General features: G+C 37.2%; 2 long non-coding RNA genes across 2 annotated transcripts in view; one reads left to right on the top strand and one right to left on the bottom strand.

Annotated features, from left to right (window-relative positions):
* LOC149803878 (uncharacterized) overlaps positions 1-1,729 on the bottom strand; it is a 3,621-nt gene extending 1,892 nt beyond the window's left edge. Inside the window, exon 1 of the long non-coding RNA XR_016419991.1 lies at positions 1,469-1,729. This is a non-coding gene — a long non-coding RNA (uncharacterized LOC149803878). The remainder of the gene's footprint in view (positions 1-1,468) is intronic.
* A 26,905-nt stretch (positions 1,730-28,634) lies between these two features.
* LOC149803877 (uncharacterized) lies at positions 28,635-51,179 on the top strand. The gene is made up of 5 exons (XR_016419990.1): positions 28,635-29,930; positions 30,440-30,561; positions 41,025-41,139; positions 50,510-50,616; positions 51,069-51,179. It is a non-coding gene; the product is annotated as an uncharacterized LOC149803877 (long non-coding RNA).
* The last annotated feature ends 20,910 nt before the right edge of the window (positions 51,180-72,089 follow it).

Here is a 72,089-nt window from a genome sequence, read left to right as displayed (position 1 = left end):
ATATATATATATATATATATATATATATATATATATATATATATATATATATATATATATATATATATATATATATATATATATATATATATATATATATATATCAGGATAAGAATATACAAGCAAAATAATAAAAACTAACCAAATACAAACTATGTTGCTGTAACCAGTTTCCAACCCGCGACCTCTAGTGTCCTATATATATATATATATATATATATATATATATATATATATATATATATATATATATATATATATATATATCACTACGTTGTATCGTTGCAATACCACGAGATGCATAATTTTTCATTATTTTTTAAAGATATATTTATGCAACGAGCGGTATATCAAGGATACAGCGAACATACTATATTACTGTGTTTATATCGTAAAACATAACATTCTTGCTTTTTGAACTGAGTGTAACTTGACTACAAGCAATTTTTTTTAATCGATGTTTTTCTGTTAGCCCATTAGTCTGCTGCCTGCACAACCAATACAGAGATATAGAATTGTGTGTGTGTGTGAACGATTTTCGGTCATTTAAATATATAAAAATAGTCTGTGTTTAGAACCTTTATACAGGTTTAAGCCAAAGAAAAAGACAGACATTTGGAAAGATTACAGTGTATATCTGCCTCATAAACAGGAAATTTGCCGTAAAGTTTGGTCACACTATTGCTTAACTGTTCCACAGATTTCTGCGTATTTTCGCTTATGCATTAGAGAGAGAAAAGAAATAGTGTACCATGTTAATTTTTTTTAGAAAACTGGATTTGTAACATTTGTTTCTCGTTATGTTATTGCCTCTTTAATGATCAATCAAGTAGAAATTATCATTGATCGATCGACTAATGTTGAAACAATGTTTATGTATGCATATTAATGCGCCACGTGCGGAACAGCTTGATATACGAATAGTACACGGACACGTTAAAAGCCATGTCATTTTTAATGTGTTATATACATATATATATATATATATATATATATATATATATATATATATATATATATATATATATATATGACAGAGCTAGAGAATGGAAATTGAAGGTTAAGAATCAGGAGTTCATTGAACGATAAATCAGCCTTTTAAAGGAATACAAACGTTCCAAGAACTTCATTATTAATCCAAATTATGTTATCCAAAGAAGCTATTTTTTACTTAAATGGTATAAATCTCGTCTTAATATCTGCCTTTATCACATTCTTGCCAAAAATGTCAGGAGATCTGATCCATATATTATTATTATTATTATTATTATTATTAAAAATCTATGAAGTCGTTTCCTCAATTCAAGCACAGTATCTGACTCCGTGTTTCGGTAAAGAACTCTTTGATTTCCTTAAAGTATTTATTCTATTATAGTATTGACTACAAATCAAGTGAATATGTTGTACCATATAACTCATTTGACTTTTTAACGCCCGATTTAGAAAATCTGAAAGAACGTGCACTTACACCTCTCTTGCATAGGTCGCTGCATTCGATATGGCAACCAGATTCCAAGCTAATAGGGCACAGCTTTCGACAAGCAAATCCACAGTCGGGTTTGATAGCTTTTATAATCCCTGTAGCATTTACGTAAGCTTCGAAGACATCGAGCAGCAGAACCAACAGAATCAAACACACCTTAAAAGTTGACATTGTCGAACGTTTTCTAAAATATATGTATACAGAATGGAATGATCGCATGATATTCCTACATTTAACATGATCTTTTCAAAAATAACACGTTGATAATTTTATGATTGCGCATGAAAACTAGAAGGAAATAAAACAAATGAATATATGTCTTGAGTATCTAACTTTTTATCCGTTTTTTAAATATCGTAGATATGTATGAAATCATGAAACTGTTTCGCAAATACAAAGCCATGTGGACAAAAGTGAGAAAGCCATGTGTCTATGCATGTATTTGACTCAAAGATGGCTATCTTGGTACTGGCTGGTAAATACAAAGTAATTTAGATGAAAAGTTGTCAGCAAAAGTAATGGACCTCCGGTCGTAAGGCAGCCTCAGATACCATTAGTTGGGTGACAACGTTTAAGTACTGAGTCCAATACCGATAATTGTCAATTATTACTTTTTGTGGACAATGACTGAATGAAACTGATTAAGTGATGAGATTTGGTTACTGGATTTACGGGCGGCAGAGAACGGGGAAATTATAAATATACATATTTCTCATTTTTCTCATACGCAAGCATCCGATGCAACTTTACGCTTTTAATATTTTTGAAACAAACCTTAATCACGTAGGCAAAATCTAAGATAACCAGTACAATTTGCAGACATGAATAAAAATGACAAAATGAGATAAAATCATGTACCAGGAGTTCCAAAAACGTATAGATATACATAACGCCAGTTTCCAGATAATACAACAAAGGATTATTACAGTGCTTACAGTGCATATGGTAGAGAAGCAGAATATTTTTTAGGTTTACGTGCTTTTAAGGTGTGGGGTGTTTTTAGAGAGGGGGCAACTATTGAAAAATATGCGTGTATGATAGATGCAGTCAGCTATTATAATTTCAATGTCTCTTAACTAAAAAAAGCATGACCCCTTTCCGATGTGTGAGGTCGCACACACAAAAAGTAGATAGATAGATAGATAGATAGCTGGAAAGATAGAGCGATAGATATGCTTATGATGACTTTTTTCGACAAGTTCAAAGTGTATTTAAATTTTGCGGTGTGTGCTCTGCTATTTTTATAAACGAAGTATGAACTATTTTCCAACTAGTCCTATATAAGACAATTCTATAGCACACACGTGTGTACAAGAAGACAGACGCAGAGATAAATAAATCATGCAACCCACAGAAGTCCTTACATCAAAAAGCTTTCAAGAAAACGGATAATATTCACAACAGTTTTATCTTTTAAATAACGCATGCCATTATTGCAAATACGAAATTGTCAGATTCAGAACACACACAAACACACGAACAATATTACTCAGTATACTTGCCTTAGAATTGCTGCATGTGAGCCCCGAATAGGAAGGAGTGTGTGCAAGTGTATGTTGAACTTTTGAAAAGTACTTAGATATGTCTCTTACTAGGACAGTAACAAGTCTGAATTAAATATTATGTGATTTCTGTTTTCTTATATACGAGAGAATGTATAGCCTTCTGTTTTTAAATGGAAAAAAAAACAGTACGTAATCTCTCAAAAATAGAACGAGGTCTTTTTCAATGAGGTGTGAATCAAATTATGTTGCTTATAATGTGGGTAAACAATAAGGACTATTGTCAAATTATGTATAAAACTGTGTGACTCAATGAGCTCATATGAATCGAGTATGCCGAAGTTAACAATAAAAAAGGGGCTGGTTTAGACAACAATGGCAAATGTGATTCAAATCAAAACGAAAACCGATAGATCTGTCAGCCTCATCCGTAAATGTTAAAGTTCCTTTAACTTTTAAAAGAATTACACCATCGCTCGAGCGTTTCCAAAATTGTAATCTCTTTATTATGCTGAAATGGCAAACACAAGTGGCAATGGAATGACTTTGTAACTTCAGTTGACGAAAGCAGCCACGTTCTCTTTATTGGCGGTTTATTGAATCCATACAAATTGGGGTGAACATGCCATAAATGGCATTGGAAAGACTGGCATAGACTCCCTGCCAAAGCTGCAATGGGAAACACTGGGAATGGGGGGCGGGCGGATCGGCATCGGGTACATGTTAAGCACTGACCTAAAGAGACACACAATAAAATATAATTTATATATTTGCGTGTGTCTGTGTTGAGTGTTTGAAAGGTACTTGCATATTGGACACTAACTAACAAGTTTGAACATAAAACTGTTATTTCTGTTGTCTCACACACTAGATTATTTATAGCTTTTTTAATTGGAAAAAAAACGCGGAACGTAATCTTCCATAAATAGAATGCCAATGATGTGTGAAAAAATTAGATTGGATATAATGTAGGTAAACTGTAGAGACAGTTATTAACTTAGGTGTGGATGACCTTCAGTGCCTAATTGAGTGCATTTGAATCGATTAAGTGAAAGTTAACAATATGAAGGGTCTGGGGATACAATTATGGCAAACGTGATTCTACTCTACATGAAGAAAAAACATATTAAAGTTCCTTTATGCTTCTACTTTATAAAACAATTACACGAGTCTTGTAAAATTTTAATGTTTTTATTATGCTTATCTGGCAAACCTAACGAGGAATCGTAATCAATTATCTTTCCGACAGGCGGATTTTATCGTTAGCCAGAACAATCTATTGTTGATCAATCGAGCGATCAATAATACAATGACAATACTCGTATCAATGAAATCTAATATTGTCTTATTTCATTTTTCGGTGTATCAAAATATATACTATATTAGCACTACAAGACACTAAAATCGCCGTTTGTCTTTTGTTTCAGTTTAATTAAAATAGCATATCTTACCACTTTTGGTCTCCTTATGTTGAAATCTTTAGTGCCAGCCTACTAAATTTAATTATACTAAATTCATTTTCTTATCCGCTGATCAGTGTGGCTTTAATAAAACCACGTGATTAGTGTGGCCTAATGAAATCGCTCTAACAATAGTTACAAATGGAACGCTGCATTTTCTAATTAAGTACATGGAAGAAAGAACTTAATAAGTAAATACAAAATGCATAACTTATTGTCTTATTATTTTTATTCACTCATTATAAGACAATTAATTTATGCAAAAAAAAACGTAATAACAGTTTCATATTTAAACATTAAACGAAAATAAAATAATTGCTTTTTATTTGGTGAACAAAAGTGAAATATATAGTCACAATGAGGCAGATAGACTTGGTATGAATTTATAATAATTACCTCTATGAAAAGGGTCAGGCTCGTATTATTAAATAATTAAAAAAGTGGAATTACTTTTGGAACTTTAGTTGACGATGCTAGGTCACAATAACCGGAGTGGTGGTTTGTTGTATCTATAAAAATGGGACTGAACATGCCATTGGCCAGGGCAGGACTGTCATCGACTCCATGCGAAAGCTACAATGGGAAACAGAATGACATCGGGTTTATTATTTGCTCATTCCGTATTAGGAGAGGGGGAAATATAACCAATTTTAACTAAAACATTATCCTTGACTGGTTTATGAAAGGGTTTATGCTAATGAAAGTCTTTAAAGTCAAAGCATGAGGCAGTCGCCATAATTAGTGGATGAAGGTATGTTGGAAAGTTCATGTGGTAGAGTTGTTGTATGTTCTTGCCCATATCAAAAAAAAAAAAACGTCATAATTTGTCAAAAGTGTATGAAAATTTACGAAACCTTAAAAATACATTGTTACATGACGGACTGTTTGCATACCAGAAGGGGGTTCATTGTCACTAATGATGATTTCATTGCGGATAACAACATTTTTCGACGTAGTGTCAGATTGACCGACTGGCAAAGGTGATTGCAATTGAAGAGGAGCAGGAGTGTTTTCTAAGTTTACCTGTATTTACATCATTTGAGAGAGAGAGAGAGAGAGAGAGAGAGAGAGAGAGAGAGAGAGAGAGGTGGGGTGGGGGGGGCTATAGGCCTCGCAGAATATGCGCTTATGATAGTTGCCGTCAGGAACTACAATTTCTATGTCTATAAACCTAAGAATGATGGCCCATCATGAGGTGTGAGGTCGAACGCACACACAACACGTATAAGGATAGATAGATAGATAGATACATAGATAGATAGATAGATAGATAGATAGATAGATAGAAAAGTTTATGATGACTGTATTGACTAGTTCAGTATGCATTTGATAGGTAATTCAAGTTACAACGTTTACGTCTAAGTGTAAGCGAAAAGGAAACGTTTCATGGTATTTATTACAGTTCTAATAATACAGACTTTTTCGATGTGTGATCTGCCATTTCATAAACGAAATATTAATGATCTGGAATAGTCTTATGTAGACCATTAAATATTACACACATGCGCAAAGGGAGCCAAATGCAGAGATAGACATATCCAGTAATAAATACAAGTCCTTCCTTATAAAATGCACATAAGGTGACGAAAACTATTCACAACAGTTTTATCTTGTAAAATAACACATGCCATTATTGCAAATACGAACTTGCCAGATCCAGAACACATATACACGCATAAACTGACATCGCACTGTGTAATATTAATGTGTACACTAGTTCTAGGACTACCTCCTATCGAAATGTTCACCCCGAGACGTGTGTGTGTGTGTGTGTGTGTGTGTGTGTGTGTTGCGTTTTTGAAAAGTATTTACAATATTTTGTCCTTTACTGCAGCAGGAAAATGTTTGAACTAAAAATTAAGTCACACACACACACACACACACACACACACACATATATATATATATATATATATATATATATATATATATATATATATATATATATATATATATATATATATATATATATATATATATATATATATATATATATATATATATACTATTATTTAAGGTGGGTCGTGGGCAGTTTTGTCGTCCTCAGACGGTTTCGTGGGCAGATAAAAGTTCGTGGGCAGATTTCCATCTGCCCACGAAGCACGTCGTCCTTTTCTGCACTCTTGCCACAAATATCAATAAAATAAATGCATATTTATGCTGCTGAATGTTAAATATTCGATAAATATTCATCTGCAAAATAAATAATTGCCTTTTTACCTATTTATTTCCATTTTTTCATTAATGAATTGAATTGAATAGCACAACTTGAGTTACCTCCCATTATGTACTAGTATATATTGCACCTTAAAAATAGATTGACCCGGAAGTAGTATGTTTCAAATTTACTGCCCATGATGACAGGGGGTCGTTACAAAGAAAATCAAGGGATGGGGTTCTAACCTGTAACAATATAATATGTTAATAGTGTTACAGGTTAGAACCCAAATCTGTTGATTTTCTTTGTAACGAGCCACTATGCCCGTGATTATTATTGTGAGAGATCAAAACTGCCCGGGAACCAGGATGTGGAGTGAATAATCTGCCAATGTCGCCAACAAGCACCATACATATATACTATTTATTTTGATCTCTAAGAAGTTTTCAATAATGCTAATTAGTAACATTATAATGAGTGAGCTGTTATATGTCTTTCGAAATACCTCTATTCACTATTGCTTGTCTTGAGCCCAAACTAAGAGGATTGTGGCTGTCATTAGAAATACAAGTGATACCATTTATTTAAATTCAGGCTTAGTAAGTTCATAACTTCACTTAAGTTCATATTATATGCTGCTGCATTTTCTTCTCTCAGTCTACCATTAACAACGACAACAAAAGAAAAATGGTGTTTACTCAGAATTTGTTCCTATATTTATCAAAACATTTGTTTTGGAACAGATATTTTGTTGGAAAAGCTGAAAGAATAAAATTGGGGGAAAATCATGATGGTATAATAATACAATTGTTTACTTATAATAAAAGAATACTGGATTTAGTGTACAACATCCTTGCAATAATTAAATGGCATTGTGAATATGCAGAACCCCAATTCTTTAATGTACATGTACTGTTTAAGGTACAAAACTGTTTTGCATACTTCATAACTTATTTCTCTAATAGTACAAATAATAGGAGACAGAAGACATTTAGAAAGAATTAATTTGTCAAAATAAGTTAAATATCAAGATTAGTTTAATGGACGTTTGAAAATTTACTATTAAAGTAAAATTGCCTATTTTTGAGAGAAACATCCTAATAGTAATACACGTAATTTTATTTAAATTAGCAGTAATGTAGAGGATGCTGATTTATTTATGAAATATACCATAAACGTGTGTTTCATGTTCATTACTCCAAAGTAAAATACCCAAGAACCACCTCAGAAAATCAGTAATGACATATTCACGTAAAACACAAAACACAATTCTAAAAAGGTGATGGAGATGCAGTTATCAGCTGTGAGTCACATAGCTAACACATGTTGAGTAGCAGACTGGATGATTGGTATGGAACGAATTGTATTTGCCTTGTCAGAATAGTTGGTAAAGATTTTAAGAGGACTTCCTGGTTGGAAAAAAGTGAATTGGAGAAATGTATTATTTTTTTCATCGTATGTGTCCTTGTTTCACTTCATTAATAATAATGATATGACTTTTGACAAATCTTTTTGTCCGAGTGACTCAATGCTGATAAGTGTAAAAAAATGTCGAGGCTGCGACAGATGTGTCCTCTGTAGAAATGGGTGTTTATTAAACTAGGTCAAAATTAGGTAGTGTAAAAATAGGAAGTGGAACAATACACAATATGGAAAACGCTCGCTGTGGAAGACATTGGGCGGACATACAGACACATCAAGATGTATTTAATAAGATTCATACACATATTATATACTGTTGTATAGCTCTCCTTGTATGCTTCAGATTTATACTATAAACATTGAAGTGTGTGATACCGAGACAAACGGCAATGGAAGATGCACGTATCAAGGTTATGAAGATTGTTAAATTCACAAGCGATACAGAGTCAAATATACCAAAACTTTCATATTGCATTTTCTTACATTTCTACTATCACAGATCGATTTAGACTGATGCGAAACCTATCAATTTATATCAAATTTGTCAAAATCGGGGTTTATTTACTATTGTTATGAGTTATTCACCTGTATGGAAAACGATCGTATAGGAAGACATTAGGCGAAATGACAGACAAAGGAAGATATACTTAATAAGATACATACACATACTATTTACAGTTGTACGGCTTTAATTATATGCTTTAGATATATAGCAATAGCATCGAAATATGTAGTACGATCGCAAAACGGCAATGGTAGATTCACGTAGCAAGGATATGCAGATCGGTAAAGTCGCACCCGATATTCAGTAAAAAGAACAAAACCTTCTATTTTGCATTTTCACACATGTCTATTGGCACAGATCGATTTAGTATGATTAGAAACATATCAATTAAAATCAAATTTGTCATCTGATATCAAATGTGTCAAAACCGTTGTTTTTGCGATTGTTATGACTTATTCGCCCATATGAAAAACTTTCGTATAGGTCGGATCTAGGCGCACGGACAGACAAATAAAGACGTGCTTATTAAGATATATACACACATTTTATAATATTGTATAGTTTTAATTCTATACTTCAGATCTCTAATATTAGCATCGAAGTATGTGCTACAATCACAAAACGGGAAGGGTGTATTAAAGTAGCAAGCATATGAAGATCGGTAAAGTCGCACCCGATATTCCGTAAAAAGTGGAACTTTTTTATTTTGTATTTTCACACGTCTATTGGCACAAATCGATTTAGGCAGATGAGAACCTATATATTAATATGAAATTTGTCAAAAGCTGTGTTTGTTTACTATTGGTATAAATTATTCACCTATATGGAAACCGTTCGGATAGGAAGGCATCGGGTGCACAAACAGACATATGAAACCGTACTTAATAAGATACATACACATATTATTTAATGTTGTACATCTTAAATTATATGCTTCAAATCTATAGTATTAGCATCCAAGTATGTGCTACTATCGCAAAACGGGAAGGGTAGATGCACATATCAAGGATATGAAGATCGGTAAAGTCGCAAGCAATAATGAGTCATAAATACCAACTTTTTTATTATTAATTTTCTCGACTTTTTTTGGCACAGATCGATTTAAACTGATGAGGAACCTATACATTGATATTATATATGTCGAAATATATGGTTGTTTAAGATTGGTACAACTAATTTACCTATATGGAAAATCTTTGTGTTGGAAGGTATTTGGCGCACGGAAAGACAAATGAAGACGTACTTAATAATATATGTAAACATGTTATATGCTGTTGTTTAGCTTTAATTTTATGCTTGAAATCAGTAGTATTAGCATCGAAGTATGTTGTAACCCCCCTCCCCTTAGTACGCTACTGCAAGCAGACTTTGTTAAATGCTAAGAGACACTAATTGCTCGAAAATTATAATTTAAAAATATTTATGTATTTATGGACTCGTATATTATAACCTTATAATGCGCCTTCATTTTCCATCAGGTAGGTCTCCAGGTCGAGTTGTCATGAAAAACAGGAACCAGTATCGTACATTCTTTACTAAGCGACTTCTCCGATGGTGCAATGTGTCTATAGAGCGTCCGCCTCGGATGCGAGGGGTCGCGTATTCAAACCCCGGCCGAATCATACTAAAGACATAAAAATGGTACTAGCAGCTGCCTCTTTTGGTGCCGATCATTAAGAGGTTAGTGTTCGGATTAGTCGGCCTGGTGTCAGGATAGTGTGACTGGGTGGGACAAGTTTGTCTTATGTCCGCTAAAATGCAAAAGCCTACTGAACCAAGTCGAACAGGTTACGTATTATACAACTTATTTTCGAGGTTTCAGCGCCCCCCCCCCCCTTAAATGCGTACATATATTATCAGTATACCTCCATGCTCAAGCCTATGCATTTGGATTACCCCCACCCCCACCCCTCTATGCGTACATACTAAATGGACGGCCCCTAACCATTCATGAGATGGTATTGATTCAAATTTACGAGTGCGATTGTGATGTACGCATTTCCCTACACAAACACGGGATGGTATTATTCAACCGTACATGTCCACAAAACTATATATATTTATAGATATATGTATACAACCATGGTACATCAATTAGGTATCTAATTACATAATGACAGTGTAGTGGTTAGCAAATTTGAGAAATATACTTTTTTATTCAGACACCATGCCAAAAGGAAAGAACTAACTTACAGTTTACGCTGAACTAAATTAAATTTACTATTTTTGTTTCCAGCATGGTCGGAATATGTTTACATGTTTCATATTAGGAAACAATTTGCATTATGGCTAAGTATATCTAAGAAGGAAATAAGATGTTCTTACAAACTCTTATTTTGTTGGTGTATTGGTTACCTCTCAACATATGAACCATTCTTTGCCATCTCACGATTATAATCCGTATGTACTTAAGCGTTGTCTCATTTGTAGTGTTAATTTTTAAATGTATACTTTGCTTGTAAAATGATCCCACTTTATATAAATGTACAAACACCGCAATCGTGATGTGCTTACAGGAATACATTCTTCTGAGTTCTACTGAAGTCAGTTATTCAGTATAATTTGTAAAACGATATGGACTGATTGATAAAAGTGACTGTTTTCTTTACTTTGGTTTGTCGCAATATTTTTCTAACAAAGTACTAATATACACTGGTCACACATGACGCCCCAAAGAAGCAGTTGTAGTTAATTCTTTTTTACCTGTAGTAATGGGATTTTTACAATATATGGCTGTGGCAGATGTACGTCGATTATCAGACAATGGTCGGCTTTTGCACTATTCGCTTATTTCCCTACTTCGAGTGCGGACTGATTGACCGTTAAGCAAAATCTCAATTAATCTCTGCGATTTATGTGCAACGTACGATATTGTCCCCAGTGTTTATTTAATTCCATCATCGTTTAACAAAACTTCTTTTCTTATCCTCTCTAAATCAACTTTTGTTGACCAAAGACAATACATTTTATAAGCAAGGCAGAACGCAAAATCACATTACCCATCCACGAGTACAATGAAAATATGTAAACAAAAATAGTTAATAAAATTCCAAGGTATGTATAATATTGTAATATATTTTGGAGTATGCGCATTTGTTTACCGCTCTCCATTTTAAGGATTCCTTATATACTTGCTTGAATATGGGAAGTCGGTGCTGGGATTATAGTCTTTAGACCAAAATAATTAGCCAATTACTAGGGGCAAACGTTACGGAGTGAAGTGTAAGTGAGTTTCAAGATGACATGGTTTACTTTTGGTGAATTCAGGTAAGAGCCGCATGAGTATCCCTGTCACTCAGTAGTCCCTATTCAAATCTAATTGCGTGAATTGATCGTGTGACTCCAGGTGCAGTATTTATGACTGGAGATTGGTAAATTATACAATGGAATCAACAGAAAAGGACTGTTCCGCCGTCGGCGGGCGCCATTTATTGTTGCTGTGGTGGTAAATATGTTACAAAGTTACAGGCGAAATGAAGCTAAAAATCATGATTTAAAAGGCCTAAGGTGGCGTAGTAAAAACGGTTCCCTGTATTAGGTTGTTGAGTTGTATAGTTTCACGGCGTGAAATACTGGCGGTAAGTTACGGAAAGTTAACGAAGAGAAGCTTTGCAGTTGTGACATTGACATACAATTGGGAAGTTGGGATTTGTGGTCATGTATTAATTAGAGTAACATTACTGATAGATTGGACGCGTTGGACTTTCCAGTTTGCAGAAGTAGTTGTACAGGATTCCTTTGAATCGGGGAAACCTATGACTCGTAGCGGGATTCGCGCAAGGGCTTGACATCGCTCGGTCAAGAAACCCATTTGGTTGATACAATATTTCTTGCGTGAGCATAATGCAAATGTGTATATTGGCTTGCACTGTTTGCAGCTATGATGTACGATGTTAAGATCTCAGTCGGTCAGGATATTCTTTAACAACGGTATCTTTTATCCTAACACGTCTTTCAATACGGTACCATTTACCCCTTGCAATAAAGTATATCAGTTGGAGGTTGAGGATGAACTAATCGATATTGAATTTCTCTAAGTACTGTTTGGTCAATGTTCGGATCTCATTATCTTGTTATTGCAAAAAATATATATTGGTTATAATCAATTACACCTTTAGTTTTATGATTATTTAGACATTCTATATAAATCCAGCATGGTATCAGTTAATATTTCGACGATATTGTTATATGTGACCAGTACATTTGAACATGTATGATTATAAACAGTAAAATTAGGCATTTAAACTGTAGGAAAAAAAATTCTACTGAAAAATGTTTCATCAGCATAAAAAACTAAGGCTTGTCAAATCCGAGACTAGCAATATTTTATAGTACCTATATTTGCTCTTTTCAGGCCAAGTTCTCACGTAATGGCTTGTTTTAGTAAATTGCTTGTTTTTGTGTGGGTTTTTTTTTGGTGCTCCCACACAAAATGCGCATGCGCGGAATTTATTTTCCGTTGCCATGACGTATAAAAGTTACCGGCCATGCACCAACATTTTTCTTTATACATCAGATTTGCATAACATGATTAAAAGTAGTTATACTTGAACAAAAAGAACCAAAAGAAACCTATAAAGTGTACAGAAAAAATAATTTAATTTCTCGAAATAAAAGTATACATCACTGTTACTTAGATACGATTTTCCACCTATAGAGGACGCCAGCAGGAAATGACGTACATTTATCCCCACAAGACGAAGTACTGGGGGGGGGGGGGCCGGCACCAGACAGACCCCCCACCCCACTTTTCCAAAAAATTATAGTGTTTTATGTGTATTTATCCCCCCCCATGTGTTGTATGTTTTATATTATGCAAAAGAATTTAGGTCAAAAAAATTTAATTCTCCTTTTTAACGGGGTATTTCTTTTAAAACCTAGTTTTATCTATAGGGTTGTTTTTCCGAATAGGTTTCCATCTTTCCATCACCTGACTTGAAATCCCTTCCCTATACTCTTGGTTGACCTTGGCTAGAGGTCGCCTATATCCCGTGTGTGCTATATATATATATGCTATAGTTTGTGTATGCTATATTTTGCTTCCATGTTGGGATAGCCTTTATTTTTTCCCAAATCTCCCCAGTAATCTTAGGACCTTATAATCGGATCAAGAAAAGGTTTATTTTTATTTATTTAATATATTTTTGAATTTTGGCTAAGTAACGGTGTATTATAATTTAATTAAGAAAAAAAAACTTAATGTGTTCTGTGTGCAAATATATTGTGTCATTATTCACATATTGGATTTGTAAATTGAAATCCGCTGTACTCGAGTTGGAGTCCATACACTTTTTTATTTGCTTGTATTTCTCCCACCTAGAGTTAGGCCGTCTCAAATTATTTATTGGATTTCTGCCAAAATCTCTAAAAATGGTTGTTCTTCCCACACACACACACACACACACACACACACACATACACACACACAGTGGGGATTTACCGTGCAGTGCGAGAGCTGCACATTTTGAGCAAATAGAATTAGAAGAGAGACTTATTAGATCCTTTGTTTTCGTGTATGTATGTAAAGTTTCCTATATGAGGTGTTTTTCCCGACTCTTTCATAGCCCCATGACGTCATTATCTCGTTCTTTTCCCATATAGTTTCTCTGTCCCGATAATTAGGATTTGTGATAGTTTACGTAATATAATTAAAGTCTATTTAATTATTTAATTTTAATTGTAATGGATAATAAAAAGAAACTGAAGCTGTTTAGGAAAATTTATAAGAATCTAAAAGGGTGGCGGCTACAGCAGATTCCAATCCGGGGTGGGGGTATGAGGGCAAGGGTTCACTTTGTGATGGTCCCCTTTATGGGGAGATTATCCATTGCCCCATCTCCCTCCCCTTCTTTTCACCCTTTGCAGCCCCGTCCCTCCCATTCACAAATCTTCCTAGAAGTTCTTTTTTCTAATTAATTTGAAAGGATTACAAAAAAATTTGCCTATTCATTTTTTTTATGTTTATGACTTGGTCACACGCCATCATGGTTTTAGTTATGTTATCTGTTATTTTTCCTATTAAAGTTTTGTTAAAGTTGCCGTCTTGATATAAAACTTGGTTTCTTCTGTATTTTTATTTCTTGGATATCTCCATAATTAATTGTATCCTGTCTTGTTTCCTAAACTCGCACTGTGCCATCGCATGATATTTTGTGAAGTTCGCACATTTGCACATGAGATAATTTACATGTATGCATATGTCGTGTAGATATTTGAATATCAAGCTTTGTATTTTTGGAGAGCTGATGTTGGTCCAGTACCTCTAAGGTCTGTCCCAATTAACCGAGATATTTCCTCCTCTACTTTATTTTTAATTTTAGAGGTTAAATTTTCCCTTATCCAATTATATGTTTCCTTAGTTTCAATTCCCCAAAGTTCCTCATTTTCCCTATATTTACATAAAAGTTCCTTTATACTTCTAAAGGTCCTTGTTGTTTCTAGTCTTTTTACCAGTTTATTATTTTTGTAGATGTCACTTATGTTTTTCATGCTAAAACCAAACCAGTAAATGTATAAAGCTTCCTAAGGGGTTTTGGGTTGGATATTTACTTCTTTTACATTATAAATTAAATACTAGAGAGGAGGCCTAACTCGAATCGGGAGAAACACAAATAAATAAAGAAAGAAAGTGCGGACCCTGACTCGAATACAGCCTACCTCATTTTGAAAATAGACTTTAATGTGAGAAACACCACACCATAGTCAATCACATAAAACAAAAGGTTTTATTTTAATTTCAAATGGTAGTATACCGTTCATCTCGCCGGAATTCTAAATTGCAAATTAATTCAAAAGCAACTAAATTTATACCAGGACAAACAAATAAATTTGAAAAGTCCATAGAAAAATATATATTAAGACAACAGAGACAAATTTGACATAGTATTGCTGTCCCTACACACAGACTATATAGCATACACACACCATAGCATTGATACACATAGCATACACGGAACATAGAAAATTCTTGACAAAGATCACTAAAAATCAAGGATATGAAATCTGAAAATGGGAATAAGACCCATGTTTCAGACTACTACCCTTTAGAAAACACTAGGACTAATTATAAACTAAAAGTTTGATCAAAATTCCTTTTTTAAACTTTAAACAAGCACACACATCTTGGGGTATACAAGAGTACATGAAAACACTTTATTTTTTATGTGGTGGGGGTCATCTGTCTGGTGCCCCCCCCCCATGATACTTTCGTAACTCATACCTGCGAAAGATTATCATTTGCACTCACATTGTATGTTCTTTAAAATAATGATTTTTTTTTTTATTTGCGAGATATCGTCGTATAGTTAACCTGGATACAATATAATCTTGGTCCGTTTGCACCTTGAAACTTATCATGCGTGAATGGCAGGCGCCTTCAAGCAATCTGGTGATATTTTCGTCTCTTTTGCGATATTTTTTTTATCTGACATTAGCGATACACACACAGTAAGGATGCATACGCATGCCGGCATCCGCTACATTTACGGAGTTCGTTGATATATTTTGTTCTGTAAATTTCGCATGATGAAAAAAGAAGGAATACATTATAACAATGCAAGGTTAGTTTCTTTTATTTTATTTTCAATCAAGTGTTTGTTTATTGTACCGTGCCGGGGCGGGGTGGGATGGGGGGGGGGGGGCACAAATTCAACACAAAATTAGTTCCTTTATTATCTGCATGGAATAATGGAGCAAATATGATTGACGATATTGACTGGTAATAACAAGCTTTCAATTTACGCGCGCACACACGAAGACAACTTGAAAAATAGAAACAAACAATAAAATTAACTGGTAACTTCGCACTTGCTCAAGGCTTTGTAGTTACAATGGGGGGGGGGGTCTGTGCTATTATCTGGTTAGGCATGACTATTTCGCAGAAATACAAACAAATCTTTTGAGATGAGCATAAAATACAATTATTTCTTTTCCTCCATACATTTACGATGCTCTCAAAGGACCCACATATTTAGGTAAAAGTATGACCGTTACCAGGCGTTACCGAGTTGAAAATATGCCGAGTAAACTTACGAATTACGCCACGTACAATGTATAAACAACACTTGGCAACTTTTAATGATAAAAGATGGTGTTTTTATTTATTTACTTATTTATTTAGTTATCAGAACTCTTTCAGAATAACAATGTAACTGCCGATTATACAGCTCGCCTCTAAGAAGATTTTCGTAGTTTCCAACTGCCATGCATAAAATAAGTTTATGCCGAAGTGATCGTGACCTACAAAATGTTGGCCATTGTCACAGGGCATAAAATTCATAAAACAATAAAGAACATTCCTTTTTGTTCTACCAAAGCAGCGGAACCATAATGAGTTGATAAAACACAAGGATATTTGTTGTTATTTTGCAAACCATTGCTAATAAAATCAGCTTCAGAAACTATTATTATTGTCCGCCCTAGAGGAAAGATTTTACAAGGTGGAAATCACTGACTGTCAGTATCCCTGGAATGACAACCAGTATGACAACTATAACTAGTTTGTGCATCAGTAAATAATCTTGAGTAGCCACTGCACCTGAAATGCGTGCAGTCCATTCATCGAATACCTCCTATTCATTCATTGTATAATACACATTTTACTTACTAAGAATACCCTATCACAGTATAAATGTTTAGTCATAAATCGGGAAAGTTTACAACTGTATATGCATATTTATTTCTATTTAAACCGTACTGTCATAAAGGTACTTCTGTGGAGGCTAGTGTGTATATGTCATGATGAAAGCTTATGTCATTAATAGTTTTCTTTCTTTGCTCTTTACAAAAAATCAAAATAATAAGACTTTCGTTATCTTTTGTCAGATTTCATATTTTCTTGAGAATTTTTTTAAAAATGTATCTGGAAAGTAAACATAAAAAATACGATAATTTAAAAAATGAAATTTGGGTCTCCATCTAAAGAATTTATATATTCTTAGTTACTACTCAGTAATTTTTAATTATTCATAAATGATTGTAAGATAAATTAGTTTTACAGTGTAAAAGTGCGAGTTTGCTCCATTTACAGAAGGGTTTACTTGCTATTCTCTTTGTATAATTCTCCCAGCTTTAAACTACAGATACAGAACATTACATAAGACAGCGAATTTCAGTCTTAACCTAAAGCTCGAGGCTGGAGAAGAGGTCACTAAATTACCGTTTCCATAGTTACACACTGGTCAGATAGAGCAGTCTCCCGCAGGTATCATTCCCTATAGATGAATTAGAGGCCAAGTAAACTGCCTTCATTTCATGAGCTATACTAGTGTAGTATAGATGAAATAAGTTTTAAATTGCAAAAGTTGTCTCTTTTGTAACCAAAGTGCAAATCAATAAAGAAATATAATGACATGTAAAATTACATGAACAGCAATGAAGGATCTTTTCACGAGAGTCGCAAAAGATTGAAACTATTTAACGAATTTCATAAATTTCATTTTAAATAAACTTAAATGTAAGATTATGTTATGTGTATCACATGACAGAAATGATATTCAATAAAAAGCATAAAAATAGGTTACATAATTGACTTTAAATTGCATTCGTCATTACACCTTCAATTCATATGTCGTCATGCCGGCATTTGCTGAGTTACTGGGTGTTATTAAACGTATCATATAGTTACGTATGATACTGGAAAATATCATATGGGTATATTAATCTTAAGAGGAGCAACATTGGCTCAGTGGTTAGCGTCTCAGACCTGCGACCGAAAGGATGCAGGTTCAACCCCTGCCATCGGATCAAATCCTCGACCTTATTGGAAAATAATGAGATAACAAGTACATTCTACAAAGACATGGAACCTATTACCTCCACTGAAACGTACGAAATGATCATCTAAATTTGCAACAAGTGATCAGGAGAAGTGCGACCTGTTGAACTCGGAAGTTTGATATGTTACACGTTTAAAAAATTATGATAAACAGTTACCGCATTTTGAAGTTAGAAATGAAACTTTTATTTCTGCCATCATTATATATAAACAAGAAATTATAGATGTAGTAACTAGTCTTGACCTAAACAAAACCGCTGGAACCAATCCAATAAGTAATAAACTTGTACAAGTATAGTTGAAGAAATGTATGTTCCATTGCAAATACATTTAAATAAATCACTCCCAGCCAGCGTGTTCCTAACACAGTGCAAGCTAGCGTATGACATACCGATGTATAAGAAAGGAGATAAAACACTACCGTCTAAATGCAGACTAATTGTTGACTTCAGCTAAATTATATACACTATTCATAAGTCCAACCTTAGAATATACTTCTGGAGTCTGGGATAATTGTTCTATTGAAGATTCGGAAAGATCAGAATAAAGGGGGGAAAATCAGATGGAAGATGCACGGATCGTTCCAGATCTATACCCATTAATTCTTCTAGATAGTCTCTTTATGCGGAAACTGCTTGGTTTGCACAACGAAGGAAAAGGAAGAGATTATGCATTATGTATTCGATTATAAATACTCAAGTACCTAACTATTTAAACGAACTTCTTCCACAAAGGAGATATGAGGCATCTAATTATCGTCTACGTTACTCTCAAAGTATCACACCAATCTCAACCAAACTTTATATTTTCACACGACCTTTTACCATATACGATTCGTCTTTAGAACTCTCTGCCTGATGATATCCGAAATCCTCCAAATCTTTCTATTTTTAAGAAACGTTTCTCTAATTTAACTAACGGGTCATCACACAAGCAGAAAGACATCTTATTGTAGGTGAGTAGTCACGTCACTTTTCAATGATAAATCTAGACTTAACCAAGAAGTGTATTGAAAGGTAGAGCGAAAGAGCTGGGATCTTTGGCATTAGGTAAGGGGCAATAGACAAAGCGTTCAACTTCTTCATTATCATAAGCACATGCACACGTGAAAGAGTTAACTAAATTCACCATGTAAAGGTCGGATTTCAGGAGACTACCTGCTTGTCTAAGTTTAGTATGTAGGATATTAAGGTGACATTTGTCAGTAGCGTAATTTTAGCGTGATGACCCGTTAGTTGAATTAGAAAAACGTTTCTTAAAAACAGAAAGATTTGGAGGATGAGAAACCTATAAACTAATATCAAATGTGTTAACATCGGTGGTTCTTTACAATTGGCATGACTTATTTGGTTATATACAAACCATCAAAAAACGGCAAGGGTAGAAGCGGGTAGCAAAGATATGAAGATCGGTAAGTCGCAAGCAATACCGAGACAAAAAAGGCAACTTTCAAGGTAGCATTTTCACACATTTATATTGACACGGGTCGTTTTAGACTAATGAGAAACCAATGACTGGATATCAAATAGGTCCAAATCTTTGTAGCTTTTTTTACGATTAACATGACATATTTAGCCTTATAGAAAACGATCATGTTGCAAGGATATAGGCGCACGGACAGAGAAATGAAGATGTACTTAATAAGATACATACACATAATTTTTACTGTTTTATTGCTTAAGTATATGCTTCATATCACTAGTATCAGCATCGAGGTATGTGATACCATCGCAAAACAGCAATACTAGAGGCACGTAACAAGGATATGAAGATTGGTAATGGTAAAGTCGCAAAGGATACTGGGTAAAATATATAAACTTTTCTAGGTTGCATTTTCACACATTTCTTTAGGCATAGATCAATTTAGACTGATGAGAAACCTACCAAATAATACCAGATTTGTCAAAATCTGTGTGTGCTTACGATTGGTATGACTTATTCGACTCTAAGATAAACGTTCGTGTTGTAAAGATCTAGGAGCACTAACATTCAAATGATTATCATCGAATTATATGGTACCATCTCAAAGCGGCAAGGGTAGAGGCACGTAGGTAGAATATAGAATATGATGATCCGTTGATGATCCGTAATATCGCAAGCGACACCAAGTAAAAAATATCAACTTTTTTACTTGCATTTTCACACATTTATATATTTCACAGATCAATTTAGACTGATGAGAAACCTATCAATTGATATCAAATTCGTCTAAATCGCGTTTTTAAAAAATTACTAATGTTATAACTTATTTGCCTATATGGAAAACGCTCATTGAGGAAGACATTGAGCGGACATACAGACACACAAAGATGTACTTTATAAGATGCATACACATATTATATATTGTTGTATAGCTTTCCTTATATGTTTGAGATCTATAATATTAAAATTGAAATATGTGGTACCGTGGCAAACTGCAATGGTAGAGGCACGTATAAGTCGCAACCGATATCGAGTCAAAAATACAAACTATTTTATTTTCATTTTCACACATTTCTGTTGGCACATATCGATTTAGACTGACGAGAAACCTAACAATTGATATCAAATTTTGCTAAATCGGTGTTTATTACTATTGTAATGACTTATTCACCTGTTTGTTAAACGATCGTATAGAAGACATTAGGAGAAAAGACAGACAAATGAAGACGTACTTAATAAGATACACACACATATTATTTACTGTTGTACAGCTTTAATTATATTCTTCAAATTTGTAGTATTAGGATCGAAATATGTGGTACAATCGCAAAACGGCAATGGTAGTTTCACGTACCAAGGATATGAAGATCGGTAATGTCGCACCCGATATTCAGTAAAAAGAACAATCTTTTTTATTTTGCATTTTCACACATGTCTATTGGCAGAGATCGACTTAGAATCATGAGAAACGTATCAATTGATATCAAACTTGTCAACATCGTTGGTTGTTTGCGATTGGTATGACTTATTCGCCTATATGGAAAATATTCGGTTAGGAAGGCACTAAACGCAAGGACGTACAAATGAAGACGTACTTCATAAGACGCATACACATTATTTACCGTTGAACAGCTTTTATTATATGTGTCAGGTTTATAGAATTAGCATCGAAAAAATGTGATACGATCGCAAAACGGGAATGGCAGATGGACGTAGCAAGGATACGATGATCGGTAACGTTGCAAGCGATACTGAGTGAAAAATACCAACTTTTCTATTTTGCATTTTCACCCATTTATATTGGCACAGATCTATTTAGACTGATAAAAATTTATCAACTGATATCAAACGTGTCAAAATCGTTCTTTGCGATTGGTATGACTTATTCGCCCATATGGAAAACTTTCGTATAGGTCAGATGTAGGCACACGGAAAGACAGATAAAGACGTGCTTAATAAGATACATACACATATTTTATAATTATGTACAGCTTTAATTCTATGCTTCAGATCTATAGTATTAGCATGGACGTATGTGCTACCATCGCAGAACGGGAACGGTATATGAACGTAGCAAGGATATGAAGATCAGTAAAGTCGAACCCAATATTCAGTAAAAAGTACACTTTTTTGTATTCTGCATGTTCACACATGTCTGTTGGCACAGATCGAGTTAGACAGATGAGAAACCTATATATTAATATGAAATTTGTCAAAATCGGTGTTTATTTACTATTGGTATGACTTATTCGTGTATATCGAAACCGTTCGTAGAGGAAGGCATTGGGCGCACGAACATACATTATGAAGACGTACTTAATAAGAAGATACATAAACATATTATTTACTGTTGTACAGCTTTAATTATATGCTTCAAATCTATAGTATTAGCATCCAAGTAGATGCTACCATCCCTAAACGGGAAGGATGGAAGCATCAAGGATACGAAGATCGGTAAAGTCGCAAGCGACAATGAGTCGCAAATAGCAACTTTTTTATTATTCATTTTCACACATTTTTTTTAATTATTTTTTTTTTTTTTTTTTTTTTTTTTGCACAGATTGATTTAAACTGATGAGAAACCTATAAATTGATATCATATATGTCGAAATCGGTGGTTGTTTACGATTGGTACAACTTATTTACCTATATGGAACATGTTCGTGTAGGAAGGCATTTTGGCGCACGGAAAGACAAATGAAGACGTATTTAATAAGATATATAAACATGTTATGCTGTTGTTTAGTTTTAATTTTATGCTTCAAATCAGTAGTCAGCATCGAAGTATGTTGTAAACTCCCCCTCCCCTTAGTATGCAACTGCAAGCACACTTTGTCAAATGCTAAAAGGCACTAACTTTCTTGAAAATTATAATAATCAAAAAAAATTCCGGATTCGTATATTATAACGTTATAATGCGCTTTCATTTTCCGTCAGGTGGGTCTCCAGGTCGAGTTGTTATGAACAACAGGAAACAGTATCGTACATTCTTTGCTAAGCGATCGCTCAGGTGGTGCAGTGTCTGTACAGAGCGTCCGCCTTGGATGCGAGAGGTCGCGGATTCAAACCCCTGCCGAATCACACTAAAGACATAAAAATGGTACTAGCAGCTGCCTCTTTTGGCGCCCATCATTAAGATATTGGTGTGAGGATAATGTGACTGGGTGGGACAAAATGCTGTATGTTTGTGGCATGATGCCACATTGCTAGACATCATTATAAACTGTCACAATGAAGACATGGTAGCGATATGATTGCATTTTTTTTTAAAGCTACGTTAAAAATTACACACACACACACACACACACACTTTGCTTAGTTATTTGCTATTTGAAGAGATGGAATATTGTTCATATTTCAACCGCTTTTTATTAATGATCATCGATGTGACCAACATATACGATAATAATACTCCCGATGATGATGATGATGGTTGTTGTTCTGATTTCTGTATTACTACTGCTCCATGGGTATATTATATATCGAACTTGAAAACAGAAGCACTACCAGCAATAAAGCAGCTTTGAAAACAAATCGCACTTAATCGATATCAATATATATTGACATCAAAATGAACGTCAAATGCTCTGTGCAACTGTATCGAAATGAACTATTACATGCTGGGTTTTTTTTTTCTTTTTTGGGGGGGACAGTTTTAGACCGAAAAAAGTAGTACTTCAAGGCTCTGTCTATGGTATAAATATGTTCATGTACACTTTTCCATTGTAACTTTAAGTGTATAGACTGCAAATACGATGAAGCACAAATCGAGGACGTCGAGTGTTAGCATTGGAACAATGTTACTACTTCGGTCGAGAAGGATAACGACCTATATATGTATTCCTGCCCACTACCATGTAGGATGTATCAAACTGTATATTACTCAAGCGCTCTTTGTCGAGCGTGCTGGTGTGTGTGTACAAAAACAAATGGAATATAATAACTTTAACTGAAATATATACAATTAAATTCTATATAAAAGTGATGCGGCACCTGGGAGTAAAGCAAAAATGGAAGAAACAAATTTCCGGATCGCTACTATCAACAGCAATGGGATAGACAAAGCGAAAGCAGACAAAGTAGCCAAAGAAACAAACTTTGGTGTAATAATGATACAAGAAACACACTATAGAATTAAGCCAGAGTTCGAAATTTTAGTAGAAGACAAACTTAACGCAATAAAGATATGCAACAATTTTGCAAATAATGATATTAGAGTTGGTTGCAACAATAATATTTTTAAAAAGCTGGGAAAGGTTTGAGGAGGGGGGAATTTTTTAAGGGACGGTTGCTACGTGTTAAAATGTTTAATTGGCATATTATAAATGTGTACATGCCAGCTAATAGAAATAAGAAACTAATTTTAAAGAAAACTTATACACCTACCTACAACAATATTCGATGGAAAATCTAATCATAGGGGGAGATTTCAACTGGGTAGCTATAAATTAAACCAGTCTAGCAGGATTGATAAATTTTACGGAAATTTTTATGATCCATTAATATATATTAATACTGCAATAACCAACCAAAAGCTATCAGACCATTTCATGCTCACTATTGACCTCAAAATGAAAAAAATAGAAAAATGTGGGTCAGGACTATGGAAACTAAATAATAAGATTTTAAATGACAAAGAATATGTCGAAATAATAATTAAAAAAAGAAATTTAAACCGTCAAAAATGAAGAAAATATTAATATAATAATTGATTGGGATGTTTTAAAAAACAAAATAAAAGGTATAAATATTCAGTACTCAAATAGAGGGCGGAAAAACCCCAGAAAAAAAAGACAAACACGAACTCAAATTAGAACTAAGCAAAACAACAAACGACGATGGAGAAAGAAAAAAAAAACGATTGACAGACAAAATTAAAATCGTTGAAGAAGACGAAAATCAGGGGAGAATAATAAGGGCGGGAAAATTTACAGAGATCTACAACGAGGCAAAAAACGTATATAAGCGAGAAGAATTTAGAAAAGGGGGTGATACAATTTTAAACAATATCAAAATAAACAATGTAACCCATACTGTAAAAGAAGATATCCTAAATAATATTTCCAAATATTATAAAGAACTATACACCACACACCACACAGAACATATACTTCAGCACAATCGACAGCTACTTAAAAAATGTCGACTGTGAGATGACATCAGCAGTACATAGAGACCAATGTGATGATGTCATCTCAGATGAAGAAATCACAAAAAGTATATCAACACTCACAAAAGTCACCAGGGAAAGATGGACTCATCGTGGAATTCTACCAAAAGTTCCACGGTGAACTGACGCCGATCTTAAACGCTTTGTATAATAATATAGTTTTAAGTAAAAATAAAATGACTAAATCTATGAGGGAGGGAGTTATCACAATTATATACAAAGGGAAAGGGAATAGAGACGAGATTAAAAACTGGAGGCCTATATCACTTTTAAACACGGACTATAAGATTTTAAGTAGGATTTTAACAAATACAGTAAAGGGTAGGATAAACAAGATAATTAATGTAAATCAAACTTGTGGGGGAGGGATATACAAAACAATATTTTAAACATTAAAACTATAATTAACTACATAAATGAAACTGGTATGATGAGTGCTATGGTACTCTTCGACCAGGAGAAAGCTTTCGACTGATTTGAACAAAACTGTATAAAGAATGTTTTTAAAAAATTTGGTTTCGGACCCAATTTCCAAAATGGACCAAAATCCTACACACTGGGATAATTAAACGGGAAATGCACGAAAGAATTTGAAATACAACGATCAGTGATACAAGGATGTCCACTATCAATGCTAGAATACGTAATGGCAATATAAATCCTACGTCACACGATAAGAAACAACCCAGATGTGCAAGCAGGGGCGTATTAACCATTAAGCAGACTAAGCACGTGCATAGGACACCAGGGCCAAAGGGGGCACCACAAAGTTGAGAAAAGGGTGAAAAGAAAGAAAGAAAAAAGAATGAAGATTTGTAAAAAAAACTGATACAACTAGTGCAAATTGATCATGATGTTCTGTTTCTTGATCATGGTACACCCTAGGGTTATCTTCTCAGGTGTACGTGGAAAAGAGGGGCGCGCCAAGATTTGTCAGTGCTTAGGGCACCAGTGAGCCTTAATCCGCCCCTGATTATACAAGGCATACAAATACCAAACCTAAAAAAGAATTAAAAAATGCTCTAACATGCATATGATTGCAACATCTTTATAAGAGAGGGGAAATGCTATAAGCGTCGGGTTCCAAAATAAACCACAACAAGCACGAAATCTTAAAAATAGTTAACTGGAGGGGCAACCACCCTGGATTATCGCCCCCACACACACACACACACACACTTACTGAGAGACACTGTAAAGGCTCTAGGGGTTTACTTTGGCAATAAAAAAAAGAAGCTGTAGAAAATTATGAACATATTATCAATAAAATAAGAGAAAATGTGAAAATCTGGCCATGGCGCCATTACCTATCATGGAGCGGGCCCAAGTGGCCAAGACTTATTTATACTCAAATATTAACTACATAATTAAATCCATAGATATGGATAATACAATTTTAAACAAAACAGACAACGAAATAATAGATTATATATGGAATCATAAAATGCATCATGTAAAAAAAGAGACATTATATAGGGCCAAAAGTAGAGGGGGCTTGGGGTTGCCGAGCCCTCTACTACTATAATTAACTAACATAATCAATAGATTAAAAAAAAAATGCACTCAGACCCGGCTACAGCGTGAGAAGCACCGTACATCTACTGGTTCGGCTTCACCTTGAGAAACCGACCAGAGATATACAAAAATAACAAATTAATATAAAAAAATCGAAGTGCCACGCAAACATATGAGAACTAATTTTAAAATATAGAGACAAAACAGATTTATGAAAAATTTAATAAGTAAAAGTCACGCTTGGATTAGGGAGGAGGTAACCAAAAATATAAAATGTAGAGTAGAGCAGGACAACTGAGGGGGTAAATTGGACAAAAAATTGGAAAAATTGGGGAAAATAAGATCTGTCAAAACACAAAGTATAATTTTTAAATACCTGCACAACACCTGGCTAACAGGCGAAGAAACAATCAAACATCGTATGCTGAGGATAATGCCGAAATGCCCTTTATGTAAAACAGCGAACTTCACCAAACTACATACGATTGTCCAATGTGATAAATCTAAACATAATAGGATAAAGTTAATAATGAAAATTTGCAAAAAATATAAGTATAACAAAAATAACATTTTATTCATAGATTTAGACTACGAAAACAAAATCGTTCTAAAATGTATAGACTATATAGTAACTACGATGATATCCTGTGGACAGGTGATAAAGATTTTTAAATAAGATACGTGGTAAAAATGAGAATATTAACCACAACAAGAACTCAGTACGTCTTACGACGAATAGATACTTACCGTCAGGTTGATATAACGCAATTGATGTTGGAATTGGGGGAGAGAGGGGGAGGGAGGAATAGGTATTACAGACCGAAGGGTCGCGTAGCGCAATTGCGAGCTGATGCCATACCCATACCCCCTCCTCGCACCCCACAACAGCCATATTTCAAAGAAAATTTCAAATTCTATTTCAAATATTTCAAAGAAACCCATATAACTTTTTTTTTTAAAAGAGAAAAGGGAAGAAAGGAAGAAAGAAAAAAATAAAAGAATTTTGTAATTTAATTTTTTTTCTTCTTTCTCTGAAAGAAAATTCTAAAGACATATATAGGAAGGGATACAGGGAAAATATAAGGGGGAAGTAAATGGCGATGACATCATGGGGCTAAGTCACAGGGCTCAGTGAAGTGCATAGGCCCATCATGAGTCTTTGAAAACACCCAATGTAGAACATAAACAGACAAAATAAAGACACAAATACATACTGTATAACACTTAGTTTAAAACCCTACTAACTTCTCCCGCACTGCATGGTTGACCACTATAGAATAATGTGGTCTCATAAATACGTTTGGATCTTTCAATAAAGCATAATCAGATAAACTAAATAAAGGAGGCCTAACGCGACCCAGGAAAAACACATAGAGAATAAAGAAGCGTGAACCTTGGATCGAGCGTAACCTACCTATCAACATCTTTAAAGACTATTATGAGGAACGACACATATTATCACTCGAATAATAAAATAGGAAATTATTTTTTTTAAACAAAGTCTAAATAGTACACCATTCCATCGTCAAAATTAGAAAACCATAAAACAAATTAAAAGATACAATATAACATCATAAAGGAAGAAATACAACTGGGAAAGATATTTGATCTATACTTGCTGTCTCAAACATAAAGAAAATATAGCATACACACAATATAACACCATTACATATAGCAAACGCTGAGATCTAGGCGACATATAGCAAAGGTTACAAAACATTTCAAGGGAATGAACTTCGAGCAAGGTGAGGGAAACCAGACTCGGACGAACAACCCTTTAGATAACACTATGGAAACATAAATACCCCATCAAAAATTCTAAAAACTAAATTTTTTATATAAAATTTTGTTTTAATAAAACGTAGAACACATCTGAGGGGGAAATACACAAATATAAAATACTTTTTATTTTTGGGGGGAAATGGGGGCATCTGTCCGTTGCCCCCCCCCACTCCCAAAAAAGTGTGTGTGTGTGTGTGTGTGTGTGTGTTATTATACCCATTACATTACTTGCAAAATATATATGGTGCTGACATTTTCGGCAAGAGGGAGACCTACCGATATTCTGCATATAATTATTTTAATGTTTTTCAGAGCGAGAGTATTGGGGCCTGATCTGTTCAATATATTTCTCAACTGATACAGCAGGTATAATCAGAGGCGTAGCGGGGGGGGGGGGGGGGGGGGGAAGGGGAGTACATATGTCCCCGGGCGCCAAGGTACAGGGGCGCCAAAATGAGGCTTACAACGTTACATTATAATAAGTAAACAAGGGTAATATTCAAAAATGTGATTAAACGGGGAGGGGGCTGGGGCGCCAATTTTATAGTTCGTCCCCGGGCGCAAAATATCATAGCTACGCCTCTGGGTATAATAGAGACCCCCCCCCCCCCGAGTTTGCCACAGAGCGCTCGTGTAATATACGGTTTAATACAAAATACATGATTGTGGGCAGGAATATACAAAATTTGGTCGATATACATGATCGTTGGTATCTATTCAAACGAGGGCCATGAAATACATTAGCAAATTCCTACAGTATTTTAAGGCAGGCGATTACGAATTATTTAAACCACGTTTTTCATCTGTCACAGATTTTATAATCATTTTGAAGTGGCTGCTTTATCTCGAGGAAAACGAGCGGTAAGTGTTATACAAAACAAAATCTTAATAGCAATTTGATCACTTTCGCGTCATTTGACAGTAAGAATAGTAATAAATAGAGGATAATTTCTTTTCCTACGTTAGGCCTAATACCTGGTATGTTTTTTAGTGTGGTACACACACAAAAAACAACCCCAAAACAACACTAACAACATTTTAAAAAACCCACAAAAACGAGTGCCGTGCCGAATCCACGGGCTAAAATGCTTTATTATCATTTTTTTTTATTTATAGCATCAATCACAAATTGAAATATATACAGTATTAGCGTTGGAAAAGAAAGTTTTCTTTTTGTTATATTTTTTTTCTCACCCTAGCGAAACACTTTCTGCAAATGACCTTAATAAAGAAAAATAATAAATTAACCTAAACCACTTTGAATGTCGACCGTATCTTTTATTTACACGGCATCATGCGCGGAAGAAAATACCAACTGAACCGGGATTTCAGACAGCAGATGAATTGAAGTTGATTCATTGAACATCATTAGCAATTGTACAATCAAACAGATGCAACAATGAAAAGTGGAACTATGAAAAATCGAGAATGTTAGATTTGCGAAGGATTTATTCCGAATCATTGTCTGCTAATAGAGAATTCATGTCAGTTGCTGTGTCGGCGATGCCCACACAGCGCGCCGTCCAAATGTGAAGTTGCGTTTTGCTGACAGACATAACACTGTGCCATAATTTATCTGATGGCATGTAAAGAAGCTGCTTAAATTATAGTATTTAAAAGTTTCTTCATTTTGTAAGAGCTCAAGAAATTAATTCTGGTTTGAAAGACAAGATGACGGTAAAACTCAGAAGACGTAGCTGTACAGTACCGTTGGTGTTGGAGACGTCATAATAAAGGTAACTGCGTTAACTTCGCTTTTTGTTTGGTAATTTGTTGGATATTATCTTTTGCTGATCTTCTTTGAGCTTGGAGTAAATTTTACATTCTGAACATTTTTATTTGCACTTATCTGCTTAATATGTATTGCTGGGATATCATATAGAATATGAAGTCAGTATAATGGTACTATATTACATATTTGAATGATAAAAGACTGGTAAATGATATAATGATAAACTACAAAATAAATAATTTGCCCAATATCCCAAATATGTTAATTAAAACAAACATTGAATGTAAATTCAGATATAATGAGCAGTTGTAAGAAGTAAGAAATAACATTTTATCCATTGAACCTGTTATGTGTTATCATCATCAGTTTTAAAATAAACACATGGAGACAAGTTTGCTTAAATTCTAAAATTAACACACACACACACACACACACACACACATATGGTATTTTAATCTAATACAGAAATGGTGACATTGATATATGCAGACCAATAGTTTTTTTCTTCTACAGATATAAATTAAAAAGCCTAATTCTGAGAGTTTCACCTACAACATTCATGATGGGAAAGGGCCACTAATTAAGAACTGACATATGTGGAAGAAAAATACCATCCATGTTGAAAAGGGCTAGAGGTAATGTGAGAAAACATAATTTATCAATCTTATTTAACATTATTGTTGATATTTTATCTCAACTGGTCAAAAGGCTAAGTGGGTTTATGTAATGGTCCAGAGTGTGTTATTTATTTCACATCCCCTTCTGTCTTTCAACAGTAAGAAATTAGCTACTTTGGAGTCCATAGTTCTGATCAATTTGTTTATATAAAACTTGGTTTTGGGCTTAAATCAACATCTTGGATAAATCTAATAATGAGCAAAATCCAAGTATATACATGTGATCATGTATAAGATTAGTTGAGTTTTTTAACCAGCCTAAAAGCCATACTTCCACAATATAGGCTAAAATCATTAAGTTGTCCTTGAAGTTTGATGAGTGTTAACCATTAATAATAATAAGGTGATCTTTCATCTGAGTATGTTACCACTGCATGCAATATTTATACATGTAGTGCAGTTTTTACTAAACGTAGAATACATGCTTATATAAATGAGATCTAGATTGAAGAAGTGAAGATGCATACAAATACATGAGGTTATAACCACTACTGCTGATTCAAGTTTGATCATGCTTGGCCATTGGGCTTATAGAGTCAAGTTTCACAATGATGCTTATTATGAGTGTGATAAAGGTATGGTAGTGAAGTGACCTTGCATCTGATTGGCAGAGTTTCTTATGATTTGCACAACAGTGTTTATGATCCAATTTAGATCTGACTTGTTTAATTATTTGCTTGTATGTCTGAGGCTATAAGCAAAATCTATGCATATAATGTGGTGGTTCTACATCTCACTAGCCATTCTTGCTACTGCTCTTAAAACTATTTCTCATTAATTTCATCAGACTTGGTGAATAGATTTATCTCATCAAGATATAGCAAAAGAGCAATTTTGTAAAAAAAATATTCATTCATATTAAACTCAAATTCTGCATCTGATTGGTTGACCTTGCAAATACTATAAGGGCTCTATTTCTGACAAAAAGATTATTTTGATCTAATGTAGCAGAAATGCTTATATGATCAAAACATTGAACATATTTGATGACAAATAAGAAATAGTTTTTCATGCAAATTTGATAAACATTGATAAATCGGTTCATATCATTAAAAGCTTGGAAGAGTTTGATTACATGTGAGACCATCACATATTAATCATTCTTTATTTAGAGAATTATTTTTGTCAGGATTTAGTAAAATATGTAAAATCAATATGGACTGGTTTTGTTATGTACAGCAACACTAGCTGTTTACTGAGTACTGAGGGAATTGGAGTAAGGCAAGGGTACATTGCAGTAGGTAACCTGGTTGACTTGATAACAGGATTTTAACACAAACATTTTTATCAGGAGTCTAGCATACTAACCATTGATTCACTGCAGATCCTGCCCCCATTAGTTACCTTTTAATACATAAAGCATTTGGGTTTTTTATGTCACAAATCCCATAGGGATTAAAATTAACATCATAGGTCTCACTGGATAGTTTCGTATTTTGACATCCCTCTAATTTTTAAGGTAGAAGGCATGAACCTAATTATCACAAGCCTAGCATTTATAAATTTACACATAAGCTAAATCTATAATGTGGTTCAGATTTACTTTGAGTTAGGCATGGAAATAGGTTGGCTTGTTGGTGACTGCCTGTCACAGTTAGATGAGCATTGGAGATCATATGCGTAACTTAGTCTGCAAATGAGCTGCCGACTTTTATTTGTGTCTGCTACAGAGGTAAATATAAAAAAATCTTGATGGTAGAGGGGTGATGAAAAGTATGCTAATTTGTTATAGTACTAGTGAACTTTATTCATGCATAAGGCACATACTGATTCTTTTAGTTGCCTTGTCACAGAAAAATATTGAAAATAGCTATTTCTAGTAAAAAATGAATGTAAAATGTACCTGCATCCTTTGACCCTACCAGAACCAAACTAAAAGCTCAAATTTGTGCAGCTGCTTTTGCTCATCACAAACATAATTGGGAGTATAACTGCTAACCCTACCCTCTAGCACACATTTCATTCATTCATTGGATTAAAGTCACGTGCACCTTTCGGTATGTGCGACTGTTTAGTTTGTACACGTTTGTGTACTTTTTGAATTTAGTGATTAACTTATACAATGCCCCCAAGCAAGCAAGCCGAAGCCCAGGTGCCCCAAAAGGTCCCGCCCAGGCTCTCATCGCTGCAACCTTCTCCATCGTTGTACTCCGTTGATGGTCTGTTTCTGCATCCTGCATCTCCTTCCTCTCTCATTTCAGGCAGTAACCGAAGCACACCAGCAGCAGTATTATGAAATTTTCGTTGCAATCAATGCCCAGTTCCCTATATTTATTGGGCTATTCCTGTACTATCTTGCCAAACATGTGATTGTCACATACGCTTCAGATATTCCTGAGTTGTGAATTTTCCTATCTTTTGTAAGGTCTATTAAATTTTGTGTACTTTGCGTACTTGAATTTTCCGAAAATTTTTTCACATCTAGTAGGCTTTTAGTAGCCCTTTATTTTGTTTTGGAGATCTCAATTTGGTTAAGTATTTCGTACGTGTGGCTTTAAACCAATCAGTGTGTTTCAGGGCCAGTAAGTTGTTGGTCAAAAGAGGGCTTTCGTGGGTCAGAATGAAAGCCCTATGTGGTAAAATTTGTTTGTAAAAAAGAAAAAAAAAAAGAAAAGAAAAGAAAAAAAAGGTGGGTAGGGAGTGTGTATGCTATATTTGTGTGATGGCTATAGACATTTTTGTTCGTTTTTCTGCTTTTCCCACATATCCCGACAACACACATTCACGCTCACTTTCTCATTCACACTTATAAGTAGATGTGGGGGGGGGTGGCCTTATTTCTTTTGTTTGATTTCGGGAAGGCAATTCTTTTCATACTGGGGGGTGGGGGTGGTTTGATTATTTGAGGCATACTCTTTTCATTGTTTCTGCCTTCATTCCCCAAGGTCTGCAAGTGTCCTGTTCTTTCTTCTTTTACTGCCTTAGGACGTTTAACTTCATCCTGTGCCTTTTCCTGCTCTTCTTTATTTCAGCTCTTTCTGCCTTATCCCGTGTCCGTTTCTATTTTGGTCTTCTCGTCCTTTTGATACTGCCATGTTCGCCGTGAGATGTTTTCTTCGAGGGAGGTGGTTTGATTGCCTTTGTTTCCCTTCGCTTTGACCACTTGGCTATTTACCTGTTATTTTTGTTTAGCTTAGCTATTTGTGATTTATTTTAATGTATATTTTTTTTATTTTTATTTTTTTATATTTTTTTAATTTTTTTTTGATCCTACGGGACCTAGCATGCCGTTATAATTCCGAAACAGTGATTTTGTAATATTCGTCCTTATCTGGTTTTTATTGTTCGGGTTATGAGCGGCGGTGTCAGTCTGTGAACCCACTAGCCCGAGCCGGCCGTCACAATTCCCAAACAGTGATTTGTAATATTTTGATTGGTTTTTTTCTTTTTTGGTTCGATCTTTTAGGTTTATTGGTTTTAATTTCTTTACATGGTCTCTCTTTATACCCAACCCTTCATTCGGTTTAGATTTGTCCCCTTTTGCCTATTTTGTTAATGAATGTCATGATGTTATTATAGGTCATTCCTATGTTATTGTTTTTTGCCACAAGTAACTCCGGGTATGTCCACCGTTCTCCTATTTGTTCCTGTTGAGATTTTAGTTCGGCCCTTTCCTGGTTGTATTTGGGGCATATATTTATTAAGTGTGCGATTGTTTCTGGAGTTGGGCAGTAGGGGCAGTTTTCGGTTGGTCCCCTTTTTATGTGTTTCCCTGCGCATCCTGCCAATAGTGTTTTACCTGTTCTTATTCTATTTATTATTGTTATATCGTATGGATTTTTGAAGGTCGGACTTTCGACTTTTCTACTTACTTTTTTCATCATCGTGTGTATTAGACTGTTTGCATCCGATTTTTCCCATAGCTCTTGCCACATGTCATTGATCTTGTCCCATGTTATTGATTTCAGTGACGCTGTATGCTATATTTTGGGCTTTTGGTTCGTTTGTGGCGTTTTTTGCTTCTGCATCTGCTTTGTCATTGCCTGGGATTATGGATGTGAGAGGGTATCCATACGAATTCAACGTGTTTGTTGTTTTTTTCAATCTCTTTAAGTAGCGATCTTGCATGATTAATCATATTAGGTCTGCTCTTGGATTGGTCTGTTGCTAACGATTGTAGTACACTGTAAGAGTCGCTTAGAATGACTGCCTTAGTTGTGGGGTATGTTTTGACGTATGTTAATGCCATTAGTATTGCCATGAATTCTACCGTGTATATAGCGCATTGGTCTGGGAGTCTTTTTCCAACGGCGACATCTAATTTTGGGATCACTATCCCTGCTGCAGTTTTATTTGGATTTTTGGTTTTTGATCCATCTGCGAAGATTTGCGTGTATGTCTCGTATTTGTTGTCAATGTACGTTAGTATTGATGCTCTTAGTCCTATCGGGTCATTTTGTTTTTGTCCTAGTTTACGTAAGCTAAGATCTATTTGTGGTGTGGGACAGGTCCACGGGGGGTCTGGGTAGTACCTTATTTTTTCTGGGTTGATATTTGCGATTTGAAATTTCCTTTTTAATTCTATAATTATTTTCCCACTAGGTATTTTTTTATTTTTTCCTTTTGTATCGAATGGTTTGTCGCATGCTAAGAGGGCTTGTAGCGTGAGGTGGTTGGGTTGGTGTATTGATATTCGAGTCGAGTATCGCAGCATCAATTCCTTCCGCCTTAGGTCTAGCGGGGGTTCTCCTACTATTATTAAGATATCTTGTGTGGGGGTACCATTTAGGACGCCGGTGCATACCCTTAGCGCTTTGGACTGTGTCTAGTTTCTTTAGTAACGTGGCGTTCGCCGCTCCATATACCTGGCAACCGTAGTCCAATTTTGCTCTTATAAGTGCTCTATATAGGGTAACGAGTGTTTTTTTGATCAACCCCCCAATTCACCCCTCTGAGGTTTCTGTGGAGGTTGATGTCTCGTTTGCACTTCGTTACGAGTTCTTGGATATGAGCTGCCCACGTGAGTTCGTGGTCGAATACCATACCTAGGAGTGTCGCTTGTTTTTCGAATTTGATGGGTACCCCCTTTAGGGTTAAGTTTGGAGTGGGTGGGGGGTGGCCACCTCCCGGATTGAAAACTATGCCTACTGTTTTTAGAGGTGACAATTTAAATCCCCATTTATCTGTCCAATTTCCTATATCGTTTAGTCCTTTTTGTAAGTGCTTGGTCGTTTCTCTGCTGGCTGGGTTGCCAGTTTTCCATACGGCGCTGTCATCGGCGAATTGGGATAAGTCAAGGTGGTTGGGTTTTACCGCTGTTTCCAGGTTGTTTATCATTATATTAAATAAAGTTGGGCTGATTACGCTTCATTGTGGCGTGCCATTTTCCAGTTTGTATCGTTCGGAGTAGTCTTGTCCTAGTCTGACTTGTATCTTTCTATCGGTTAGGAAGTTAGCAATAAATTTGTATATATTGCCAGTTATTCCGTATGGTTTAAGTTTACTTATCAGTCCCTTAGTCCACATTAGATCATATGCTTTTTCCATGTCTAAGAAGATGGCTGTAACATATCTGGATTTTTAAAATTTTTCTCTAGATGCTAATTTGACAGCGGTTTCTAGTCTCATGAGTTGGTCTATTGTGCTTCGGTAGTTGCGAAACCCGCTCTGTGTATTAGCTAGTAGTCCTTTGCTTTCTAAATGGTATTTCAGCCTGTTGTTTACCATAGTTTCCATTATTTGACATATATTGTCTGTTAGTGATATGGGCCTGTATGATTTTATATCGCTTGAGGGTTTTCCAGGCTTAAGAATCGGGACCACTACTGCCTTTTTCCATCTTATAGGTATGGTACCGGTTTCCCATATTTTATTAATGAGGTTAAGTGCAATTGTGACAAGTTTTTTGGGTAGGTTCTTGTACATTTCATACCCCAAAGTATCCTCCCCGGGGGATGTGGTCTTTTTGCCGGCGAGGGCCTTTCTCCATTCGGCTTCTGTAAACGGAAGGTTTAGTGGGCCGTCATTATTTCCTGCTTCCTTTATGTTGTCAGAGTTGCTTTCCTCAAATTGCCTTTTATGATTTTTAAACTTATCCTCTAAGTTGGTATTGCTACACATGTTGGCGAAATAGTTTGCGAATAATTCTGCCTTATGTTTGTTGTTTTGTCCAGGTATGTTGGGGGTTATTGATTTAGTTTTGCCTCTCATTTTTTTAATTCTTTACCACACCTCCTTCGATTTTGTGTTAATATCTAGTTTTGAGCAGAATTCTCTCCATGAGTTTTGTTTAGCTATCATAATAGTTTGTTTGGCAGTTTTTTCCTTTTCCTTGTAGTAGTTAAAGTCCCTATTATTTTTAGTTCTTTTGAATTTGTTTAGAGCTCTTTTTTTCTCTTTAATTGCTATTTTACATTCATTATTCCACCAGGGCACCGTGGGTTTGGGTGCTACTCCTTTAGTTTTAGGAATTGTTTCTTGGGCCATTGTGTTAATGGTTTCTATTAATTTGTCATTAAAGGTGTCAATGTCCCGGTGATATATGGTTTCTGGGTCGATTGAGTCACCTATCTGTTTGAACCTAATCCAGTTGGCCTGTTCGTATTTCCATCTTGGTGTGAAGGACGCTTTATTTTGAGGTATTCTAATTTGTATTTCTATATTTATAAGGTAATGGTCACTTCCCATAGGGTCGCTTTCATCAACTTGCCAATCAGAAATGCCTGTTAATCTTGGTGTGCATAGAGATAGGTCTATTGCTGATGTGTGGCCTGTTCTGTCATCTATCCGGGTGTGCATTCCGTTGTTTAGAAAAACTAAGTTGCATTTTTGTGCCCATTTTTCTAAAATTTTTCCTTTAATGTCCGTCTTTTGACTCCCCCATAGTTCATTGTGCGCATTGAAGTCCCCGCATATTACCACCCATTCTCCACAGTCTTTAATCATTTTGATTGTTTCGTCTGCACTTAAATTGCGCTGCTCATTTGTTTCATAGAGGTTAACGATTAGTACCTGCTTAGTTTGAGCGGTTATTTTGACTATCTGTATTTCGAAGTCATTGGGCGGTCTACTATCTGTTAATTTATGCATTTCTGATGTAATTCCATCTCTAACAAAGGTTGCTAACCCCCCTCCTCTTGCTGTGGGGGATCGATGCTTTAGGTATTTGGTGTTGTAGCCTATGATGTTTGGGATACGTGAGGTATAATTTAGGTGGGTTTCCTGTATGCATATAACATCTGGTTTTCTTTCCTGTTCAAGTATTTTGTTATTTAGTTGGTCAGCGTGGGCCCTAAGGCCGCGTGCATTCCATTGCCATATTTTGATTTCTGCTCTGGAATCCATCTCTAGTGCAAAAAGTCTTAATAGTTTGTTTAATTTACTGTTGTTTTCGTTTTATGCGTGTTTCCTACCAGTGAGGGTGCTACCTATTTATTTTGTTTTTGGTATCCTGATTTTTGTTTTGGCCTGCTTATAGTTTACCCCATGGGAGATCATATATTCGACTATTAGGGCTTCTCTAAGAGCCCTGGGGCATTCTGCGTGGTTTGGTTTGTGGTTACCACTACAGTTAGCGCAGTGCTGATTGGTGGCGCTACATGTTTTCCGGTCTGGGTGGTGAAGACCACATTGATTGCACCGGAATAGGTTTCCGCAACTCTTAGAGTAATGCCCCCAATTTTTGCAGTTGCCACAGAACCGTGGTTTGTTTTTGAAAGCAAAAATTTTTTTAGCCTTGAGTTTTTCAGCTATTTTGATAGTTTCTGGGGTGGCGCCCTTAAAAAAGAGTACCACTGCAGTGCTATCCTTTCCCCTTCTTGTTTTTAGGCGGATTGCTTTCTCTACTTCCTGTCCTTTACTCCTTATGTAGTCTACTATTTCATTGGTTTTATTTTGAGTTGATACGTATATGACTCCTTTGTTGTGTGTTTTTGGGGGGTTTGGGTCTATGTGTTGTTTTGTTCTGTTGTGTCTAGTGACCTGAACATTTATTTGGTCTATTCTTTCAATTTCCATATATTTGGCAATCTGTTGTTCAGTGGTGCATTTGATTATCAGCAAGTCGTCTCTAGTGCTTTTAAGCGTGAATTCTCCTTGGTGATGTTTGTTCAGTTGCCATGCTATGGTTTTAAAGGCTAACTTCGTTATTTTGGAATTTACTCCCTTGACGAAGAGAGTCAGTTCAGCGGGGTGTTTCTTGTTTTGGATATTTTGCAGACTGGTCTTTTTTCCCCTGGTGTTTGTCTCTTTAGCTGACTTTGTTTCGTTGTCCATAACCGGCTTGCTGGGTCTTGTATTCTGACAGTTAGTGTGTTTCTTATTCTTTCTAACTGGTATTTGGGATTTGGTTTTCCTATTATTCTTACCTTTTGTTGAGTCGTGTGTGACTGCTTTATTTGTGGTAGGGTGAGGGCGTTCTGTTTCATCTAGTAGGTTCTCAGTTTGAGTCCCCTGGCTGCTAGTGTTTTTAACCAGCATGGTCTGGGTTGTTTTTGTGCTTGTTGAGTATTGTTCCTCAGTTTGGGTACTCATGTCGGATGTAGTTTTGCGGTTACTCGGTAGATTGTCCACATTCTCGTTTACGCTTGGTGACAGGTAGAGTCTACTCATCGAGTCAGTTGGGGTCGAGTTGAAAATTGGCGTTAAGAACTGTATCTGTCGTTTTTCTCTTAGGGGGGATGAGACTGCTTCGGAGTAAGTTTGCCTTAGTTTATCTGCCTTTAGGTTGACCAGGCAGCTGAGATAACTATTTGATGATGTGACATTAATTTTGTTGTTATCCATCTTGAGTTTCTTTATTTGATGTAAGGTATATATGACGGGATATTTCTTTAGTTTTAATCCTGGGTTTGTTTTGATTTCTTGCAATTTATTTGAGTTTAATTCTAGCTTAAAGCTATCTGTCTTAACTATACTTTATTCTACTTAGTACTATGAAAAAGCAACAGCTGTAAGGGGATATGCAAATAGCTTTTATTCTGATTTGTGTAATTAATTATTATATTACTATTATCCAATTTAAACTTATTGAAAATTATTTTCTAGCCAAATGGTCAAAGTAAAAGGTTTTACTTACCCCGATCCAATTTTCTTTTTAAGATCTTTAGAGTTTTTAAATACAGCCTTCTAATTATACAAGTTTCATTACATTGGTCAATAATTAGTCACATGTGATGACACTTGTAACTAATCAAACCACAGCAACTGAGAGCAGACTAAGCACTGATATTTATATGGTACAGTGGCAATATACAGTCTGTCTGCCGCAACACATGAAACAAACTGGACAAATCTGAAAGCCTTGAATTTGACTTTATTTATCTGTATGGTAGAACAGAACCTGAGTTGAAAAGCTTTTAAAGAAAGACCTTGATATCAAACCTAATAATAACTGCAGGAGTTATATTATGGATAATTAACCATTCTCTCAGTTTCAAACTGGGCATTCCATCCCATGGGGTTCTAAATGTAAACCAAGTGTAACTGATATCCTAATGAACTGTAAAGACCATAGCAGCACAACAGCAGGGGACCAGGTATGTCCAGATCCAGAAATCACAGACCAGTTTCAAACTGATGATGAACCACATAAAAATTACACATCTGCTAGAACTTATGTTATGAAGATAACTTAAATTGCATTATTATTAATCCTCCTCCTCACATTCATCATAATTGAGATGCATCATATATGTTTTATTGTAAAATAGTTTATGCAACATAATTCAGTGAAGACCTTTGCTGCCAATTTACCAGTGAACCATTTGTTTCAATGAACATATTTTATGTTGTAACAAGGAGCATCATTTAAACATTATGATACACTTATCATACCTGTATATGAAATCTTAATACTAACACTTATACTTGCAATACTACTACTAATAAAAACACCTGCATTGATAATTTGATTATGTTCAATTGGACTTGTATCTAAATGATCACCAGCTGTATGAAAAGACATATTTTAATATATAGATATTGGATGGAATACTAGTTACCACAATTGAATAGTCATATGATAAATGATATATTATTTTAAACAATTTATATTTGCAGTGAAACATACTTTTACATTATTTTCACTTAAATTTCATTTATAGAGCAGTATACTCTGCATTCATTAAATTACTGAAATGGTTATAATACAACAACAAATACTGCAACTTCCAGAATCACAAAAATCAAAAGATATAAACAAAAACTTCCCTACATGTATCAACAGTTGTCACTTAATAGACAGAACTCTGAAGATTTAGAATAGGATGTTAACAAATTAGGTATTCAAGTTAAAAAGAAAAAAATACCAAGTAAGCTTACTACCAAAAAATCAAACAATAACAGTGAATTTTAGTACATTCCCAGGAAACAGAATATATGATTTTTCTTAACTTGATCTGATACATCTTAAATCTATAGAAAATGATTCATATTGTATGACTAAAATATTATGTAAACAAAAATTCCATCACTTTTTTCAGATGCAACATGCATACCCCAACCCATCCTTCTTGATCATAAAGTATACCAGCATTCCACTATAAGATGGGGAGCTGTAGTGGCTCAGTGGTTAGCTTTCTGGACCTGTGAAATAAGGTAGGTTCAAATTCTACCATCAGACCAACCTGGGTTAGCTACCATGGTGTGTCCTTGGGCAAGGCACTATACTTAAAGTGCCTTGGCACTAAATAACTTACTTGTGTTGGTTTACCATAAAAGGCCAAACCAAACACAAAAAAACAACAACTTTAAAATATGAGTTTTGTCAATACTAAGTAATTGAAAATCATACTGAAGAAATGTTTTTGTTAATACAGATTAATGGATCTAAAAAATCTCTTTCTTCTGCAGGAGTTTAAAATGTTAAATTAAAAAGGTCATGGTACACATTGCTTTGTTCGTACACATCAGGCTCCGTAACCCATATCCAACTAAAAATTTTAGTAGAGTCTGAATAAAACATATTTTAATCTGGATGATAATATTCTTTCTCCATTCATATATTACACCACCAAGATTGATCCAAATAAGATTACATTTTACTATAACACTGAGGATGAGTATGCCTCTTAACAACTTACAAATGTGGAGAGAATGGAGTTAAACTGAACTTTGATGTCTTTTCAACCATAGCACAAGATGATCATTTATTATGAAAAAACCTGAATAAAGTTGGAGTTCATAACCATGACAGTCTTGATACAATATAAATTCAATATATTATTGTTGTCTTGAGGTATAGTTCTGTATATTACAATCTCACACAAGATCAGGGTATATTTTAGTACTATACAGTTAATTCGGGATTGTATTAATACCTATTCTGGTGAATGAACATTAAATAAGATTTACTATTTTGGAACCAGTTGCAATAAAGTTTACTAAACAAGAGAAAATATGACTTTACTATAATATCTAAAATGTAAAATCTGCAAACAGAATACTTGCTTGACTTTACACTTCAACTATATCATAATATTTATTTGAAATGAATTTATACAAATGGCATTAAATTTGGTTTCAGGCTGGTAATGACAATGGTAGTAGTGAATAGGGACGGTCTAGGGACTAGGGAACTTCCATGTTAAAAAGGGTATATCCACTCTGGGGACTATGTAATTTAACATGGGAGAAAAAAAAAAAATATCCATTCTAGGGACAAGGGGAATTTAACATGGGAGAAAGAAAAAAAACTATTCACTCTAGGGACAAGGGAAATTGAACATGGGGAATAAATCGTGGGACTGTCTTGGGACTAGGGGAAATGGAACAGGGTCGGGACCCTATTTTAATAAGGTCCCGACCTGATGGGTCTATGAAAATGGAACAGGCGAAAATTGAAACAGGGAGGGGTCTCTATTTTTTTATTATTTTTTTAAACAAAAAAATAAAAAAAGGGGTAGGCAATTGAAAGTCAAGATCTTTTCGAGAGATAGGAATGGCCCTGAAAAGGGCCTTTGGTTTTATGTTAATATACCCTTAACATAAAGGGCATCTGTGACATCTTCTTCTTGACCTTAGGCTGTGCCTGACTGCAGGACCATAGATTAAGACTCTTTTGAGGCATCCTTGATGCTCCACATAAGATTCTTCGCATCCACAGGCTGGTGTCTGTCCTGTGGATAACTGTCCAGTTGGATCGGACATACATTGATATGTCCGTCCGGAACATCATCGAAGACACAAGCGTTGAAGATTGTACATCGGTCCACATGTTGGGGTGCTGAGTAACAGGTGAAGGAATGCAGTGAACTGTACTTATTTATAGGGGGAGGAAGGATTGAAACGGATTGAGTTTGTTGACCAATCCAAACACGCGTTACAAAATTCAGTCAGCCCACGTCCAATCCGAAGAGAGCAGTCTGTGACGTCACATAGTCTATATAGATTCGCTAGCGCCTGTGCGTAGTCAATCTAAGCGACAGTTTTTCAACATGACGGAAACTCAGAAAACGATCAGTTTGGGTGCACTGATGGTGGAGACTACCCAAGGGAACCCAGACTTACTTTCAGAAGAGGTGAATTGGGATTTTGTGGATTTTTTTACCTTGCAAGAATTTGTTCCTGAACCTTCGTCACCTTCTCCTTCATTACCGCACATGGAAAATTTTAGACAGAGACAGAAAGAAGAATTGGAGAAATTTATACAACAGCAAAAGGAAGCGGAACAAGCTTTTCTCCTACAGCAACAGCAGCAAGAAGAAGAGGTAAGAAAAAAACAAGAAGAAGAAGACGCAGCAGCAAAGAAACAAGGGTGTCAAAATCAAACGGTCACGGTACTGTTAGACATTTTAGTTAAGAAGTCTGAAACAGATGTATCAGACTTCTTTATTACGGCCGAAGAGAATACGACCTTCCCAAGCTAAACACTCCAACCCTGTGACTACGCCTACTGCACCATCCTTAGTGATTTCAACGAAATCATCATCAACAGTACGCAGTCCAGAAGTAGGCCTTGGCCATGGCAAAGGCTTAAGACAGTTAAAGTTGATTGTTTAAACTCACCCCTTACACCAAAAAAGGCCCTTTTCAGGGCCATCCACGTCTCTCGAAAAGAGATAGGCTTTCAATTGCCAATAACTAAAAAAAAACATTTTACCCAATAGTACCTGTCTGTGTATGAGTGTGCGTGAGTGTAGGTTCTTATTTTAAAATCAAAACCCAAAGACACTTACCTTTTATAATTAATTTATTCTTTTATAAATATTTACAATTCACAATTCACAACAGAGCACTTTAAAAAATTCATAGACTTATTCTGTCTCATTGTTCACTCTCTGTTTTTTTAATTTCTTCACCGTCATAGTCTTTTCCTCCTCTTCCTCCTCACTTTCTTCCCTTCTTTTCTTCTCCTGTTTCTTTTTCTTCACCTGTCTGTTTTCTTCCTCTTCCTCTTCCTCTGAAGAATCCCTCTCTTCTTCTGACTCCTCTTGTTTCTTTTTTGGGCAGTCTGGTGACCAATGTCCTTTTTCTTGACAATAATAACAGGTATCTTGACTTTTGTCTCTTCTAACCCCTTTTTTTTCTTTTTTGACGGTCTGGACACTCTGAAGACCAATGCCCTTTCTTCTGACAGATATAGCAAGTATCTTGACTTTTATCTTGAAAGGAAGGAGAGTAGTCCCTCGGCTGGTCTGAAGAGAATTTTCTAATGACCCCTCGCAAAGCTCTGATGAAACGTTCAATCTTGGTAGTCTCTTCCATTGTTGTGCTCAGTTTGAGAGTGAAATGAATAGTGAAAGGACAAGACACATACCCTTTATATACGCTGGTCTGCTATGACTATAAATTAATCCATGGTGTTTAAACTTTAGTCATTTGACTTTTTGCTATCGAGATGAAATGATCCAATTCATTTGAGAAGAAAGAAGAAGAAAGTAAGAGGCAGAAACATGATCTATCGCCTCGTACTAGGGCTGAAGTCTTGGCACAAATTCATGCCAGTGATTTTGAAGAGGACATGAGTGAACCAGAATCCAAACCCTCTAAACAAAGTTTACCACCCTTAGTCAACCCTGAAAAGTACTATGACATTCGAGAGACGGAAAAGCGTCCCTCTAGAAAATTTAGAACTACGGCTTACAAATACACAGTGAAGTTTAAAGATTTCAAGTCTGAAGTACTGTTAGAGAAAGCAAAAGGGTTCATCACCGACATGTGGGATTCTTTGCTCACCACACTCAAGCGACAATGTCAACCCGAAGAAGATGATCGCTTGAGACTTTCCATACAACATGACGGCTTGAAATCCCCTGTTTGGATCGAGTTTAGCAGCCCTGCAGAATTGACCACTTCCAAAGTCATGGACAAGATTCAACACGTGCAACAATCTAATGACCAGTTTGACATCACCGATGGAAAAGCCACACTGGACATGACCCACGTCTCTCCTCCTCAAGGGACCGGACAATGCAGAAAGACCTTATTGGTCAACAACCTTCGCATTACCAAAACAAGTCTTGTCCAAATTAACAATTTTCAAGACCACATGTGTTTAGCCCGAGCCATCGTGGTGGGATGAACCTATGCCGACAAGAACGACACGGTAGAATGGAAAAGAGCCTGGGAGAACATTCGAAAATCGAACCGAGCCAAACAACGAAATGAAGCAGAACTTCTGTTACAACAAGCATGCCTGTCCAAAGACACATCCTGTGGCATTCCTGAGATGCAAAATTTGCAAGATGCCCTAGCTCCACGATACACCTTGAAAGTGCACCCTCAAGAAGTGCGCGGGTCTCTGTTGTTTCGAGGGAAAGACTTTAAGGATGGAAAATACATTCACCTCTATCATCACGATGACCATTTCGATACCATTACCACTATCACTGGATTCCTGGGATACAAATATTACTGTGAGAAATGTGACTTATGATGGTTATAATAATCGAGAGCAACACAAACATTGTGGATCGAAATGCTCAGGATGTTTGGCCTCTCAACCCTGTCTGAGCGAAGGGCAAGAACCAGTGCATTGTCCTGCTTGTCTGCGCACATTTGTCAGCCCTGCCTGTTACCAACAACATCTGAAGATGCAAGGTTCACAGAAGAAATGTGCTTGTCAACTCCTGAGATTGTGCCCAATGTGTGGACAAGGTCTATGTATCAACAGTACCAAGGCACACGTATGTTCAGGAAAGAAAAAATGTCACATTTGTCACTGCATTGTGGACTTGGAACACCAATGCTACATACAAAAATACCAATCCCAACCAGAGAAAGAGGATGGTCACAAGAAGAAGAAAGGCAATTTCATCTTTTTCGATTTCGAATGCATGCAAGAGATCAGTATTCACATTCCTAATTTCTGCGTGGCTCATCGAGCGTGCGAGAAGTGATTCAAGAACCTATCTTGAGTTATTGCCCTCACTGCAGTAAGATTCCTGGAGGGCGTGAAAAAATCTTTCAAGGACCGAACATACTAGCCGATTTCACACAATGGGTCTTAGACCCCATCGACAAGACGTGGAGCCAAGAGGACATCGAACATTATTATGGAGATTGTCAGTGTCATGCCACGGTGATGGCTCACAATTTCTCCGGATATGATGGACAGTTTCTTTTGAGATGTTATACGGAACGTGGCATCGAGCGTCCTAAAATCACTTTGAACGGAGCCAAAATCATTTTCATGCAAGTGGGACAAGTGCAGTTTAAAGATTCGATGAGCTACTTAGCCATGCCTTTGAGTCGAATGCCTAAAATGTTTGGAATGACAGAAATGGCTAAAGGATACTTTCCACACTTTTTCAATACAGAAGCCAATCAACACGCCGTTCTACCCCATTTGCCTCAGGCTCACTATTACGACCCTGACAACATGCGTACCGAACGAGAAACTTTCTACGCTTGGTACCAGGCTCACGCCTCCGACCCTTTCGACTTTCAGGAAGAAATGCTAAAGTATCGTCGTTCCGACATGGACATTTTACGGCGATGCTGTGGAAAATTTCGAGAACTGTTCATGGAACATGGAGGGGTTGATCATTTAAAAGAGGCTTGCACCATTGCCAAAGCGTGTTCCTTAGTCTACCGACAACGATTCATGCTTGAAAACACTGTGGCTGTCATCAGTCCTCAAACGACCAACTATGTCAAACGTCAATACTCGGTCAAAGCCCCATGCTGGTTGCATTACTTGTGCGACAAGGAAGACAAATGGATTCAGCATGCCCGCAACGGACAGGGCGAAAGATCATCGGAATGCATTCGGTCAATGGCTGGGACTTAGAAAACCCCAAGATCATGTACGAGTTTAACGGTTGCTTATTTCACGGATGTCCCGTCTGTTACCCTGACCGCGGCACTAAAAATCAGTTCTTACAACGAACCATGGAAGACTTGTACCAGGCCATTTGTCAGCCACGCCTAAAGTTAGAACAGGAAGGATACCAAGTGGTGGAAATGTGGGAACACAAATACAATCACCGTTTGAACACCGATCCCGAGTTTAAACGCCTCATGGAAAGTTACCAGTTCATGGACCCCCTGAACCCAAGTAATAGTTTGTACGGAGGAAGGACCAATGCCACCTGTTTGCTGTACCAAGCTGACGAAGAGAAAGGAGAAGAAATCATATACTTGGACGTGTGTTCACTGTATCCCTACGTGTGCAAATATTGTTGCTTTCCTGCAGGGCACCCACAATTGTTCACCGAACACATCGACCTAAAAAACATTCGACAATACGAAGGCTTGATCAAGTGCAAAGTTTTGCCTCCCACGAACCTATACCATCCCATCTTACCTCGCCATTGCCAAGGCAAACTTATGTTTCCTTTGTGCCGTACTTGTGCTGAAACGTGCAACCAAGATCAACCTTGTCATCACACCCAGGAAGAACGGGCCTTGACGGGGACATGGGTCAGCGTAGAATTGTTCAAAGCTCTGAACATGGGATACCAACTGTTAGAAGTGTACGAAATTTGCCACTTTCCCAAGACACAATAATTCCACAAGGGTGACCCCACGCAGAAAGGCATTTTCGCAGACTACGTGGATGCCTTTTTGAAACTGAGCAAGAAGCCAGTGGCTATCTGTCCTGGTGTCACACTCCCGAAGACCAAAAGACATTCAGAGAGAAATTCTGGGCACAAGAAGGCATTACTTCAGATCACATTGAGAAAAACGAAGGCAGGCGATCGTTTGCCAAAGTGATGTTAAATTGCTTGTGGGGTAAAATGGCACAATGACCGTGTTTACCCAAGACGGAGTATTTCACCGAACCTTCCCGCTACTTTCAGATGATTCACGACAAAGCCAAATTCATGAAACACGTGGACGTCGTTCGTGAGGATTTGATCTTGGTGAATTACGAAGAAGATCTGAACTTTGTAGAAGATGACCCCTTTGGAAATGTCATCATTGCAGCTTACATGACAGCTCATGCTCGCTTAAAATTGTACGAAGCTTTAGAACTGTTAGGGGAACGTGTCTTGTACTTTGACATGGACAGTTGCATTTATATCGATCACCCGAGTCAACAGCACCCTGACATCGAAGGAGACCGTTTAGGAGCCTGGACAGACAAGCACCCCGATGACAAGATTCTAAGTTTCGTTAGTGGTGGTCCCAAAAATTACGGCTACGAATACTGGGCCAAACAAGGAGAAGTGCACACGAAGTGTAAAGTGAAAGGACTTACTCTGAATTATCGTACCAGTCGAGTGGTCAACTTTGGCATATTGAAAGAAGCCTTGCAGTCTAGAGATAGTGACCACCTATCAACCCAACAAGATTGTACGTTTACCCACACACCACATCGTCAGTCGACCCTTGGAAAAAGTCTATCAAATCGTGTAGCAGAAGCGAGTGCGGCTTCCCACCCACTTTACTTTGCCGTATGGACATGTCGGTATAAAACATTGGTTGTAAGAGGATAGCCACCCACCAGAAGGATGACTTCGCCGCAGCAAGAATCGAGTGAGAAATCCAGTGAGAACTCCAAGTTCAAACCCTACCATTTTCCAGTCTTCTTACCTGACTATTGTGATTGTGCCCGTCGATTGGACATGTTTCAAAAATGGCCTACGGATAGGGAAGGATTACCTTCTTCGTATGTTTTAGCTAGAACAGGATTTGTCTACTTCGGACCCGAGTCAGGATTGGGATACGAAGTACAGTGTTTCGCTTGCGGACTTAAGTTACGAATGGATCTATGTATCTACAAAGATTCAGCTATTCTGGAACATACTCGATGGTCTCCGCACTGCCCTTACCTTTCAATGGCCTTTCCACCCATTAAACTACAGTACAATTATGATGGTACCTTAGAGACGGTACCTTCCAAAACTAGACGTAAACACATTGCATCCTATTTCATTGTTGTTTCTTTTCCACATAATAGCTTATTTTTTATAAAATGTTAAACTTTACTAATCTTTTTTCAAGATCACTTTAGTTTGCAAAAATACATCTTGTCATTTATTGGCATTCTACATTGAATTTTGTAAACTAGCTATAAACCTGACCTAATTACTCAACTTAACTGCTGACAGAAACAGTCTACAGTAAATGTATTTCATTTCTATAGCTCGATGGATAAACATTACATCTTTTAAAGCTGTGCACAGAATAGGCCGACATATCACGAGTCAGGAAAACATGGGGGTGGTATCCCCTGTGTCCAAAATTAATATCATTTTGAATAGAATATTCTAGTGACAATTGCCTCTTTTCAAATGGTAAGCATTGCTTTTTTTTATTTTCATCAATCTGTCAAATTCGGTATGCATTTTGCTTTAATATTTGAGATGGAAACCTTAGGTGCATAGAAATGTCAGACAGCATTGTACATCATGGATGGTGTCCAACATACTTTTATGATCATAAAACAAAATCCCATTTTTTAGTTATGGCCACTGATTTAAAAAATATTCATCCAAGCTAAATATAATAATAATAATAATGAGGACTTTGTATAGCGCCTAATCTTTAGAAGCTCTAAGCGCTTTGCAACATTAGACAACATAAAAACATACACAATGATATGATTACAAAAACAAACACCATGAAATTAGAAAACATAAAAAACATGCTGAGAATATTTAAGGTAGTTAACATTATTAAGTCATTAAGTTTGTTTTTGTAGTCAAAATAAGTAGTTTTGAGAGCACTCTTGAATGGGATCACTGCGTCTTTGTGACTAAGTTCAGTGGGCAATTCATTCCATGTTGCTGGGCCCTGGTATGCAAAAGAATGCTGTCCATGTGACTTTGTTTTCATAGTGAGAATAATGAGTATATGATTGTCGGAAGAGGAGTGTAAGTATCTTGCTTGTGTGTACACATAGGTGAGGTCGGATAGGTATGTTGGACTAGAGTCTGTCAGTGAAACGTAGCACAGAGAACTAATGTTGTGTTTGATTCTGGATCGAATGGATAGCCAGTGTTGGGTACAGAGCAGCGGGGAGGTGTGCTCTGATTGTGGTACTCTTAGTATGATCCAAGCAGCTATGTTTTGAACTTTTTGAAGTCTCTGCAGTAGATATTAAGATGAACCAGACAGAACTGAGTTACCATAGTCCAGTCTTGAAAGCAGTAATGAACACACAAGTGTTTTAGTGGCATCAACTGAAAGATATCTGAGAATGGAGCTGATGCGTCTCAGCTCAAGATACGCAGCCTTGCATATGTTCATGACATGTTGGTGCAATGTGAGAGTACTGTCCAGAGTAACACCTAGGTTTTGTACTGATTGTGTGAATTTAATGTTGGTGTTGCTGATATTTATTGTGTGAGGTAAAGGATGTGAATGAGAAAGTCTTTGATAAGTAAGTATGGCTTGATTTAAATTGTGTTTTTCATGTGACTTGCCAGAGATTTTTAAATGAATTGATAAAGTAACTTGAGACACATTTCAAAGTACATGTTTTAAAAATATTCCATTGATTATTGCTGGCATTTAGAAAAATGCAATGCATCCTTTGTTGTGAAACTTATTTTAAAACATTGTATTACTCATGCAGAAGCCTGCTTGAAAACTAATGGCAAAGCAAAGGCAAATGGAATGGAAGAGACCATATCAGAGACCCTCAAATATGCACCCAACCAACGCAGAATGATAAAAAACAAGGTAATCCAAATGACTCTTATTTCATCAATTTTGGATTCAGTTTCGTCTTTTAAAGCATAGTATTTGCAAAGCGGATGCATTTCTAAACTGATAACAAAATCAGCTTATCCTATTGCCCAGGACTATCAGAGCTAGAGTCCAGCTAACTACAATATGCATATATCTTGTCTGATCGGACAAGTGCCTCCATTTGGAATTTTTATTCACATGAAATATTTGGATGAAATAAATTCATCTTTGTGCAAATTGATTGCACCATCCACTTGCCAGAAATGACAAGTAAGTGCAAAGTTATCTTGTATCATGGCTTAACGATAGTAAGGGAAGCACAAGTGCAGTGAAGAAAATTTCATACATTTTTATAATGCTGATTAACATGACTTCTGCATATGTAACTAGTGCTGAGATGATATGACTTTATTTAAGCATTACAATTTTGTTTTAATTTGCAGGTGCCTGAGCAGAAGAAGTAATAGATAAACTTTACAGTGGAGTTGGAGACTGATTCTGATTCATAATCTTAATTAAATCTAGAAAATAAACATTAAAGTCATATTAAAATATCTGTTGTATTGTTTCCTTCTTTCATTTTTCTCTTAAAAACAAATGTCTGAACCTTTAGTCTGTAAATTCAGTGGATTCCTTATCAGCCCATCTACTTTTACTTTACACCATGCTACTTTAAAAAAAAAATGAATTATCCCCATTGGGGTAGGTCCCCCCAACCCCCCACCCTACTTTGTCAACTTACCTGCCACATTTAAATCTAATGGAAGGCCCTGCTGTAAAGCCTGTTAGTAAAACTACCCAACAAGAGGATTTCATACATTTGCAACTCCTAGATGGATGGTAATGTTTTCATTTTTGTAATGTAGATTTGGACATTCTTGCCACCAGTATGGAATATGTGTTTCAGAAACACAAGCAGCTTTCATCAGATTTGCATATAGGTTTTATATGTTGTGAGTATGTTGTAGGAAGTTTTTTTAAATAACATCATATGAGATGATGCCAGTGGAAATGGCAGAAAAGTGTCTGTATTGTTCACCAACTACACCTTGTTCTTACAAAATGTGGCTGTTACACATTCCCATGATGATGTCACTGACAGCCATCAGTGAGGAATGCCCCAACAAGCATAATACAAATTGCTTCCATTGTAATTGTTACAATTCCATTCTGACCACTCCGGTGTCCTAGTGGTTAGAGCGTCCGCCTCAGAAGCGGGAGGTCATGGGTTCAAACCCCAGCCAAGTCATACCAAAGACTTACAAAAATGGTATTAACAGCTACCTCGCTAGACGCTCAGCATTAAGAGGTTAGTGTTAGGACTGATCGGCCTGGTGTCAGGATAATGTGACTGGGTGCAACATCATACTACATGTTTGCAGCATGATGCCCCAGTGCTATACATCACTATAAACTGCCACACTGCAGACATCGTAGCAATATGACTGAAAAATTATTCAAGCTACGTTAAAAATCCAATCACACACACACAATTCCATTCTACGATCCAGAACCAACACTAATTCCGTACTACAGTTCTTGCATTTCAATCCAATTTTGCTTTTGAAATGTAGTGCCACTCAATTCATAATGAACCCATTCATTTCAAACACTCACAAATACTTATTATTCCTGTCTACAACTGAAAAATATCTATATAAAAAAACGTGTAACTGTGTTTTATGCAAGGGCATGGAGATGCACAAAAACTTGCACCTGAAGCTTGAATAAAACCCCGACTGTGGATAAGACTTTACCCATCGATTACCCCAGCTTGGGGATAAATTCCGACCGTGGCGATTTATTATATATCCTATGACTGCTCCAGCTTGAGGGCAAAATCCAAGCACATCCCTAAAAAGATAACAAGTATAGCGGCTCTTTACCTTCTGTAAATGCCACTTGAGCTTCCTGATGCTGTTGTATCTGCCATTTGACAGAATCATGAATGTGGATATATTTCTTAATTGCCTCTAGTTGTTGAGCTAGTTTAGCTGTATGAAATTCCTTTGTGCAGACTCACTCATTATTAATATTACAACAGTGATTTAATTACACATCACCTGTCAGCACACCGATGATAAGTCAGTTATTTTATAACACACCAACAAGCTTGCCCCTTGCACCCCCCCCCCCTTTTTTTTATTATTTGGGCACCTGTGGACATGAATCTGCAAGGCTCAAATTGTCATTTTTAATATAAGATCTCAACATTTTTAAGGCCTTAATTTTAAAGACATCCTTAAAACCCCCAAAAGGTTATCAACTGGATCACCAGCCTTCGTTTAGAGTAACAGCAAGTATATATATATATTTAGGTCTAAGGAAACACAATAAAAATGTTTGATTTAACAATGACATATTTGCCTCAGGTCTGTGATCCTGAAGTGAATATTAACTGTCCATTTATTTTCTTGGCTTTTCTTTACTAGGAAATTGATTATAGAGATTTCTGCAATGGTGAAGGCAATGTAAAAATTGGTTACTATAACATACTTTTTACGCCATGTTTGAAAAAATAAATCCAATGGAAAGGTTATAGTCTGAAAATCTTCATTAAATTAAGTTAATATAGGGGAAAAAACTTTAAGAGTTCATAAATATTTTTCAGTGCTGAATAAAGATATAACATAACACTTTCTGCTGTGATTTTAATAGTTTCTGAGAGCATGAAAAATTTCTAGAACTATAATGTATAAATGTTTTCAAAAGATTATATTAATATGAGGGAAAAATCTGTTATGAAATAAACTGACAAGATCTTGTATGAATTCATGTTATCTTTAAATATGATATTTGTGTGAAAATATCTGGAAGAAAAAACAAGATGGTGCCACTCACACATACAATGTGGTTGCCACAGTAGCCATATTAAGAAACTTTTTATCGCTACTTCTGAATGGATAATTGTGTCAGCGTGTCAACATGTGTACAAAATACTTATGTTGATGTCTAGCAGGTCCTGAATGAGAATTATGGTGCTGTACAGACATCCTATAAGGCCACCAATGTGGCCATCCTGAAAATCTTGGTATAACTACTTCTCCTGAATGAATCGTCATATCAGTGAAAGACTTCTTATGTCTAGTTGGACGTAAATGAAAATAGTGCCAATCTAACCTCCAATATGGCTGTTTTAATGGGCATCTGGAAAACCCCTTCCTTGCTACTTCTCCTAGATGGCTGGTCATTTTGACATTGTGCTTTCACTAGATGACCTATTTGATGTCTGGTTGGCCGTAAATGGAACTATGCATATGGTTTTGATGTCTAGTTGGTCCTAAATGTGGTTTTTGCTGCTCATAAACTTCTAATGGTATTATAGTTGGTTCCTTAATGAAACTGCTGTACAAAATTAAAAGGCCTTCTCACTTTCTGTCAAGTTGGATACAATTATCTTTACCAGCTAGGATTTCTTGATCCTCTTTTTTATACATCAACCCTTCGCATATGTAGTTAGCTAAAACAGTATTTTGAACAATTAATTGCCCTCTTGCAAATACAATCCCAATTGCATGCTTTTACCAGTGTGAGAGCTCCTTATATAAGTAGCTAAGTATTCAGTAACTGAATTTCCACATCCACATGCATCAACTCAGAATTAAAAGTTGCAAAACATATACAAATTTGAAAATCTTGAGACATGTGTCACTTTGCATGGTGGGTGTTATGATTTAAATGCAACAAGGAAATTGAATTAGGGTTAATTTCTTTAAGCTGTATTCAATCATGGGGCCCTGGATTATAGAATGGTCTAGGCATACACATCACTAATCAACTCTCTCTAGTCCAACCAATGTGTGTATATGAGAAAGCTTGCCAGTAGCGTTATGTGTGTTGATTTCTTCCAATAAATATGTTGGCTGCCATGTAAAGTCTATGATGTCCTGAAAAATGGTGTTAAGCTCCATACAAGCAAGCTAAACAATCAATGATATAATGGAACAGTAGACACCATTTTAGCTAAATATGCCAAGAATTGATTTAGAGACTTGGTTAGTGATGATGACTTAAAATTGGCAAGGGATTAAAAAGATAAAAGAAATGACCTTTCATGGCACTGTAATATAACAAATGAGGAAAAACAAAAGTTTATTGCATTTGAACCTTTTGTTTTTTCACAGTTTCAATTTAAGTCATAAGGCCCCTTATTTTGCCTTACCAAACATATAGCAAGTTATTACCTCAAGCCCTAGCACTAATAATGCCTCACAAGTAAGCAGTCTTTTATGAAGTCTCAGGTCTGAGTATATGTCTAGCAATACTTATGTCCAGTTTGTTTATAAAATTCTTTCTCACATGGTACAGTTTTCAGAGAGACACGATAAATTCAACAAGTGTGGTAATGAAGGGACAGGCATTCTTTATTTATGCACACATCCCAAAGGGACATTGCTATGTTTGAATCAACACTGAACTGAAGAATGGAGCATCAGCTGCATCAATTAAAATATTGTGGCCCACACAAAATACTGCAAGGACTATAATCAATTTATGAGTGCAATGGGCATGAATTACTGTAGCAGACTGGAGGAAGTAATCCGAATTTATTAATATCTTGAAGCTAAATATAGTAAAGTTTTCATCTATAATCTGTGGAATCATTTTTGCACACAGTTTGCAGGATTTGTCTTTGGGTCATCGTTTTTCTTTTTCTTCATCTTTCTAGCTTATGGTATCTTGATAAGTCTTATGGTGCCGTGCAACTGCACTTGATGATTACCACAGCCAGTGACATTGTATCAAATCTTCTGGGATCAGATGATTCAATGCAAATTCCACATAACCTATCACCATCCTCATGTTTGCCATCTGACTTACTAAGTTATTTTGCCTAAATAATAATAAAAACAATCTGGTCTGATGTATTGATAGCGTTCTGAATGACCATAATATATTCTCTGTATCTATCCTAGAAAATCCTGAGTGGATTGCTGTTTGGTTTTAATAAACCAAAGTAATCCAATGAAAGGCATTTTACAGACACAAGTGTCTGTTTCCTGTATGCAGTGATTAAATGATAGTATTATGTCTTTATTTTTTTAAAACTGATGATACATATGATCACCTTCAATGTGCAATATTAGTTATGTTAATTAACGAGTGGGCAATATTTGAATTTCAAAGATAAAAGTGTATGCCATGATCACTTTAGTAGGATGATTTGTCAAGTGAGGTTATCTTTTCTGTTTGAATAAATATTGTTAACTAAACTATTTTCGCAAGTTATGACATAAGAATGATTCAAAGAAAGAAAATTCATTAAATTGAACATATAAAATGTAATACTGCAACAGAGTCTAGATGAACTATTTCTTCAGAGACACAATCCAGACTCTGTGGCAGCAAAATTATCAAATAGGACACAACTAAGAGACAATCACATTTTCAGTCACAATGGTTTGACAATTATCAATGGCTTGAATTCATTGACTGTGAAGGCAAAGTGATTTGCAGTTACTGCAAAAAAAGTTCCCAAACTGTCACAGATTTTAAATTCTACCAGTGGACTTGTAAGTGTAACTGACAAATTCAGGATTTAATCAAGCAAGTCTCATGATAGTATTATACCTAATAAAGCAAAATGTAGCACAGTATATTCATGACACTTAGGCCAGCATGTACAAAATATTCCTCAAGTTACAGTTGCTAGCACTCCACTAAGAAATGTCATTTTATAATAAATAAAAATGTAATGGAAAAAAAAATCGATAAAGTGATTGCACTCTTTAACATAGCCTACTACCTAACTCAATAATGAAAATGATTTGGTTCATTATATCTTTGTGTTTTATGGAATAAATGCATACATCTGATTGAATTTTAGGCAAGAGACTGAACTTTTGGGTTAAGTTAAAATGTATGTGGAACAAATGCATTTTCTAAAACTACTTGTATCAGTGTGCATTGTGACTTTTCTTTAAGATAACTCTAAATGGTACTGGGTATATATCATTTTCTTCAACTGCACACTGTTGTCTTCCATTTGATTTGATGACTTACAGCTATACTGTCTACACAGTAGGCCTCAACGTCAGGAAAAATTCTGTATACTTCAGTTACAGCTGAAATAAGTTTTGCATTAGTACCTGAATCAGACAAAAAAGGTTGTGTTCTGGTGTGTGAATAGAAATGGCTAAAAGTAATATAGACAAAAGCCATTAGAGTACACAAGTTACATATGAAAACCACCAATTCACTTGCATGTGTGGCATACAAGTTCAAAGATTTGCTTCATGTTTATTTCTGTACACACATTGTTCAACTCATAAGATATTTTAAGAGCTATTTCTCTATTGTATGCATAATTCATTTACAAATGTGATTAGTGGGCCACACCGAAGGCCATACTATTAGTTCACTTGGCAATATGGTAACGTCAGCTGAAAAGCATAATCATCCATTAAAAGAGCATTATGATATGAACATTAGGTATTTAGGACATATAGATTTTTCTTTTCCAAATGGAGTCCAAGTAATTATTGCCCAATCCAGGTATAATTTTGTACACAAGTAAAGAACAAAATAAGATAAATCTTCATTTATTTGCAATTGACAATACACTTCTTAATGAATATACACTTTTGCATTTAGGGGCCCCGAGTGGCCGAGTGGTATAAAGCGGTCGCCGTTACGGATCACTGCCATCTCACCTCTGTCTGCGCCGGTTCGAGTCTCAGATTCAGCCAATGTAGATATGTGAGAAAGCATGCCAGTAGCTTCTCGTGGGTCGGTGGTTCTTTCCGGGGTTTTCCCGGGTTCTTCCTCCACCATTAATACTGGCCGCCATATATGGCCTATCGTGTGCTGAAAAATGGCGTTAAACCCCACAACAAACAACAACCAACTTTTGCATTTATTTTGTATCACTTGAATAAACAATATTTCTTTCAGTTCATTTTAAACTTTTATTTTATATCACTTGAGTAAACAATATCTCTTTCGTTTCATTTAACACTTAGAAACAGGTTCTTCCAGTTACAATAATCAACTCTGGAAACAATAAACAAACTTGAACTTTTGACCTAATTATATTACATTTACTAGGGTTAAAACAATAAATTCCTTAACATAATAAATTAACAGTTCCAGTTAATCAAACACAAAATCACCTTTTATACAGGGTGTGAACTGTTAATATTTACAGGATAAAGCTTATAGTTTCCAAATTGATTGAAGCTTACATGTTGCAGTTGCTGGCACATATCTATTTCCAGCATGGTTTGCATACATTCCACCTTTAATAATTTTGTTACTTCCCTACCCCACCCCATTCAGTAACAAGTATCAAAAATCAGGCTCATTCTAAGGCAAAGTCTGTAACTTGTGTACCACAGTCATCAGAGAGACAAAGATGCAAAACTTTATGATGCCTGTCAAAGGAAGAAAACAGTTTGTTGTTTACCCAAGTTTTGAACCAGTTAACTTGAATTCTCAGACCATCAATTGCTACAGCCCCACTAATTACAATTGTTAGGGAATAATGAGAACTCACCTTCAGTTATCTGTGTATATATATAATTTTAATAACCAAGAATACCGGATGTCTGGGAACATTATAGCATTCAATGGTAACGTCAGAACTGAGATGAGAGAATTAAACAAGCATAGTACATGACATAATATATCCATAAACTATTGACTGGGAAAAATACTACAGAACACCATTTCTGCTTGGAGTAAGATGTTGAACCTATATGTCATAAATATCAGGTTGGACATCTAGGACCAGTAATATTCATAATGGGCAGTACCCACCCCCCACCCCAAGTGAGAAGGGCCTGATTTGTAATCTAAGCCACCCAACCTATCACAGCCTTTATAGTACTTGAAACAAATATTGAGTAATAGTAAAACAAACTCTGAAAGTTATTAAAACCAATTTGTTATATTTCCATAACTCTGCATAGTTAACTGTGCAAGCAGACTTAAACATATCAGTGTATGACAGTTAAATTGAGCTATAGCATCGATTAACAGAAGCTACGAATTCATCAACAACCAGTGAACAATCATCTTCACAATAAATGTCAAACATTAGCATCCATAAGCTGTCAAGACAAGTTGTTACACTGGATATATAATCATCCATTTATTTCAAACAAGCTGTGAAAAACGAACCTCACGTCCGCTATATGTACGCTGGCCATTGCAAAGGATGCTTTAATAGATTAATGTTTATCGTCGTGTCTTGACAACCATTTTGCGCGCGCACACCGGAAAGTCATGCTATATATTTGTTACTTGTGAACGTATTCGTGGGCAGTACGCTATATATTGTTCCCGTGACCGTATTCACGGGCAGAATGCTATATGTTTGTTCTTGGTGAACGTATTTTTGGGCAGTTACTTTGTCATCTTCAACCTAAAGGTCAAAACTGCCCATGAAATATATATATCTGCCCACGAACCGAAAACATGAATAGGACTATAACATAAGTGTATATACTTATTTTCAACATATACATAATTACTATGTAAGAAATACAACCTATGTATATGTATTTTGATTTGAAATGTAAACTATATCATGTCCTTCCCGTAAACCCACTTTCGGGATGACTGCCCACAACGCACCTAAAACGTGTATATATATATATATATATATATATATATATATATATATATATATATATATATATATATATATATAAAAGTAGTGAAGTGGGGCTGTTTAGCCTCAATGGGAATTAGCATCAAAAACACCCCTGGGCCTGTTTAGCGTCAATGGAAATTTAACATGGGAGAAACACCTGGGCCTGTTTAGCCTCAAGGGAATTTAACATGGGAAAAAATTTTGGGCCTGTTTAGCGTCAAGGGGAATTTAACATGGGAAAAAAAATAATCTTGGGCCTGTTTAGCCTCAAGAGGAATTTAACATAGGGAATAAATCGTGGGACTGTCTAGGGACAAGGGGAATTGAACAGGGGAATAGAGTTTGGGCCTGTCTAGGGACAAGGGAAATTAACATGGGAAATTGAAACAGGGAGGGGTCTCTATTTTTTTTTTTTAAAAATAAAAAAAAATGGGGTAGGCAATTGAAAGTCAAGGTCTTTTCGAGAGATTGGAGTGGCCCTGAAAAGGGCCCTTAGGTTTCTTCTTCTTCTTCTAATTTCTTCTATTTCTCCACCAGCTTCTTATTTTCTGTCCTACACTTTTTCTATTCTTTTCTTTCTTTTCTTCCTCCTTTTTCTTCTTTTTCTCTTCTTTCTGCTTCTCCTCCTCTTCTTTCTTCCTCTTCTCATTTTCTTCTTCTTTTCCAATTTTTTCGTTCCATGCTCTCATCCTTATCCTTTCCTCTTCATCCTCCTTCTCCTCCTTTATTTCTTTTAACAGATCACTGATGATGTCCTTTAGTTTTCTTAATTGTTGATCTCCATCTTCACTCGATGGGGACTATAAGAATAGTGATCCTCGTTTAGGTTAACCAACATTTGCTCCATCATGCCCAAATTGTCCAGGACGTCTTGCAATTTTTTCATTTTATCAAGGTGGTTCGAAGCCATCTTTTTTTTATTCTTTGTAGAATGGTGTGAACGACGAATACTGTGGGTTCTTATAGTTAAAGCGCGGACGTGATGGAAAACATCCCCCTAAAGCCCAAAAATTATATTACCTAGATCACGACCAAACAACGCGCGGACGTGAAGGAAAACATCCCCTACTTTTCTCATCTCATATTATCTACTATCCACATACGTGAAGCAGCAATAAACGAACCCAAAATCTACTATCACACACGCAAAGCATTAAAATGAAACCCAAATCTACTATCCACACAAACCAACTTAAGCGCTTACAAAACCCAATAATCTACTATTCACACAAACGTACGTGAGCGCTTACAAACACAAACACATACAATCACACCAGAAAAGAGTGAGTGTTTATATTCACACTACTCTACTTACACACATAGGCAAATCGATTACTATTTCTTTTCTAAAGGTATGGGTAGCCCTGAAAAGGGCTGTTTGTTTTGAACTCCAGGGCACCTGGTTAATGATGGCACCTTCCAGGTCTGGCACCACACACACACATCTCCGACTCCAGTCTCATTTCACTCTTCTTTTGACTGGGAGCGCAGAGGGAGGATGATTGGCTTCAGCACCCCAATCCTCTGTCTCTGGAATATTGTACGACATCCTCTCTTCTATTTTCTTTTCCTCCTCTTCCCTCTGTCTTCTCTCCTCCTCTTCCTTCTTTATTTTTCCCTCTTTTACTATGGCCTCCGCTGCCAGTTCATTTAACAGGCGCCTGGCGTATTCCAGATGCATCTGGAGTTCAAGAAGTTTGCTTATTCTGGTATTCATTGTCTTGTTAACGAATGAACAGGGTAGCTAGACTGCCAAGCGATTTTCAATTTATAGTTAAAGCGCGGACGTGAAGGAAAACATCCCCCAAAACAAAAATTATCTTACCTAGATCATGACGAAACAACGCGCGGACCTAAAAGAAACACTCACTCACTTTTTTATACTACCCATTACTAATTTAAAAATTTTCATTAATCACTTCAATATACTATCCACATACGCAGAGCAATCAAATCAAACCCCAAATCTACTCTCCACGCACGTCAAACAGCAAAAAACATTATCATTATCTACTATCCACACAAACACATACACTCACACCACATAAGAGTCAGTGTTTATATTCACACTACTCTACATACACACATTGGCAAATCGATTGTTTTTTCTTTTTTAGAGTATTGGGTAGCCCTGAAAAGGGCTGTTTTTTTGTGTGCGAAGTTGAAGCTAGGGCGATCTTTTAGTTTCTAAGAATGCGACGTTCTCTGACGATAGACTTTATGACAATAGGTCTGCTTCTTCGGAAAGAGAAGAAGAACTCTTTTGTGTCGATACGACAGTCGACAAAGCCTCTGTCAGGTTCAGGTTCCTCTGCTGCTGCTGCTGCTGTTGTTGCTGCTGCTGCTGTCTCTGAAGTCTGTACTTCTCTGTCCATTCTTCTTTCTCCCTGTTCATTTCTTCTCTGAAGAGCTCTTCTATCAGGTCTTCAGTGACTTGTAACATTCTCACATTCTCTGTCTCTTCAGGCTTCGGTGTCAGACTGTGTCTGACCCTATGCAAATTCACGTAGGCTTCGTTTAGCTTAGCTAGTCTGGAGCACATCTTCGTAGGAGGATGAGTCGACAATGGATGGTTAGACATGAGGCTACCCCGGCTTTAAAGTCAGAGCGCGGACGTGAAGGAAAACATCCCTCCACGGTTTTCGAGCCGGAACGTTCAATGAGTGTCATGAGAGGGATAGTAAGAAGTCAAAGAGCATGAATCAAGATTCTTATAGCCAAACAAACCACAAAGGCATTTTTTTCAAAACACAACATTTTTTATTCAAAATCACTTAACACTAACAAACAACTATAACATTTTTAACAATAATCCAACAATATAACATCAAACATTTTTTCAAATGACAAACATTTTTTAAACATTTTTTCAAATGACAAACATTTTTTATCAACTAACACATTATTTTGGACAGGTCTGACAACGTTGTGAATGAAATTGTGATTTCCACTGTTGGAAGTCATTAGGCAATTGATGGACACTACGTTTCCTAGCTTGAGACAAAAGATAAGCATAATGGTCACAAAACCATTTATCTACTTTCACATCATTTCTAGAAGAAGAACGAGGATCAAAATGAATCACTAAATGTTCTAAGGAATAACCCAGTCTGCGATGATGCAGAAAATACACACAATATTGTCCACACACCAAAGAATCTGTGCCTTGTAATTTCACATTATTGAATCGGGTGGTCTGAGCATTTCTCTCATAAAGTCAATGATATCGTCTTCCAGAGGAGGCAATCCATAGGAATATTCCACACATCCTTCTTGAGGAAAGTAGACGGCTACCCAGTGGGTTCCTGGGAGATGACTGTCGTCCGTGTTGATCACATAAGCTTGATGGTCTTGAGGTTTGGGATGAGGGAGTTCATCTTTAGCACAGACGACAGGATTCCAAGAAGCCGTGTACGAACTGTGGTTCAAAAGATAATAAAGTTCCCAGGTATCCATTGATTTGTGTGGGTTTTTTTCTTCTTCTTCACAGGTAATGGTAAGTGATCAATTCGATCCTGACTTTTTGCTTGAAAATGTCTGACAAGTAAAAGGCGTTTAGCTCCGACTTCTTACTCTGGTCAAAGAGAGATTCGATGCGACGGCACTCCAGAGACGTTAATGGAGGAGAAGAATGTTTATCCAAGCCTTTATACCACTCGTTCAACACGAATTCTATCTCGATGTGACCCCAAGCTTTGTCCAAATATTCGTCCAATTTTTCTTCTTGACTCAACATTAGACATTTGTCGTGTTGAATTTGACTGGGATGATCGTTGTGACATCCATAACACTCTTCCTTGATCAATTCTTTCATTATATCTGCCAGGAATGTAGCAAATCAGGAGACTAAATGGGCTTCTTGTTCTGGCCATCTTGACTTCATGATAACTTCTTCGTCTTTGTCTTGAGATTCTTCTTCCCCGGTCTCCTCACATTCCATCTCCAAATTTTCTCCAGTAGGTAAAGAGGGATAATAGTCTTCCATGGCTTCTAATAATCTAGAATGACTTCTCTCAAACTGTTGATTTCTATGGTATTGTCAAATTCTGCATACAGGAGGACGTTCACTGTGTGATCTGGAGGTGGATTTGCAAACTGAAGTTCCACACGAATCTGACCCGATTTTATGGGGTGGAAATGTCCCTCGTCGCTCCCTTGGTCTGGAGTGAAATCAAGACCCCACAAAGCATAGCCTCCTGCATAATCGTCGTACGAAATACCGTGACTGGTGTTGGTTCCTAACTGTCCCATGGCTTCGTACAGGGACAAGTACGATCTCAAATAATTCTTCGCGACACCAAAGTTAGGCTCAAAGGGTCGGGTACACAAGGTCTTGCCGTCGCGACTGACTTCGATCTTGGACTCATTGTAATGTTGAAACTCAAAAGGATTTTGATCGTGGGTTCCGTTGAAGGCTGAATTCCTGACGATACCAACAATCAAACGTTTGGGTAACTGTCCTTGGAACAGATGATCTTCGATCATAGATCGCTGTCCAGCGGGAATGGTGAACGTTTTCACTTCTACGCGTCGTATCGGATACTTGGCGGTCGTTCTGCTCAACGTGTGACTGACGTCGTTTCCCACTTTAGGTAACACTTCCACACGACGCACGTAAAGTCGGGATTCTTGAATGATAGTTTTGTATTCATTGGCATCGGCCATCAAATGGAAAGCGGCACTGCTACGATTCAGTCTCAGACGGATATCCACCCCGTTGAGCAAGTACTTTTCCTGTAACCACATGTCCAAATGCGAACGATCCATCAGTTCTAAACTTCGCCCTTGCAGAATTTTCTTACGACGGTCGTTAAACCACACATTGTGAGGATTGTCATCTTCTGTCAGGACTGTGTCGCTAAACGTGGCTACACCTGCCGTGTCAGGTTTCCCTACCACGCAATCATCCAGATGAGTATTCTTGGCTTCTTTTCCGTACGTCAAGAGATTTTCCAGGTAGGCACGATATGGGTAAGTATCCATGCTGCTGCTGACCAGTTTGTTATTCAAGTACAAGTCCACTTCGCTGAACAAGGAATGCATGAAATTGTTGACAAGAGCTACTCTAGCATCGCCTACTGGATTGGTGTTGTCCGTTTTGATCACTTTCACTTTCAAGTACAGGTAACTGCTATTCAGATCGATGTAATCCTCGGGCTGACCTTTGATTTCAAACTCGATGGGAGCGGAATCCGTCAAAGAGGAGACGGGGTGAAATTCCACCCATTGGGATTCTTGCATCGTCATCATGGTGGGGGGCATGGCAAACAGATCCAGTTCCGACTTGGAACAGACGCGAGACTCTCGGTGCATCATTTTTTTCTGTTTCTCAATAATCGAAAACGTCTAAGTCTCGAACGGTTCTTCTTTCCTTTGTCTTTCTAGCTTTAGACGTGTGAAGTCTGGTGAAAGGGTGTTTTCTTCCTCGTCTTTTTCTACCGTGTCCTTGCTGTGGCTTCAAAGCGGGAATGCCTGACTCGGTAGCGTTGAGGGCATTTATAGGTGTTTCTCGTCGACCCAAAAGGTCTTTGCCCGTTTGCAGCAAGACATTTTTGCCTGCCCTCAAGAAGGCTTCTTTTGGGTTTTGTTTGTCGATGATGACATTTTGGAGAAATTCTTTACCGTGTGTCAATGCCGCATCTTTCAAGGCGTGCAATCCGCGTGTCACCATCGGTTTTAACACCGGAGCCACCGAACGAAAGGCTGATTTTAGCATATCTCCTAAACCGTGTCCTCGCTGTCGAGCAACCCCTCGGTACACTGGATACATGACTTACGAGTCGTGAGAGAACCGTTTTCGAAAAGGGCATGATGGTCACTTCTTTTTATAGTCGATGACTTGCGAAGCGTCGATCCAAGAATCAAAACTGGGTGGATATCCTTTCCAACGTACTTTGACTTCTTTAACACGTCGTTTACCCACTTTACGGGTTCTACGTTCGAGAATGCTTTCGATGTCGTACACGTCGTCTTCTTTTTTGGTGACACGTTGTAACTCGGGTAAATAAAACGTTCCTTTGAGCACTTCTCCGTTCATGTTTTCTAATTTATAGACGGCAGGATGACGGCCATGCACTCGTCCAGTGACACGAAACAATTCGGTAGTCCAGTTAGGTAAGTAACCTTTGTCAAAAGTGCGTTTGGTTTTGCCAATGCGCACCCAATCTCCTACGGTCAACACTCCACTTTTCTTGGGGACAGCCCTCGTCGGGGACGTACCAAACATGCGCTCAAACTCCAACACTTCGTTCTCGGGAGTCACTTCTTGCGGGGCACGTCCAATGCTTCGATGGTAAGATTGGTTGTACGCTTGCACCAGGTGCGGTAAGATGTCGATGTACTTCAGAGTGTGGTGATGCGTAAAATATTGCCACATGCGTTCTTTTAAAGTGCGTTGAAAACGTTCCACGATGCTGGCTTTGGTTTCAGGATTCTCGGTGGTAAAAAACATGAATGTCATGTTTCTTTAATTCTTTTTGGAAAGCTTGGTTCAGAAATTCGGTGCCTTTGTCCGTTTGCCATCGAAGAGGGTGACGACCTCTTTGTTTCAACACTCGTTGCAGGGCTCGCACTAACTCACTGCTCGATTTGGAAGTCAAGGGCACGACCCAGGCAAATTTGGAAAAGACGTCGATGACACAAAACAAATATTTGTAGCCGCGATTGTAGCTGGCCAAATGAGAGACATCGGCTAAATCGTCTTGCCATTGATGATCGATGCCTTCCACTCGGGTGCGACTTCTGGAAAACTTGCGTCGAATGGGTTTGTGTAAAGTGGAAGTAGCTTGTTCTTGTAACCATCGTTGCACTTGAGGTAAACGGAGACTTTTCAGTCGCGTTTTGGCAGCACGATACAATTTTTGAACTCCTGCATAACCTGCAGGATGGGAGGGATCGTAGTAAATGCTTGCTAACACATTTTCCATTTTTTGTTTGTTTGTTAATAAGACACCCACTCCTGGAGGATGCTACTCTTTTTCTCTTGGGGTATTTTTTTGGATTGCAATGCTTTGCGTGTGCGACCAGCAATAGGTGTCGAAGAGGAGGATGTCTGAGCGGGGGATATCGGTTCTTGTTTCACTTCTGTCTTCACTTCTGTCTTCACTTTCTTTTTCTCTTGTGATGAAGAAGGGGTGGTCATCATCTTTTTAATCCATCCAATTCTGGAGGTAGGTGGTGTTGTTAACTTGCGTACTTTTTCTGGTGGAGTTTCAAACCCTTCTTCTTCTTCTCTTTTTTCTGTCTTGGTCACTGGTAGTGGTGATGGTGCTGGACTTTTCATCAAGGTCTTAAAATCTTTCAGAGTGGGAAGAGCTGTTTCGTCTGGGGCTTTCTGGTGAAAGAGTTGCAGTCGTTGCAAGAGTTGACCGTACTTTTGCGATTTTTCTGTTTTGGACAAATCTTGGCGATCCATCAAGGACTGCAATTCGTGTTGTAACTGGGACATCTCGCTCAAATTGGGATTGGGAGGTAAATGCGGGGTACGTTGTTCTTGCCAACGATGGTATTCCATCCATCGTTTGTAAGGCACTAAAGCTAGTTTTCGTCCTTCCATGGGATGTCATGGGTCAATTCTGAGATCTTGGGACTCCAGAGGGCCTTTTTATCTTGCTCCCATCAGTCCTCCCAACATGGTTCCCAAAACTACTTTCAGTAATGGGTCTAACAAGAGGGGTAAAATTCCTCCACGTTCGACCAACATCTTCTTCTTTTGTCCGATGGGAATTTTCTTTTGAACCATTTGGCGAAGAACGTGACGATGTTTGCCTAAGCATTGTTTCTGGTGTTTGGACAAAGGGATCGTGCCTTTCAAGACGTTCAAACAACATTCGCACACGGTATCGATGACCTCTTTGGAGGCTGATTGAATGAGTTTTTTTCATAGGGGTGGAGAAGCTTTGGACAGGACAGATAACATGTCCCCATGTTTGACTAAACGAGGAGGCAGTCCTTTCCTTTTCTTTCCTTGGGGTTTTTTAGAAGAGGGATGTTTTTTGGAGGGTGAGATCTTCAGGAGCACCAAAACACTGATACCCCTACTCGGTCACACACCTTTTTTTACTGGAACGCGTCGCCACTAATTGTCTTTACGTCGTATTAACTTCAGAACAGGCATGACACGTCGTGCAGGGGTACGTAACGGACTAAATCGAACCAGTTCTTGCTTGGACAAATCCAGTAAACTTTGTAACATGCCCGATCTTTCTTGAACTTTGATTTTGGGAGAAGGTACTTTGTCAGCAGCAGCCACTGCCACTAAATTGGAGGGTCCTGCCACTGGAGATATAGTTGGGGTCATCAACGGAGAAGTTCTTGGTGTGATCAACGTCTCCAAGTACTCTTCAGTTCTTGGTGTCATCAACGGAGAAGTGAATGAACCTGAGGCTACCGGAGACGCAGTCACCGCCGTTGCAGGTCGTGGTTTGCGAGTGTAAGGTTGCGTCCTGGCCGAAGTGCCTCTCTTGCGGCTAGTTTTTTGTGGACTTTTCTTTTTCTTGGGACTTTTTCTCTGCTTCTTTTTCTGGGGACTTTTCTTTTTCCGGGGTGGTGACTGGTAAGAGGAGGGTCCCGCCACTGGAGAAGTTCTTGGAGACACATGTCTCCTTGGGGACCTGGTCTTGATACCGTGGCTCTTTTTCTTCTTCTTGGAGCTTCGTTTGACTTTTTTCTTGGGGAGAACTTTGGGGGCATTAGGATCCCATCTTAAGAGGGAGCGAATGATGACCCCTGCTAGAGTACCGCTCCCTCCAGGTTTCAAAATGATTTGTTTTTTGGTTTGAGTGTCGATGCGGGAATCGGCCAGTTGGGTGAAAGCGACTTTGTTTCGATCAAAAAAGCGTTTGGTTTAATGAGGAATCAAAATGATCCCTTGGAGTAATTGACGTGCCGTCACCGTGAACCATCGTAAGACTTCTTTGAGACTAGCTTCTAAGACACGAGCCCGTATTTGTGGAATTTTTTCTCGACTGATGCCATACAAGGCACGAATCAATTTGACGGGAAGATGTGATTGAAGGGACGTCATGCTGACGCTGTGTGAGACAGACGAAAAGTGTCTGAGGTTTTTATAGATTTTTTTTGTTGAGTGAAATTAAGTCGAGGACGGAGACGTGTACAGGACAGGCCCTCCGTCTTGGCCCCAGTGGTGAAACCATTGGGTACGAAATCGCAAATCATCGGGGGTTGTAGGTTTCAAATCAACGAGTAAATAAGCGTGTGGAGTTTGAGTGGCATCGTCGTACGCCTGAGTCAGCCAAGGCGTCCCTAACTGTTTGGCTAAGACTTGCACTTGCGATTTATCTCGAGGGCTTTTAAACAAGACCACGTAATGTACATTGAGACTAATGGTGCGATGGGCTTTACTTTGTTGAAACAAATTTTGGGTGATGTAAACGACACTGGCATTACGATGATGTCCTTTTCGCGTGAACCACAGTTTAATTTCTTCTTCGTCTTCTCCTAACATGTCGTCAAAAATGACCAAATGGGTTTGACGGGAGTCAGAGACGATGCCGTCGTCTTCTTTAGGAATGCCTTCCACAAACACGATGGAATCGCCTTGACTTTCTCGCAAGAGGCTGTACGCCGATTGCCACTCTTTGTAACATAACACGATACGCTGAGGTGGTCGATCGATCAAATGATGTTTATGTTCGATCAAACGTTTGACGAATTCGGTTTTGCCTGAACCGCTAGGTCCAGCAATGAGCATGTTAAAGGGATGGCGAAGATACAAAGCCTTCCAACTGGCACGATCTAAGTGTTCGTCGATGACTTTGACAGTGGAAGAAGAGTCTATATACTTTTTCAGAACACGTTTATTGAATGTTTTAAACATGAACACGAAAGACAAAAATACATAAAAGCCAAAGGCTTAAGTACAACGATAAAAGGCACATGAAAACCATTAACGTGGAATAAACACAAGTGTCTGTACAACATGTTTTGGGTAATGTTCTGACCAGTTCTATAGGGGGTAGGGTCACGCAAGTGTCCTCCCAAAAAGGTCTTTCAGGCATGTCCACGACAGTCCTGTCCTGGGTGACGGGTTCTTCTTCTGGTACCGTCACCAACACAGGTTGAAAAGTAACTTTTTTGCTTGAACAACTCTCGTGCATACTGGGCCACTTCTTGGGTCCAAGCTTCAAAACCCCCTTTTTTCCAGGCACGGACATCTTACCAATGGGGGTGTAAGTCACAAACTACACACACATCGTCATACACATCTTGGGTAGCTAAAAGTTGACGAATCTTTTTTTCCCGTAGAGGTCGAGAAGTATCCAGATGAAAACGCAAGGCTTTGAGCAAAATGAGTGTCTCGTGAACATTTAAAGGCACCACTTTCATGTTGAATGGGGTGGTAAATACTGTTTGTAAAGAGTCCACAAGGAATCGGCTGGTAAACGAAATCCCAGAAAACAAGTCACTAAGGCACACACTATGCGTCGTCCCAAATTAAACGGAAACAGTTCTTGTAATAATTGATGGTAATGATCCACGGTTTGAATATGGTCATCGAGTTCCTTCCACGGATTCTGTTCAATCACTTGTGACATAAGCCGTGGCATGGATTCCTGATTTTATAGTCTCTTTATTTCGAAAGCAATAAAGGTACTTTCTAACTAGACATCTTCGTTCTCCAGTGGGGAATCTAAATCTTGCATACTGTAACCTACACTTCAGAGTTTGTTTAGATGTTTCCTCTTCCGCTAAGCAGATTCCACGTAAAATATGTTGGTAATCTTTTAACTTGTCTTCCTCAATGCGTTGCTCTAGGTGAATCTCGAAGTAACCAAAATTACAAACATTTCGTTCATTCACTAACTCAAAGTGTTGAACAAGGTCTGACCACTGAAACAATTTCTGGCGAATCAGTTCTTTTATACCATTCAGGTACCAGTGGTTAAACATCTGGTGACGTAACGGATGCAACTGTTCTTTACGTTTGACTTGTATTTTGACCAGTTCTTGGTAAATGCGTTCTCTCAACTCCACAGGCAAAGCACGAATGTTCTCTTGTAAAGTATCCATGAATAGGTCAGTCCGTACAATTCACAATCTTCTCCTAGAGCAAAAGTAATCCACATAGTGAGTAATTTCTGACCACTGCCATTCAGGGTAACGTCCAAGAATCTCACTGAACTCTTTTGATGTAAACGGTCTAGAGTGATATAATAGGATGAATGCACACTTGACCCAGAGAAATCTAACACACTGGTTGACTTTTTTCACTTTCCTCTAGTGAATTTCTCGGCACAAAAGTTCTACAGTTACCCATTGAGATTTCACTCTGGCAAACCCCTGCCAAACTTCCTTGTAAATCTTCTCTTGCAGTTCTTTAGGTAATGATTCAATATCGTTTTTGAAATGAAGTTTAAATACTGGTCTCGGTGATGTCCAACATTTGACTCCTAGCCAATCTGGTTTCTTCTTCAACGACATGGTAAGTTACTTCAATGTCTCGGTCCTACTAAGGGTAAGTAATGACAATTCGGTGACCAACGAGCATGTTCTAGGTAGGCCGAATCTTGCGGTTCCCAGTGGTGAAGTGACACACCGCAACTGAAGCACTTGACTTTATCCCCTTCGCCCAAGTAGAAAAATCCGGCTCTGGCTAATTCTTCAGGGGTCGGTCCTCCCAGATACTTAGGCCATTTTTCTTTTTGAACGATTGAAGACGATTTTCAAAGTCGCAGTATTCCGACAAACGCACAGGAAACGAATATTCGTCTTTCACAGGTTCGTTTCGATGAGGGTTGGGTGACATGGACAGGAGTTTGCTCAGGGCTGGATGACATCCGTAGGGGGGTAGACGTGAAGGTGGACATTCACCTTTAAAACGAAACCCAGTAAAGTGTCCCAGAAGACGAGCGGCATCGCTTTCGCATCCCTCAGGTTTGACACGCACAGCATCACTTTCCATGATAGGGGTAGTGAGAACAAAGTTCCCATGATGCTTTACGGCATCGCCAAGGTCACAGCGTACAGCATCGTTCCCATCGCAAGGCTCACAATCGCATTCCACTTCAGAAGCCCCAAACTTGAATTGTGCCTTTCTGAAATTGTTTTGTGTTTCTCTGACAGTATTCATCTTATTCGCTGGGTCTTGGTAGTCACAATGAACTATCGATCTTGCCTAGGGTTCCTTTTTATATACAGACCAATACCGACGTGTCCATACGGTAAGGTGAAATGATTGGGAAGTCGCACTCGCTTCTGGTAGACGAATTGATAGACTTTTTCCAAGGGTCGACTGACGATGTGTTGGGTGGGTAAACGTACAATTTTGTTGGGCTGATAGGTGGTCACTTTAAAGTGTTCATCTTCTCTAGACTGCAAGGCTTCTTTCAATACGTCAAAGTTCACCACTCGACTGGTAAGATAATTCAGAGTCAATCCTTTCACTTTACACTTCGTTTGCACTTCTCCTTGTTTGTCCCGGTATTCGTAGCCGTAATTTTTTGGACCACCACTGGCGAAACTTAGAATCTTGTCGTCGGGGTGCTCGTCTTTCCAGGCTCGTAAACGGTCTCCTTCGATGTCAGGGTGCTGTTGACTCGGGTGATGGATGTAAATGCAACTGTCCGTGTCAAAGTACAGGACGCGTTCCCCTAACAGTTCTAAAGCTTCGTACAATTTTAAGCGAGCATGAGCTGTCACGTAAGCCGCAATGATGACATTTCCAAAGGGGTCGTCTTGTACAAAGTCCAGATCTTCTTCGTAATTAACCAAGATCAAATTCTCGCGAACGACGTCCACGTGTTTGATGAATTTGGTTCTGTCGTGAATCATCTGGAAGTAGCGGGAAGGTTCGGTCAAATATTCGGTCTTGGGTAAACACGGTCGTTGTGCCATTTTACCCCACAAG

The sequence above is a fragment of the Sinohyriopsis cumingii genome, chromosome 3, assembly GCF_028554795.1.
Source record: "Sinohyriopsis cumingii isolate HCF-2022 chromosome 3, ASM2855479v2, whole genome shotgun sequence".
Taxonomy (NCBI): domain Eukaryota; kingdom Metazoa; phylum Mollusca; class Bivalvia; order Unionida; family Unionidae; genus Sinohyriopsis; species Sinohyriopsis cumingii.
This window is presented reverse-complemented; position numbering and strand designations above follow the sequence as displayed.